This window comes from Melopsittacus undulatus, chromosome 12 (genome assembly GCF_012275295.1).
Source record: "Melopsittacus undulatus isolate bMelUnd1 chromosome 12, bMelUnd1.mat.Z, whole genome shotgun sequence".
Taxonomy (NCBI): domain Eukaryota; kingdom Metazoa; phylum Chordata; class Aves; order Psittaciformes; family Psittaculidae; genus Melopsittacus; species Melopsittacus undulatus.
Window position 1 is genome coordinate 8,160,440 of NC_047538.1, and position 71,735 is coordinate 8,232,174.

Sequence of the window (71,735 nt, forward strand, 5' to 3'; positions counted from 1 at the left end):
ATGCAACATATGGGTCTGTAGATAATGTTTCATTATAAATTATCATATTCTCCAGGGAGATACGCCTCTTCCCTTCACACCAAAGACTCCGTGGTTCTTCTGTGCACATTCTGAGTTTCTTCTTCTTCTCCTCCTATTTTTTTTGGGAACTGTTTCTGACAACGGTTGGACTCAGCAGTTGATTTCCTGGGCGCAGAAACTGGGATGTGAAACCCACTTCTGCTGCAAATCCTCTCGGATTTAATACTCTCTCATTAAAAAAAGAACAGAAGTTAATACAGTTCTGATGAAAGGTGTCTGAGCAAAAGCCCTGAAGATTAAACAGGGCTGTTTATCCACAGAACACTTGCACCAAGGACAACAAGGCTTCTTTCTGCCTGGGCTGTGCCCAGCACTGGCAGCAGCATGGGACCATGGGCCTGGTTCTCAACCAGATTTACACGAAGCACTTCCCAGATCAAGGGTGCCCATGAGTTATTCCCTCTGAATCACTGACCTCTGAAGTTCCCATCTCCTCCCGCTTGGGTGGAACTGCTCAGGAGGAATTTGCCCAACGCGGATTGATGCTCACCCATCAACCCGATGCCCTTCAAGCTACTTCAGGGACTACAGCTGGCAGCATCCAGCACCCTCCATCCTCACAAAGCACTTGAAAACTGCATCATTATACAGCTCCCTGGGCTGGCAACTCACTGGGGCCTCAATCCTCACATGGATTTCAATGGAAAAGAGTTTCTTCCTGAAACATTAGGGTATATATAAACACAGACGCTGTCGGCACAAGTCACAGCGCAGCGAGTTGTTTTCTGCTTCACCTCTATGGGTGCATATGGCTGCATGTCTCCGTATAACAGAAACGGAACTAATTTGAACCACTTCAAATGAGATTATTATAGACCGAGAGATTTACCTGCCTTAATTGGAGGAATCTTGGCACTTGCACCCTGCAGCTAATTGATGTCATCAAAGCACTGAACGAGGCCTGATTTTGGTAGTTAGAGTCCCACCTGGCATCTCTGCCTCTCAGTAATAACCACAGACTTAAGGGAAAGGAAATGTTTAAAGTAACATCTGTTGCAACGCAAATATTTGGGAGCAGCTCCCATCAGAGATGCTTCCTGGCCCGGCTGCACGTGCAGAGCATCCACGTGTGGGTTGGCTGCATCTCCTCTGTTAGCAGCACAGCACTGGTAACACCCCTGCTGAAGGGATGCTCTCACGCCCTCCAAAGGCAGCCCTGGAAGCACTTTGGCTGTGAGATGCTCTTGAAGCATCCACTAGACCCATATACAGGATCCCATGGAACTGGAGCAGCCTGGGGCTTGTTTGTGACTGTATGGGGAGAATAAAGTAAGAACAAACCCAAGCGAGCAGTGGAGGGGCAGCAGAGCTGCACCCACAAGAAAGCAAACCCCTTCCAGTGCTCTGGGTGAGCCTGAGGGTAAAGGGATGACCTTGATCCTTCCCAGGACCAAACTAAACCCAACAGGAGGAACACAGCCATGCACGGAGCCTGCAGGATGCTTCCCTATTACCCATTCCTGTTCTCAATGTAATGCCACATGCCCTCAGGGAGGAATCACAGCGGTTCCTCTGCAGCACCAAAGGGTTTAGCAGATCTGTGCAGGAGGATAGGTGACTTAACTGGGTCTGCTGGCTTTGCTCTGAAAGGTTTAAACCTCATTATTAGCCTCCTTAGCAAGTTTCCTGGCAAACTTCAACAGCAGAAGGAAAAATACTCAGATTTAGATAGAATTTAATTCCTGGTGCAGCCTGCAGGAGATGCCCTTATAGGTGATGCTGCTGAACAGAGACAGGCTTTTGATGTGCCCCTCTCCCCCATGGAACACTGATGCTCATATCCTGGGGCTTAAGGACCCAGCACACCCCATCTCCTCCCTCTGCCTCACTGCCAGCACTCCGAGGGGAAGACAAAGATGCTATCAGGAGCCTTGAGTGCTGGGGTTTCTCTCTGGGATCACCCCTTGAGGCTTCTGTGCTGTACCAGCCTCAGCACCAGCAGCAGGATCTGGAGCTCCCATTGCATTTCCTTTGCACATCATTGCGACCCCTCATCCCATACAACTCACAGGAACTTTCTGCCTGAGGTAATATTTACCTTTCCTGCACAGCAGCAGAGCGAGAGGTCAGGCTGAGCTGCCCCTTCCTCATCCCCGCCTGAGAGATGAGCATTAAGCAAATCAGCTTAGGCATTTGCAATAAATACCAACCCCAACTGATCCCTGCCGGTCGCAGAGCTTTGCCTTATTGTTCCAGTCAAAAATAATTATCACCCAGAGGCCTTGGAGATTAAAAAAGGGGCAAAAGGAGCAGAAAAGGCAGTGAAAGGGAATAGCTGAGTTCCATGAGCTGCTGTTTTCCCACAGGCACAGGGAAATGATGCGCTGCCAAGGGAATCACAACCCGGAGCCCTCCTTTGCTCCTTGCCAACCTGTTGCCTCTACAGCTTTGTGCTTGGACTTGTATTTATTTATTTCATTAAGTTCATGGCTCATTCTCCACACCACGGCACACTGCACTCTGCATAATGAGATCAACAGGCACAAGGGCAATCTTGTGCAGGAGCCGTGCAAGCCATTGCCAGCAAACCATCCAAACCCAACAGCTTCAGAGCCTAAATCACATGGGGAATGAGAGGGAGTCAATACTCTCCAGCCATCTCAGCTCTCCTCCAGAGGCTGCAACAGGCTCTGGTGAGGGTGGTGATGCCCTTTCCCCATCAACCGGGCAGGAAAATGAGGCAAAATCCATCCACTCTGAGTGTGGGGGATGAATTATTCATCCCTTTCCAGCCAGCATTCACAGGAAAGCTGCCTTAATATTAAGCAAACAGCAAGGAGCTGGCAGGGACATAGATCCTTCTTCCCACTGCCTCCAGTACCTGAACCTGGCCACGTTACTGGTGCTACCAAGCCACTGCTGTGTAACCACTGCATCCACACAGGAGCACACGGGTGTGCATCCCGCATATCAACGCAAAGCAAACACAGATTATGCCGTTTCTTCAGGCCTTTCATTCCCCACGTCAGTTTTCCTGTATAAGTATAGGTTTACACGAGAGGTAATTATCATCCTTTCAAAGCTCGTAGTGCAGAGTAAAATGAGACGGAGTATTACATCTGTAATATCATCGTCAATAAAAGGGGCTGTAATAACCCCTAATTAGCACATTAAAACAAGTTGAGGGCTTTTTTTCTCACTCCGGTGTAAACAAGACCTCCAGGAACACCTTACATTGAGACAGTGCCGGCGGCCTCCCTTCCACAGCCTTAAGTTATGCAACACCCTGAAAACCAGCTATTAGTCGGAGTCGGACATGCCTTTTTCATGAGGATGAATTAATCATGGGCAATTCTGTTCCCTCTGCCGAAACATCTGGTGCCAGGCAGGGAGGATTGGGTCCAGAGGCACAGCACAGCCTCCTGCTCCTCCCAGCTCCCATCAGCAAGCGGCAGGAAAAGGAGCTGCATGAAGATGAAGCCAAAACAAGACCAGGAGCTCCTCTTTGCTCTTACAATTGGGGACTAAAACAAGCGTTTGATGAACATCTCACAGCGCCTGGGGTATGACAGGGACTGCACCCGATGGCTGCGCATCACCAGCTCCTCCATTGCTTCCCGCAGGTACACAGGAGACAAACAGGCTTAGGCCTTTCCCAAAGCCGTGATTGCAATACCCCGGGGAGACTCATTTTCAAATGATCTTGTTAGACATTGTTAGGAATTGATATATTTGCATAGCATGAATGTTAAAACTCAGAGAGAACTCAAACGCCAATTAGACCTGCAGCGGTTTCCCCCCTCCTCATTAATCAGGCATAAAAGAGCAGCTCCAGGTGTTTCTCCCTGACTAAACACCAGCAGAAGTCTATTGCTATTAATCTTGATGACCCAAGTGTCATCACCATATGCAGGTATCCTCAAGGTGATATCAAACTGGGAACGATGCAAGGCGCAAGGCAGATGCGCAGCATCCCGCTCGCTCGGGATCAGGCCCCCAGCCTGATGCTAGGGTATCACAGGAGTCAGGGACACAGCCAGGCTGTTTCCTTCCCAACTTAAACCTGTGCTGGAATTTTCCATTCTAGGCTTTTTCTTCTCCTGTTGCAGCCTGCAGACCAGGCCAGGAGAATTGATGATTATTGTTTTCTCTTTTGATAAAGGTGCCTTCTCTTGAGAAAACAGCTTCATCACTTTGATCGTGACCAGGCTTTGGGGTGCCAGCCACAGGGACTTAAACACCATAACTCAGAGATCCAGGCAGACGTTGTGCTGCTCCCAGGACCTCACACACTGCATAAAATCAGCAACAAAACCTGCAGGGTTTTTCTTTTTTGTCAGGAAAGAGCAAGAAAGTGATGGGTGAAGCAGGACCAGACCCATCACTGAGCCAGAGCACGTGTGCTGGCTGAGAAATGCTCACACTGGGTTTGGGAGGCAAGAAACACACACTAAGGTGATGGGGGGGAAGTGAACTCACAGCAGACTAAATCAAAGGCTTGTGCAACAGGTAGATCTTGGTATCACCCTTCTTCATGCTGAGGAGCTGATGGTGTTTCCTGGTGACTTGGCCCCAGTGGGCATGGATGCAGAGTCCTCCCAGTGCATCAGGAAGGAAGTGGGTGAACAGGATTCAGGACAGCCCCTTGTGCATCTCAACCTCATCACCACCCAGCCTGGCTGCACCAGGGAAGCTGCTGCTCTGAGCCCTCCTGAAAGGAAATCAATCAGCTCCACAGTGCTTAATTACCCGGGAATAGCCGCAGGTGCAGCATTCCTATGGGATGGATGGGGCAGAGGCAGAGCCCTCACCCGGCTTCCCCCTGGGAATACCGCGTGCACCAAATGAGCCCTAATTAGCAGCACTCAATTTATACATCCTATGACAAATGATGATTAAAAACCCCCAAACCCAAAAGTATCTTCCCTGGGGAGAAGTGTGGCCAGTGCTTAGGCTGAGCAGACCGAGAGTGAGGAAGGAGATGAAGAGAAAAGCTGTCCCTTGACTTAAAAGGTAGAGTTTCAGATATGCAGATTTCTAACACACTTTTGAAATTCCCTAATAAAAATACTGTTAAATATTAATTATATTGCTATTTATAAATGTATACATAATTAATAGGAATAATTAATGTAGCGAGGACTGGTTAAGGACGTTCTTCTAAATATTTGAATACTGAAACATAATTATGTTTTGATGTGAAAATGTCAGAAATAGACTGAAGTGCTTTTATATTATTGAAATCAGGGAGACTCACTGGGAAACACCAGCTGTGGGAAACGGGCTCCTTCACCTTGTTCCATCTCACTTGCAGAGTTCCTGTGCACTCTGCTGCCTTAGCACAGCAAACAGCACACGAAGCAATTGCTGTTGACACAACATGTGGGGTTTCATTGCTAGTTCAGGCTACAAACATCATCATAACCCAGCTCAAAGCATCAGGAAGCCTCAACACGAGCTCCCAGGGGGTAGCGGCTGCGGTCCCAAGAGCAGAGCTTGGACACAGGCCGGGGCAGATCTCACCCATCATGGGAAGCCTATGGAATGCGGTGTTACTTTGCCTCCTTTTGGGGAGGTTTCATGGGAAACAGGCTGTTTGTGTCTGGAAGCTGTGACCTCGGCTGTGTTTGAAATGGAAACGCAGCAGCAGGCATGCAGCCACACGCTCTGCCTAGTGATGAGATGGGGATGAACAGGACTGATGCAGGGAAGAGCCTTGTTTGATCCCTGGTCTCAGGAAGCCTGCAGATCCCCGGTCTCAGGAAGCCTGCAGATCCCCAGCAGGATGCAGTGCTTTGGGAATCTAACCCTAACCCTGCTGCCCTGGGCTGCATCCCTGGGTGAGCTGAGGGCACAGCTGCCCAAGGAGCCTGTGCAGGCAGAGCAACTGCTCCTGCCTTGTTCTATGGGTTTGGGAGGACTTTGCACCAAAAACAATGCAAATCACACATTTTTCTTTCCAGGAGAACGTGGTACATGCTTTTGCACTTAGTCAAAAGCCTTTTTCTCTAACTTAAAAGTGAGATTTGCTCCAAGGGAACAATAAATCCCAAGTAAGTTTTGGTTCTAAATGGCCTTTCATACCCGCTTGCTTTGTCCTAGAAAACTCCCGGTTGGTTCCACTCCCTTGTTTTGTGTTTGCTGATGAATATGGTCATTTAGTGATTGCAGTGCTGGAGGGGGAGACCCTTGGCAAGGTTCCTCCTGGTCCTGGCATGCAGGGAAAGAATGTCTGTGAGTAGCTGGATGCTGAGCTGTGACACCCGATAGGGAAACAGCATCCATGAAACCCAGCTCCAATGGGACCCTGTGGCATTAGGGGTGGGTCACCCTGTCCCCATCCTAGCACAGGCTCCATCCCAGGGGTCAGGGTCTCAGTCCAAAGCCCCTGCCTCCTCTGGGACTGGGAACATCCTGATCACACTGGTTCCAAAGGCACCACTCCTGAGGCTGAACCCAGTTTAAACCAGTAACGGTTCCTCCACCCAGCCCTTCATAGGACAAGCACCACAACACGAAGACTTGTGGCTTGAACTGCCTGATGCCTTCCCTTTCAGACAGGAGTTAACCTGGGCTGCAAGAGGATGTGGTGCAAGCCACTGTTTGAGCCCCTCTCCTTGGGCTCAGCCAAAGCCTCCATCCCATGGCCAACAGCAGAGGCTGGTGCCACCAGAAGCCACACGTCACCACTGTGGCATTGAGCCCTCCCAGGCAGGAGCTCATCCAGATGCCTGTTAACAATACAGAGCCTTGGCATTGTACAACCTGATCCTCCCGCTGCTCGTAAGGAGGAGGCGTAAAACATGAGGAGTTTAGTAGAGCGTGTGAAAGGCATGTTCTAAAAGCATAAATTCCACCCTAATGCGATCTTTATGGAGATCCCAGCAAGAAGCTGAACCTGCCCACCCATCACTCACCCTGAAAAATGAAACTTCCCAAAGTCCTGCACATTAAGGAGAGGTCTGCAGTTTGCTTTCCTGGTTTTCTTGCTTTTTAAATGCATAACATGACTGATTATGTCTAAACCAGAACGCTTCAAAGGCCTCCTAACTTCTCTGAAGATTCATGGCAGAGCTTCCCCATGTTTTTTGAAGAGGAAAGTATATTTACTTATTGCACTTTAGGTGAAAGATCGTATCTCACAGCCAATTCCCCAAACCAGCTCTTCTGTCCTAAGGCACTTACCCAGGATTGCTTCTGCTCAGCTAATACTTTACAGTATAAAAGGGGAAAAAAGACCTTAAAACTCAGACATCTGTCTTTGGTGGGTTTTTCTTTGGTTCTCAGAAGGAAGTAAGAGACCAACCTCCCCCAGGCCTGTGTTATTCCAGCTGTCCCACTATTCCTGCCAAAATCCTTCAGCTACATCAGTGCCTGAGCATCTCAGACATGTACAACAGTTGAGGTTGGAAGGGACCACCCGAGGTCCCCTACACCAACCTCCCTGCCCTCTGCAGCTCACATCCACACATAAGGGCCTGCCTAGGAGCTCCATGATGCCCAAGGGGAGATTCTTCTCCTGCCTTTGTGCACCCTGAACTTTCCCCATCCCTGCGCTCTGTGTGATGGGGATGGGGCCACAGCACAGAGAGGGAGTGAGCATCCCTGCATCCCTGCCCGCACTTCTCTTTCAGTAGGGGACGTTGAGGGAGCTGACCCTGAGTGATGCATCAGTGATGCTTCAGACGGGTCCCAAATCAACACAAAGCCCTAACCAGATGCCACACCACATGCAGCCGGTCCTGCTGACCTGTGGTCACAGGCTGAGCACATACCTGGTGCCTGTCCCCACGGTGCACGCATCCCAAGCAATAGGCACAGTATACCACAACCCACATAGGCAGCAGTAACCGCTCTGTCCTTCTGATCTCCCTCCTTTCTTCTCCCCAATATTGCAAGCGATCAAACCCAGGTAATGAATGAGCAGTCAGCATTTGTGCTCAAGATGTATTTAAAAAGGTTAAAGCAAAACAGATCAAAACATCCTTTATTCTACAGCCATTTCCCCAAAGTAACACGTTAGCCCTAAGGTAAAAATCGATGTTCAAAGCCTGTACCAATTTTCAGAAAGATAAATGCCGTGTTTAATACTTTGCAGCAATGATTGTTGAAGGAGCTGTCCTGGCTGTGTGTGAGACAGCACCAGCATTTCCCAATTAATGCCTGTGCATTCGTAATGCAGCCCCTTGACTGGCGCACGGCTTGAAGAGAGATGCTCTAGCGAGAGAACACAGCTTAGCTCTGAACACAGCTCTGAACCCCAGCACTGATGCAGATGCCAGCACTAAAAAGCCATCTATTACCAGTGGTGTGCCTGCTGCTGCGGCAAGGCACATGATGGGTACCCATGGATCAGCACAGCCCCAGGGCAGCCACAAAGTCTGTGTGCTCTGGGTTGCTCCTGCATGGGGGGCTGGCCAAGAAGCAGATAAGAGATGCAAGCAGGGCTCCCTGTTAGCCTGCAGCAGTTTAATTACTTCTTGCCTGGATGTCTATGCAGGAGGAAGACAAGGGCAGTAATTCCTGCTCCTTATTTCCCAGTGAACGCAAGGGGTCTGGTTCCTTCCTTCCAGACCTTTCCCTGCTCATGGGGAGTGCACATCCAGGCGTGTGCTGTGCTATGTGCAGCAGTGCCGGTGCTGAGCTGCTGCCTGCTCCCATAGGGACCAGTTCTGTTCAAGCCTCACAGAACTGGAGCAATAAACAATCCTCTCAGCCCCAGCACACCCTGCCTAGTTAGCCACGCATCTGCTGAGCTAAAAGGACTTTTTTCTTCCTTGATGAATCCCAAGCAGGATAATTGTATTTGCTGTGATAAAAAGTTAAATTGCATAAAATTAATATTGATTCAAATTAAACCATTTGTCTCCTTTCACTTTTCGGCTCCACAAATACAATTATTGCTCCAGCTATTACATACCAAATAAAATTACAAGTTGAAACTGCAGCCTGTTTTCTGGTGCTTATTTTTCCCCCTCTCCCCAGCTCCCACTTGCAGGGGAGCCAGCAGCTATTGGGATCTCCAGAGCATGTGGAATGGGGATGCATCATGCGCTGCAATGGGCAAGGCAGGGAGGAAGCAGCCAACACACCCAGCTCACATTCAGACTTCAGAGCTGATTCCCTCCCTTCTCTTCCCTTCCATCGCCTTCTCATGGCGATAATTGGAGAGGAAGGAAGGAGCTATAAATACCTCTTGAAATTAAAAGGAGTGTGTACAGGCTTAGTGGAGCAGGGGAATACCCTGAGGGTCCTGGTTCCTCTCCCCTACACCTATTGGCAAGTGTTTGCTTTGAGTTTTTCATCCATCTCCTCTGGGATTACAGGTGAAACAATATTTGACAGCACAGGAAAAACACTGGAGCGCTGTTTGCTCATACCAGGGATGAGGATTTGGCTGGGAGGGAAGCAGGCTCAGGCACCTGAAAGCCAGTCCTTGCAATAGGCCACACGGAAACATGTCCCTGCTGCCTTCATGCTGCCTGCAGCAAAGCTCTTGGAGCAGAGGCTACAGCAACCAAACTGCTCCTGGATCCCACGAACAGATCCAAATCCCAATGCACACATGTGGTCTGCTCCATGCACAGCATCCCCTCCTGAGCACCACAGCACCGCACTGCCCAGAGAAACCCCAGGCTGGTTTTGTCCCCATCATCAGAACCAGCTCAAGGGAACAACTTCCCCATAGAAAACCCTCTCTCTAAAGGCCAGGGAGCTGCTGCTGAGCAGCACCACAGCATCACTGCCTGGGACTGGAGCTTCTAGGGCATGGAGTGAAGCAGAAAGCAAACAAGGCTTGCTTGGGTAGGAAACAATGGATTTATCCTCAATCTGGGCTGGTTCCAAAGCGAGTCCCTTGCTGCAGGGCACTCTGCCAGACCCAGACCCCAGCCTCGGAGCCAGGAGTTCATTGGGCTGGAGAGGTTTCAAACCAAACATCCCTGGCACAGAGAAGCTGTTTCCAAGCGGCTCCAGCACCAAACAGGTTTATTCCTGTGAACTTCTATGGATTCGGAGGCACAGATACTGAAATCACTCTCAACGGGCAGGTCTGGATCGAAGCTGCTGTGTCAAACTCCAAGTAATCACTGCAGGCAAGTGGCTGGGGCCAAGCTCTATCCATGAGTGCCTCCAGCCAGCCCTGCAGGGAGCATCACATGGAATGAGTGCAATGACTGCCTCTGCCCCTGCAGCTCATACCCCCCAGAATGCCAGCCCAAATCAAGTACTTGTAATGGGGAAAAGTACACATCCTGCAGGAAGAGGGGTCTGATGGAAAGCAAAGCCTCCTTCCCTGCAGTTGGGAACTGCACAGTTCAGTACCAGTACACACCACCCGTGCCCAGTTTGCAGACTGATCCAAGGAGCGGTACCTGCTGGGACACAGAGCTGAGCAGGCTGTGAACCTCAGCAGGAAGGGTCGAAGCTTTAATGGGAATGGGGGAGGAAGGAAAGGACCGACAGGAAAAGGATAGGTGATTACACATTCAGCTCAGCCCTGAATTGTTCTCCTCCTCCATTCAGGAGAGCTTTATCAGTGCTGCTCCATGCAGGAAACTCACCCAGCACCACACTCCATGTTTATTATCTCTCCATGATTCCAAGTGAAATTGTCCCATTGGGCAAGGGAAAGAGGAAAGGTCCATGGTGCTGCCTGCGGATCACACATGGGGTCTGTGAGCAGCCCACACAAGGAAGAGGATGGGGATGAACCTGCCCTTGCCTACACCTGCCTCCAGCCCTGCCCCTTCTCACCTCCTGCTCCAGCTCTTCCCTACGGCTCCGCTGCCCTCCAGGAAAACAAGCAGCAAACCCTTCCCTGTGGAAGCATCTGAGCCCGGTTGTGCTGTCAGGCAGCGAGCAGCCTCATTTCCCCTCTTCCCATCCGAGCCCATTGTGAGCAGCTCCCCGCGCATCCTCCCCCGTGCCTCTTGGCGGCTCTTCAGCTCCTGCCTATTCTCCGATGCCTTGTTGTCCTGAAAAGTGAACATGAATTGCTGCCAGCTCGAATTAGTGTCTTGCCACAGACACCGGCTGAATGTTGGAAGAGGGGAAGGAGTCGGGAGCTCCAAGCCTTCGGAGTTCAGCTTGCCGTAAATACCGAGCTGGTGACAAAGCGCTTGGCCATTCTGCCTCCTTTAGCTTCCTAGATGGGAACTGGGCTCTTCAAGGAGCTTACACACAGGGTTTGAGCAAGGCTCTGAAGGAAGATTAAACCCTATACATAATATAGACAAGAAATGGCAGCGCTGCAGCCCAACCGGGGGTACTGAGTATGGTGTTTTGGCAGCAGTCGGTGCTGCAGTAAGAAGTCAACACTAGCAAACCCTGGCTAGGAGATGCTGAGGATAGCCACAACAATCAAAAATCAAATGCTACAATAGAATGTTATTCTATTAGAATATAGAATATAGAATATTCTGATTGTAGCTACAAATGCTACAATCAGAAACCAAGCTACAATAACAAAATGCTCTGCAACACCTCGGTGGTCAGTAACTCACCCCAGCAGCAGTCCCCAGCTCACACAGCACAAGTGAAACAGCCTGAAAGCCTCTCGCTGCAGGACTGAAGGGAGACTGGAAACCCCATTTCATGTCCTCAAAGCCCAGATAACTCCAGCAGAGTGAGCTGGATGAAGAGAAGCTCCTATCGGCGCAGGGATTGATGCTATCAGTGTGTGTGGGACTGCCCGGGCTTGGCAGCTAACTGGAACACACAGTGCTCCTTTGAAACGGCTTTCGGCTGCAGACTAAGCCAACAGAAGCCAGAAACAAACACAGCTTAATCCAGACACGTTTTGCCCAGTTACTTTCAATTGCCTTCCCGGTTTGGCCTCAGACCCTGTGGAGGGGCACAGGCTTTTTATTGACCAGAGAGATGCGGCTGTAATCTCTCTGGAAATGCACATTAAAGGAATTTTAAACCCAGGCTTATCTCCATGAGAAGTCCTTAATGACTCCTGTGCAGCTGTTACAGTGCTTATGCAAATACTGCAAGTGAATATTTAAGGCTCTATTAAAGGGAAATTTACTGGTCTGTCCATAAAGCACAGAACAGAACATTGAATACCTCCATAGATCTGGCTGCACAGGTTGGGTCTCAAACACAGCCATTGCCTCCCTGTTCAGCTGGGTTTTGGAGGGCCTCACCTCTGCAACCCTAATGGGATTATAAATAGAAGAGTGGAGGCAGCCTCAGGAGAGGCCTCTGAAGGAGACTTGCACCCATCTCTATCCATTTTTGAATGAAAAATGTAGGAGTAACATCCAAGTAAGAGAAGAAAAAAGTTAAACTCGAGAGATGTAAGGAAAGGTGATAGATTTCAGCATAAATTAATGCTCCAGGCTGGGAATAATGCACTTGTATATATGCACGATTGCTATCAGCTCTTTTGTTAGGAAGCTGGAGGAGCATGAAAACAGTAACGTGTCTTCTAACAACACCTTGAACCTGCCAGAAGTAGCTGTACAAGTGAGAAGTCTCTGGCATTTTCCCTGGGCTATGAAGTTAAATTGATTCAGATTAATCTTCATTTGAAAAGCCCCCTCACTGCAGGCTTTGAGCAGCAAATGGATGGAGCACAGGAGCGATGGGAACTCCCAGTGCTCCCAGAGCATCTCCCACTGTGTGGGCATTGCAGAGCCACAGGAACACTGGGATCCAGGGCCAGCTCCCAGCCCAGCCCCAGGGGCCCTCATCCCTGCTCCTACCACTTTGCAAGGCTCCTGGTGCTCAACCAGAAGCACACTATGCAGCCACAGGTTGTACATCCCCTTGAAGACCTTAAAGAGGAAACCAAAGATCCCAACTAACAGAACACTTTAATTATTATTCTTGACAGTTTACAAGCAAATATAGCATCAGATCCTAGGATAGTTTAATGGGAAGAAATTAGTTTTCCCAACCTAATGAAGCACTTGAGCCCTAGGGCAAGGGCTGCTAATGGTGCTCCTATCATAGCTGAAGAGGCAAGAAATTCTGTTCCATAGTAATTTTAAATATAGACTTGAAGATCTTTCCCACAAATCACAAAGTCACATAAGGGCTGTGCATAACAACTTGTCAGATTACATAAATAAAATCATTCTGAATACTTCGGAAGAAACACTTTTATTCCATTTGCAGAGCAGCAAGACTGGGGAGACTTAAGCATCTGAATGAACCACCAGCCATTCTAACCTTCCCTGTATATTAATGGCACCAAATCTGATAACCACGCAGGCTTTAGAATAACAGCTCTAAATGGTATGGACAAGAGCTTGTGTGAGGAGAGATCCCCTGCAGGATTGCTCAGAGAGCAGCTTCCCATGCAGGGATGGGGATGATGGGTGAGGACCTGGAGGGGGAACTGCACTGACAGTGCCTGGCTGGGCTCCAGAAACTGATGCTCTGGGGCTCCGGTGAAGCCAAAGCCTCAGCCAGGGACTCGATGCTCTCTGAATCACTGGAGCACCCTCCTCACGAGCTGCATTAAATGAGAGCAGTGCAGGCACCCATCAGTTGTATTCCTCCTTTACAACAGGTATTAATGCTTCCCTCCTCAAACCCCTCTTTCCTCAAGGACCAAAACGCCACAGGCTGAGGTGCTGCTGCCATAGGAATCCCTCAGCTCGGCATGTCCAGGATGTGCTTTCTGGACAGTGAGAGAGCAAAGCCCTATTCGTCCCATTCCCAGAAAATGCCAAGGTGAGTATTAACATCCTCCATGAACCTCTGGTCTGCAAGACTTCAATAAAGGGATGGCAGGAAAAAAGGAGAAAACCTCATAACCAAAACCTGAATTAGCACTTTGGGGTCACAGATAAGAGCTGGGGGGTCTGTGCAATGAGCCCTGCAAATGGACCATCTTCTGGCCTTGGACCACTCTTAAATCACAGCTGCCAAAGTGACTGCCCCATCCCCACCTCTGGGGCTCATCAATCACATTTAATGGGACTGCAAATTACTACTGGATTATGCTTCATTTAACCTCCTGTGAGGGGATGCCCGAGGAGCCGGCACGGGGAGGGAGCGGGTCAGCATCCACCATCCAAACCTCCTCATGAGCCACAATTAGAGCAAGGCACATATTAAGCTCTTTCTGCCCTAGAATTAACCTGGTAAATGTTCTCCTCTAAGTACTAACACAGCTGAAGAGTGACAGTATCGAAAGCCACAAAGAGAAGAGACCACGATGGGGAGAAGCTGTTGCTCCTCTCATTCCCAGCCATGCACATCCTTGCTGCCGGGGCTCTGGGTGTTTGCATCCCACCAACGACCACAAAACTTCTGCAGCTCCTCAACCAGTGCCAGAAACCACAATATTCCCCTTAATGACTCACCTGCCTCCACGCTGCATCAGAAACGTCAAGTGGGTCTCATAGCAACTGCCAGATTAGCATATCTCCCTAAGCCAGGCTTATGACTGCGAGCTGGAGGCTAGAAGCAAAAGCTGGTGGAAAAGCACTTGGAAACAGGCAATTCCCTACAGGCCACCATGGCCCTGCCAGGGATGAGCTGCTCCCAGGAGGCACAAACATGGTCTGAGCCATAGGCGATGCTGGCTCCTTACCTGCACCTTAAATAACATCTCCCCCAGCCCAATCAAGCCCCCACCCTATGGGCAGCTGCCTGCTCGTTTCCCAGTGCCTGCCCACCTGGGAAAGGGGCTGAACCAGCACCCACATCCCCCATCCCAGGGGGCTTTCTGAAGTGAATGCATTCGGGGTGCTGGTGGTCCCCAGCCCCTGGGCCAGGGTCCCCAGGAGTCGCTGCTTTAGAGAGATGCACCCAGCTCTATTAGTGTCTGATGCTACAGCTGGTTTCCTTGCTTCATGGACTGAACAGTGGGTGCAATGGTTGGACTCTCCATCCATCCGTGCTGGCTTCCAACCCCCCTGCACAGGGCTGCTCCATCCAGCCCCCATGGCTGGCACATGATCATCAAATTATATCACAGAGTCATGTCCATGATTTCCCTTTGCTTCCCATAACCCATGTGAACAGGAGAAAGGATCTGCCCCAGCTTTCTGTGTTAACTTCCCCCCTCCACAAATGCTTGTGTTTGATGGGAGAGGGTGTGAGCCCCTGTTAGGCTGCAGGAGTGATTTACTCCACATGCACTTTACAACAGGACAGGGAATACCCACATGGAGATCACACAATCACAGGGATACAGAGATGATCTCACATGGGAGTGTTTTACAGCTCTTCACAACAGATTATTGGAGGGTGCTTTAAACCCTTGTGCCATTATCTGTGCCTAATTTTCCATTCCAGCCCCAAACATTTCAATTTCCCCCTTCACTGATCTGCTTTAATAGCTCTTCCAAACTTGGCTTAAGTAGAGAAGTGCCCATTTGGTACCATTCCTGCTGCGCCCACTGACACTGACTCCTCCTTTCTTTCTCCTGCTCTTTTCCCCTTTCCCATCTTTTTCTTCCTCAAAACAACGGCTTCTATTTCCTCTCTCCCTCAGGAATCACAGTGCCAGCCCTGCTCCTGCTGGGATGCTTCAGTGTCCTGCTCACTCAGCTGGACTCCAGGAAGGAATTCCATGGACCTTGTCAACCTTCACTTTTCCCTTTCTTCTCTTTGCAGTCCTCAAGCCCTGCTCCAGCTGACACTCCCCTTGTACAGCCCCAGCAGGACTCGAGGGCTGTACTTGGCCAGGAAACCATTCCAAATCAATGCAGCCCATTAAAGCCATGCTCAGACAGCCCTGGTGAGCACAGCAGCTTTGGGGCCTCTTGTCCCATCCCTTTGTTTGCTCAGTCAATGCACTGAGTGCTTTGTCTGCACTGTCCAGCCTCTTCCCAGCCCCCTGCAGAAAGGATGCTCCAGGCTCCGGTGCCTGCTGCTCCATGTCACTCAGTTGTCACTGGGCTTTGTCCCTGCCAGTGTGCCATATACCGGATGGGGTCAGTGTGCCATATCCCGGATGGGGTCTGCTCCAACGGGCTCCCAGTGTCCCTGGCACAGGCGATCCCCATCTCCTGGCTCTGAGCAGGGATGTGGGCTTGGCAGAGGGTTTTTGGTCTCTTGGCTGCTTCATCCCCCACATCCTGGGGCAGGTGAGGCCTGGGAGGTGTAAGTAAGCACAGGCTGTTCTGTCCTTGCCTCTTCCCAAGGAGAGGCAGCCTCAGTGGCTTCAGGAGTCTATTAACTGAAGGCAGACAGTGCTAAAACCTGCCAGCCCAGAGGGAAAATGCTTTATTTGCCTTTTCAATATTAGCCCTGGCTGCTGATTTTCAGCCACTCTCCCTGACTTACACAGACCTTGGTGGGATATGGGCATGCACAAGCCAGCTCCCCCCTGGGTGATGTGGGCCACAGAAGAGCTCCAGGTTCCCTATTTCCCTGCCCAGGAGGGGCAGATTATGGGGGCTCCTGCTTTCTAAATCCCTGTGCAGCAGCAGTGCAAATATCCCAGCCCAAAGCATTAACAGCACTGATCGATACCACTGCCTGCAGGATGGTTCCCAGATGAAAGGCTCTCTGGGCTGATGGGCAGCAAATGGGTGAATGTGCAGCTTTTCTCTTCCAGGGCCTGTGATCATGGCTAATTGCTCTGCTGTACAGGTTTATGGGCTGTTACATGGATATTGCTCTTCTCATGGCTTCACAAAACTGTTTTATAAATGGCACTGGCTGCGATCCCCTGCACTGTGTATAGCTGTTGGTCTGGATGTCAGCGCAGGGTCTGAAGCAAGAAGGAAAACACCAATGAGAAAGAGATAGGGAAAAACAAATGTCAAGCTGTGCTTTTTATAGATGGAGGACAAAGTGCTGGCCAGCCTCTTAAGAAGAGAAAGATGTGCTGCTAATTGGAAACACTGGACCAGGATGCTGGGCACTGACTCCCTGCATCAGGCTCAGCTCGGCTCAGCTGAGACCAAAGGAGTTTTGTCCCTCATGGCACAGCCTAGGCATGGCCAGTCCTGATATGCTATGGGCATGGAGACATTGAGGTCTGAAAAAGGAGACTCCAAAGGAAGCATGGAGCTGTCATGGAGTGGATCCCTCTCCTCAAGCAAAAATGGGATGAAGGTTGGCCCCATATCACCATCACAAAGAGCAGAGTCCTCTGGATAAGCAGTGGGAACCAGAGGCTGAACTAGCATTGCTTAACTATGGCTTCTCCTGGGGAACTAAAGCCTCAAAGCCACACTTGGCCATGCACGTTAATGTTGCCCACTGGAAACGCCGGGTGATGCTCTCCAGCCTGTGAACCCAGGTGATGTATTCTAAACACTCACACTATCGAACGCCAGAGCGAGTATCGGGCACAGAAATCAACTGTTCCCTGATCCAAGCCAACTGAAATCAATTGCTGCAGGGGGAAAGCGCAGTCAGCCACGTCTGAGCCCTTTGACAGGTCAATAAATACCGCACCTGAGAGGACGCAGCTCATCCGTGGAGGTGGATGTGCTGCGCCGGCATCGCTGCTGGAGTGGTACCCTGCTCTGTGGGCACCAAGACTGGATCCCACGCTGCCTGCTCCGGTGCTGCCGACCGTGGGGCTTCACATGGGGCCACAGCTCCGGGTCCTGCAGGGCTTTCATTTGCACCTCCTGTTGTCCTTCAGTGTGGCACAGGCAAGGACCAGGCTCCCATGGCACCCACCAGCTCCTGCCTCCATCCTCTGCTCCCATCACATCACTTGTGAATTTGCAAGGGGAAGATAACAACAACCCTGAAGAAACTCTGTCCCCCTTTGGCCTGACAAGGAACTGAGATAGATGTGACTTTTCAGTTAATATCATGCTCGGAGGATGAACAGGAACAGTGAGGATGTCATTGTGGGAAGTTTATTAAAAACATACAGACATGTCACTGCTGGCAGAGCTGAACAGGTCCCGGGGTCCTGGGTTGTATCAGTGTCACTGAAACCTGAGACTACATCTAACAGCATTCTGGCACTTGGAACCTGTGAATTGTGTTTCCTGAGTCCTCAGGAGACAACACAAATCCCATTGAGTCTCCAGCACAAGCTGTTGGCAGCCACTGTGCTCCCCATCCCCACCGGGCAGCAGAGACCCAGCCATGGGTTGATCCCACTATGGACCAGCCCCACTGCAGGCTGTGCTGGCTGCAGGTCTCCTCTGCTGCAGCATCCTCGGGGCTCTTCCCTTCCAACACCCTCCTGCCATAATTCATCCCTCTGCTGAGAGGCTTCGCTGCTTCGAACTGCTTATTAGCACAAACTGCCTGGCAGTAATAAAATGCTCTCTCAGTGCTCATCATTTACTGGGCACGCAAGTCCATGGCCAAACGCTGCACCATGAGCCTGGAGTGGGATGTACACTGCAGGCTGGTTCCATCTGCGGAGAAAGAGGGGTAGGGATGAGCTCCTGGCTGAGCCCATTACCCACTGCAGAGCCACAGGCACCCTCACATGGCTCTGTCCATGGCCCATCTCCACGGGGAGCTTGGCACTTAGAAGGGGTGCAAAGCGCAGAGATCTTGGCTGTGAGACCAACCCATCAGCTTGGATGATGTACTTCCACTTTTAATAAGAAATAGCACTCAATATAGCACATTTCCAGCATTTATTGAGCTGAAGTGCCTTGCACTGCTTCAGTGCTGAGCCCTGAAGCCTGTCCTGGATGATTTAAGAACGATCCATCTGGAAAATGATGCAGACAATTTGTTACATCCAGCCAGAGAGCCATAGAAACCACTATAACAAGCTTAAATGATTTCAGCATCGCTACATCATCCAGCCTCAGCCAATCTTCCTCAAAGCCACCGCCGAAGTGCTGTCACCACCTCACACACGGCTCCTCATCCCAAAGCTGATGCTGCTTCTGCAGCCCAGCCTGATGCTGGGAGCCTGCCTAACAGTGTGGGACACAGTGATGCCAGCATGACCAACTGCCCATGGCCAAGGATCCTTCTCTACCTTCCCCCTCCTTGTCTCCACCCCAACTAAGGAGATACAACCAGTTCTAAAGTCCTTTCTTGGTGGGCTCCTCCTTGTTGCCTGTTGATGGTTACTACCTAGCCCTGGATAAATCAGGGCTTCGCTTTTCAAAATAGCATGTTGATTGATGCTTAAAATATCTCCAGCAATTACTTCGCCCGGTATAATTACAATAATTAAACTTGGATCATGCTTAGTCCCACTTTTGAACAGAGCTTTGCGCTGTGGCATCCGCGCGCTCGCGTTTTGTTTCCAGCCTCATTTCCCAGCCTTGCCCCAAGGAAGCAAGTCCCACTTCCAGTCCCACAGCAAAGGAAGGAGCAGAGCGGCAGCTCCAGCCCTGAGAAGGGGATGGTGACCCAGGGGACAGCTTGAGGCACCGTAACCCAGTGTGGTGGCTGTGCCCTGGCCCTCACCATGTGAGAAGGGGATGCTCCCAGCTCCGTGCTGGGTGTGATGGGTGCTGGAGGGCACATCCAGCAATGCGGGGCTGGCTCTTCCCTTCGGCTGCAATGCAGAAGGCTGAGCTCAATGGGCTAGGCAGGAGATTCTGCAGCATCATTTCACTCGCATGAGAAGTGACCCAAGCAGCAGCACCACAATCCGTGCAGCATCCATCCAAGCTGTCCGGCTCCCCATGTCCCCTCTCCCACACCACGTGGCTCAGCACAGGATTCCTCCTCTGCACTCCTCTGCTCACAACATCGCTGGTGAGTGCGTTCCTGGCTGTGATAAATAGCAGGGAAAGGAATGAGATCCCAACACTCTATTTCATGCCCTGAAATCCCACTTGTACCTGGAAATGAACAGAGTTCTCCAGCTGATATATGCAGCTCCGAGGCCATTCGCATCCTGTTAGCTTGTACACAGTGTCACAGTGATTTAAGCTGGCAATTTGGCCCTACAATGAAGAGCATCTCACTCTGTCCCTCCTCATTTCCCTACATGTTTTCCCACAGCTTTTGGGAAGGATTTGCCTGGGCTGCATCTCTGCTCCTTCCTTCGGTGTGCTAGCAGGCACTGTGGGAGATAGAAGCAGTGGGCAGCTGTGCCAAGCTCTGCCTGCCCAGGTCAGCCCTCCTCAAAGCTGATATGGACACGGAAAACAGCTTTTTTCTCCTCTTTCTAGGTCAGGTAGCATTCCAAAGCTCTGCAGCTCCGTCTGTCCATTGAGCAGGAGCAAGGCCAGCCCTGGCTGGAACACGACAGCCTGAGTGTGACCCCTCACCACCCACTGCAAACCCAATTTGCAGACAAAAAGCATCATTTCAATACACAATTGCTCACAGCCCAATCTTTCTGTACAACATCCACCCAGGGTGAGTGATTCCACAGCACCTGCTCACCTTGCTGCCTAGCTGCTCAGTTAAAACATCATTAGTGATGTTTAATTAACTCCCTAAATGCCCTGTTGAAAGGCTTCATTCTTTTGAGCACCAACACACACACATGGGTCCCCACTGCTTGACCCTGGGCTCTCACCTCTGCCACAGGGCTTGGATGTGGGTGCCTCCATGGTGGGGATGCTGAGACCCTCTTCCCAGGATGTGCAATACCTTCTTCCCAGGATATACAGGTCCCTCTTCCCAGGATGAAGGCCAGGCTGTTTCTCAGCCACTTGCCCCACAAGGGTGCACAACCAAGGAGGTTTCTCCCTTCCAAGCCCCCCAAACTCCCCATTCCCCCCCCATGGACCGCAGAGGAACCCAGTCAGCACCCGGCTGCACTGTTCTCATATCAGTTTTAATAGCAACATCAGAGTACTAAATATACACAGGGAGATCGGTATAGGGTGGCATTTACAGTGCTTCCAAGTACACAGCTTCCAAGTACAGAGACAACTTAAAAACCACTCGGGAAGAGGAGTCCTGGCCCCGCAGCATCCCCTGCAGCATCCCACCGGATGTCCCGCAGCACGGGATATTCCCAGGGAAAAGAAAGAAGTACTCAGTGATGTAAACCCAGTGACAAAGGAAACGATGTCTGATGTTAGAAAATGGGATTTTTGGCAAAAGAAAAATAAAGTGTAAACTCCACCTATACATGTCCTGTCAAACGGAATAAAATAACCCCCTTGCAACCTAAAACAGAAGAATCTGGGTCAGAAATCTCTGCCCTCAGTGTACATCCTTTGTGCAACGTATACTTTTTCGCAAAGTAAATATCATCTCCACTCGTGACACTGTTAAAAATGCACCTACAAACGCTGAGAAGGAGTCTTACAAATGGGTGAGAAGCGTTACATGGGATCTGGAGACCGGACCCAGGGCTTGGAAATGGGGAGGGATTTCTTGCTGGTTTTGGTAAAAATCACTTATAGATTTTAGACCTGGTTGAAGGAAAATTCCAACCACATTCATCCTGAAATGGGTGGGCTGAGATAGGACAGAGATAGATATTTTTGTTCTAGTTTATTTCTTTTTTCTTTTTTTTTGTACAAAATATAGAATATGTGTAGAATATCTACTATTTAACTACCATTTTAGCTGAACGACCTTCCTTCGCAACCAGCTGCCCATGGAGAAGAGGTAACCCAAAACCCACCTCGCACCTCCCACCCGGTCCCCCGCTGCCCTTGTCTCTAACTGGGAAGACAGTGATGGTAAGCGATCAGCTTTGGAGAGATGGCTCCTGCCACAGGCTGCTGGTGAGAAGGGCTCATCCCAAACCATCCTCTCTCTTAAGACAGAGCCGCAAGCAACACGTGGACACAGCACTACATGGCTGGGGGATGCCGCAGCCTTTTGGCAGCTTTGATGTGTTTCTTAGGAGCTACTTGGGCTAAGAAATCCATAAAATGAACCAAAAAGAACCAAGAAGCAGCAAGCTGGGGGTTTAGGGCAAAGCAAGGAGCAAAGCTTGGTTTTCCTTCAACCTGCCAGAACCACTATGGAACAAACCACAAAAGGCTCTGTTTCTCCAAGGAAAGGGCACGCTGGAGCATGGGGTTTGCCTGATGCCACGTCCAGGCTGCTCCCTGCCCATCCATTGAGTCCCACCACACGAACCCACAGCTCCCCAGCACAGCGCAGAGCAGGGACCTTCACAAGGGCTGTGCCATCACCTCACCCCTTGCAAGCCCTCACTCAATGCATGGCAGTGCAAAGGGTCCAGCTCCCAGAGCTGTGTCCCATGGTGGAACATTCCCTGCTGCCTGTGCGATGCTATTGGGCTGGAAAAGAGGCTCAGCTTCTGAACAAGAGCAGGAAAATCCCTAAAATCCCTAATTCTTAATTCTCCAAACAGGCACAAGTCCATTGTCCCTGCACAGGCACAAGACCCAGCTGCCCATGGTCTATGCCATGACAAAGTCACTTTCTGGTTTCATTTCTTTCTCCTTTTTTTTGGCTTTCATCAATAGCAAGGAATGAAATAACTGCTGCTCATTTCTCTTTCTTATGATAGACCTTGGGCTGCAAGGATCCTGCCTTGTAAATCACAGCATTTACAGCTCTGGCCCTTCCCTTCTTCCTTCCCTCCTTCTCTTCCTCCTGGCAGTCGTCCCTTGTTGGTGTGCTTGCATGCATAGGATGGGAGGGTTTCTCTGATAAAGTGCAAGTGCTGTTGGTCCTTATAAATAAGGGAAGATTGTGCATCTACTTTTGTTCCCCGGTTCACCGCTCATCTCTTGGTGACCAGGATGTGTTCCTCTGCAGACAATGTGGAAAGCTCAAAACCCTGCTCCTGTTGTCTAGGGTCAGTCATCCGCCTGCATTCTCTTTCCCTGACACACACATAGACACACACACACACAGTTCCCATTCCTTGCCCAGGAGCTGGGTACCAGGCTTGGGGCAGGGCACAACTCCATCACCACCACCGCTGCCTGTGCTCTGCCCACACTTCCCCTTCAGGCAGCGGTTCCATACACACAGAAATGCAGAACACTCCTTCAGACAGTCAGGAATGAGGGAGCTGAGGTGTGTTTTATGATGTCAAATTGCCATTGAGATTACACTGGAACACCCGCAAGAGCTCCTGGGTGCTGCCAGCACACACAGCTAAATCGGAAGATCAATGGGTGCAGCACAACGGCCTCCCAAGCTGGACTGGATTGATGCCAGCAGAGTCAAACACAGGAGAACTCAAACCCTGTGCCAACCAAGGAGATTTGCAGGGGCTGCTGTGGCACATCAGTAAAACACAAAGGCTCTGGTGTACTTGGATGATGGATCACCCTGGAGTGGTCACTTCTCACATGAGTTCTGGCTGACCCTGCTGCAAATGAGCTCCCCTGGGCTGCTGTGGAGCAAGGGCACTGGTAATCCAAGCAAGGTACCACTCTATGCTATTAACTGCAGCCCAAAGGTCCCCATTGTCTGTGTGAGACTGACAGCAGCAGCACCAGGACCCCCCATTTGAGGGCAGACCCCAGGGACACCCCAAGGGAAAACGCTCCTGGCATATATCAAGGCAGGTTAAAGCTTTGGGGAGCACTCCCCCAGCAAAACACCATCTCCTGCCCCAAGGCAACCCGGTGGGGACATCCACCCAGTGTCCCAGGGAGCCAGCTGTGAGCCCCACAGCAGCACCCTTTGCCCAGTGCCTGGCCTCATCATGGGTGGATTTGCTTTGTGAAACACATGAAGAGCAGATCTCTGCTCTGATGCAGGACCCAGCCCTGTTAAATACCCCCAACAACAACACCCAGCCCCAGGGATGCACACGTTGCCTATGCCTACCCAGTAGAAACCACCTCTGCAGAAGGAACATGGATGAAACCCTGGCCAGGAGCAATGGGAACCCCTCTCCTCCTCCCTGGCTGCCGGGCAGCAGTGACCCTGGTGTGGAGCGCACCAAAGGCGATGTTGGAGTTGCAGGGAATGTTGCCAATGCCTTTGGAAACGCTTGGTTCAAGTCCACAGGTAATGATCAGGTCTGGCAAGGAAGACTTCTTCCTGGGGCAGCTCCCAAGAACTCAGGAAAGATAATCCAGACTGTGCAATTCCATCAGGAGGACAGAAAGGAATACGGGAACAAGAGACTGCACACGTGGCTATGTGCAACACCAGGAATTGCTGCCTTGTTGTCCATTATAATAAGGGAATGGAGCTGAACAGCTAGGGATGAGTAGGAATGTGCATCCGGACAACTCCAAAAAGCGCTAGTATTGACAAAGGGCAGATTACAAAAAGAACTGGAGGGCTTTGGTCTGAATTCTGCTGTCGTTCCTACCCAGGTAATGCTGAAGCAGCCCAACCCCAGCTGAGAGCTGTCCTAGTGCCACAGCCCACTGGTACCAGTGCAAGCACTGGGATGAGCAACACACCAAACCGGAGCCACTGGAGCCGTGGGCAATATTCCCGTCTCAAAGAAGAGGCTCCCCGGAGCTCTCTGGCCCTGGAATGGGTCAGGAGGCAATGAGCTCATTCCTCTCGTGTGTCTCACAAAGGGCTGAGCAAGCTTTGGTGTCATGGCCAATTTAGAAGCCATTTTCTGACATAACTCCCTCATCCTGCTCCTGAAATTTGTCTCTTGTGCCAAGAGAGACTCATCCTTCAGAAGTCCACACCTAAAACCTATTCCCAGCCATCCCCAAGCATCACACTTAGCTCAGTAGAACAACGGCAGACGCAGGCTTTGGGGCTTTTCCTACCTACCCCAATGATGTGTCAGGCTACACAAGACTGGAAACACCCTTCACCACCGCCTCAAGCTGCTCCCTGCTCGCTTCCCATTCCTGGGAACACGATGGTGTGGGAACACCACCTCAAAGACAGGGTCCATAGGGAGCGGGAGCAGGATCCGTCCCGTGCCTGCGGCATCCCACATGGAAGAAAGGGGAGCTCCTGTGCTGCCCGCTCCCCTCACCGCAGTGTTACACTTCCTCTGAGCTCCCACAGCAGGAATGCACTTTGTGAATGTGGCCCAGACGCAGCCTTCTAGCCAGAATCCCAGCCCATCTCCATCCTCCTGGTGTTCCAGACCAGGCTCCGGCACATCCCGGCATCCCTCCTGCGGCTGGAGCAACCAGCAGGCACTGCAGCCCTGGCTGACCCCACCATGGTCACGTCCCAACTGCTGGAAAAGCATTTCCAAAAGGAACCAAAACTATATATATATATATATATATATATATGTATACATACATATATATGTCTATACATACACACACACACGTATATATATGTATATATGTCTACCTATATATACACATATAGGTTCAAAAGGCAAGCTGCCAAAGTAGAAAACATCGGCTCACCTGGTTTGTATTATGCGTGTTAAAGAAATGAGACTTTTAGCCCATGACATCTTCTTTAAAAATGAGTATTTAAGATCTTCAAAAATTGCTACAGTACAAAAAGTGGTTGTGTGTGTATATATATATATATTTTCTCTCTACACGTATCGCATGTATGTACGCGGATGGACCGGAATGGATGACCCCACCAGAAGAGACGCCCCACTCGTCCTCCACAATGTTCTCCAGGCGTTAGCGACTCGGCTTCGGCTTCTCGCCAAGTCTTTGCATCGGTACATGGCACATAATGGTATTATTGGCACAGGTTCAGAGTCACATCCACGTCCAGGCTCCAGGCGCTCGGCCCTTTCCTCAGTCCCCCGCCGGCTCCTTGTCCTCATGGCATCCTTTGCTCACACATTCCCCTTCCTCTTCCCCACCAAACGCGCTCTTTGTCCATCGCAGTTCCCTACAGGCGTGTTCATTTGTATAAAAATAGATTTGGCCCATAGAACGCTGCTCTGTGAGTCTCCTACTGGTAAACAGAAATGGTAGGTACAGGTAACCCATTATTTTTGTATATTTTTTACAGGTTCACCAATGGAATCCTGTGAAGGACGAGAAGAAAAAGAAAGGTTAAATCAGGACAAGGGAATGGCACCACGACCCGCACTGCTGCTCCGGTGATCCCATGGAGCCTTCCCCTGCCCCCTCAGGGCTCAGGAGCACAAGCACTGATGGAACCCTTGGGGATGGGCACGGAAGAAGCAGGATGTTGGTGACCAGACACCAGTCTGTGGTGGGATTGGGACTGGGACCACTCCTTCAGCCTCCCCACTGAAGCCTCAGCCCTTCCCAGCCCATTCCCAGCCTTGATCCTTGAGGCAGCCCTTGGATCAGGGCACATGTGATGGAATGGGGATGCTTTTGATAAGCAATGGAATAGGTAGGTCTAAATGCACACTATTTCCTCAGGACCTTTTCCAAAGCATTATTTCCTTCTGATCCCCCTTGCATCCTGGGGTTGTTCATACTTGGGCTGAGAGCAGCGAAAGCTCTGGCAGGTGAGAAGCCAGTGATGAGCACTAACAAAACTCCCTAAAGTCAGATGCCCTAAGGAGATCAATATAGAACTGGTTAAGCATCAAAACCAGAGATCCTACAGAAGTTCTTCTTAAGCTATTTATTTGCTGCCTTCCAAAAGCTCTCTCCCTGCATCATCCTGAAACCTCCATGCAAGGGCAATTACTCCCCATCATCTGTGTGTGGCCACTTGCTTCCCATGCACATGACTTGATGTGTAGTTACACACCGCAATGCATCCAAGTGTCTTGAGACCACTGCCAATGTGGGGGCTTCATCCCCATCCAGTGCCCTGGGTCCACAGCTCTGCCCTGAGCCACACAAGCTGGCTACCAGCCCGGGGAATGCTTTGTGTTCCAGGGCTCTTTCCTCAGCATTATTTTAAGGCAAAATGCCCAATATTCACCATCTCCAAGAACAAGGCTCGAGTCTTAATTAGCGAGACAGATTTTACTGTGTCCTTAATCTCCTGTGCTGGGGCTGTGCTGGGACTGCTGTTATTCCTCCAAGACAGGCCTGGATTTTATGATGACTCATTATCTGTTAATGTTAATACAAACCATTTGCTGTTGTCAGGCAGAACGGGGCCATCACAGCAGCTGCTCGCTGTGTTCAAAGCGTGGCATTACCACCCAGCGCTGTGCATTTTATCCACCTTGTGTAAAACTGGGGTCAGATCGATGGTACCGGAGCCAGGATGGTTTTTCAGGTCCCGGATTGCCACTTCCTAACAGCAATGCTGGATGTTTACGCAGTCCTGGATGAATCCTATCTAATGCATGCATTGCGGGATGTACAATTTGTATTGTATTCCAAACAGCCTCTCTTTGTGCAAAGTAGGTCAGCGCTTGATCAACCTTACAGATTTGTGTATAATCTCATTCCATGGGGTTTTTCAGTCAAAGAGAGTGGGATTAAGGACAAGAACAGCACGAAATCTCAAACTTCCTTTCAGAAAGCCCCCAAAGACAGTATGAAATCAAACCAACACTACCTCTGTTTGCTGCAGTGCCCAGCCAAAGCCACTTGAGCCTCCAGCAAACTTCACCTTTTGGGTTGCAGAAAGGCTGTTTCTGCCTCTGCCGCATCTCCTCTGTCATCTACTGTGATCAGAGCACAGGCAGTTTTGCTTCTTAAGCCCCATGCAGATCATCCCTGAGCTGCCTGGCACAAATGCAGCAAGTGACTGCTTTACTCTTCACTTAGACCAGCCCCGGGCCATGCTGTGGCTGCATCTGCACACAGGGCCCATGCCAGCGGCACAGGAACGCTCTCCATCACTCCTCTTGGCACCAGATGAATCTGACCCCAGGAAATAACTTCAACATCTGCTTGCCGTGTAACCAGATGAGCTCCACCAGGTTCCCTGACACGAGCTCAGCACTGCCTGCAGCTCTCCAGGCTGGAGATGGTTCCATGGTGCTGTCCCTTACATCTGCTGCCTGCACCCGCAGCCTTCCGCTGCCAGCAGCACCCTCCAATGCCAGGCTGCCATTGAGGTACAGCACAGTGCTGACGGGCTGCCAGCTGCAAAGTGCACATTAAACCCCAACCGGCCTCCTGGTGCTCATCCAGTCCAAATGTCCACACACCCTCCCTGCCCTGCGTCCGCCTTGCGCCTCCAGCACTGACTCTGCATGTTCTGAGCACTAATTTGCTTGTTAGACAGCTAGGAGCTGTGCAGGGCCATCAATTAAACCTTGTAAAAGGCTTTGAGCCTTTCCACAGAGCGAGGATGCTGGCACGGTGTCCGGCACAGCGTCTGACCCCTCCTGGTGCATGGCTGTGTGCCTGCAGAGTGAGGACTGCCCCATGGCTTTGGGATGTCCCCCCTCACGCTGCCCACCATCCCTGCACACAGCAAGACAAAGGGGCTGGGAAGAGATGGCTGCACATAACCCTTCCAGCCAGGATGGAGAGCATCCTTCCTCCTCTGCTGAGGGACAGGGGGTCAGCACTAACTGCTGCCTTCAGGATGTGCTGCTGCTGTTGGAAAAGCCAGCCAGGAAGACATAGATGCTTCCAGAAGAGGTGCAGCCCAAAGCATCAACTTTGCCACCAGCCTCTCCTTTAGAAGTGAGAGCTGGAAAGGTATCCTCATCCCACCATCCTACCGCAGCATCTATCTGGTGACAGCACAAGGCCACCCTTACAACAGGAGACAGTCTACCAGGAAGCTTATCCCAATGCCATCTCCTCTGGGAAGGTTTTACCTTACACAGTGACATGTGCAACTTGGAATATCCATTTTGCCTGTGGGATGTCCCAGCTGGCACACATGGATTCATGCAAAACACATCCTTCAACCGGATGCTGCCAGCAGAGGAAAGCCCCCTCAGGAGACATCAACACTGAGACCCTAGCTGGTCCTCAATGTACCAAGCACATCATGATAGAAGATGTAGGAAACAGTACAGCATGGAGAAAATACTAAGTGACCTTTTGCTGACTTCTAAAGGATTTGGGCTGACCCCATTCTGGGACAAGGGCAGTCTCTGCAGGATCTGTGCTGTGCTGATGCTCTCTCCATCACTCCCCACACACAGGAGGGATCTCTGGCAGTCGCCTGGTTCTCACTGTGATGTACCACTAATGCTTGTGTGTTCTCTAAACACCCTGGTGCAAACACACACACGCAACAACAGCTTTTGGATTAATCTCATTTTGCCAACATTAATGAAACCAAACATTAGCGTCCAGAGCTGGATAAATAATTGAAACCCTATTATGGAGCTAATGCTCCAGGTATGACTCGGATGGATTTTTCCAGAGCGCATCAATATGCGTTTTATGGATTCCATGAAAACGGGTCAATGAGAATTTCAAGGATTTAATAGGGCATGATGGGATGGCTCTGGGCTATTTAAGATCTGTGGAGATGGCCAGGGAGCAAGCTTTGGCACTAAGTTTCACAGGACCTTAGGCAGGAATTGCACAGGCTTCCCATAGCAGGCAAGAACTCAGAGCTGCTCATCCTCCTTCCCTCTATTTCAGGCACAAGAGCTGCCGGTGGCAGCTATGGGTAAAGCCACCAGTGGGCCGATGGGTGAACTCTTGCTCTGTGCCTTGTGCTCCCTGCCCACACCTCAGCTGGGCTGCCCAGACACCGCCAGCCCCCAGCACAGCCGAGACCATTAACTTTCTATCCCCTTCCATTCTAATGTAATTATATTTCTGTGTTCAATAGCTGAGTGTAATGTTAAGCAGGCTGTTCTGAGCAAGCTGCAGTCAGGGAAGGCTGCAAATTTCATTTACACTGAATATATGATTCATTACAGCAGGGACGTGGGACAGACCCATTAATTCACCTGAGTGTGTGGTTCAGATGTGCCCCTCAGTGAGCCCCACACAACAAACCCTAACTGCTCCTGCTGCCACCTTCAACAGCAATACAAGGAGGGAAGAATGGCCCAAAGCAACTCAAAACCAGGACAGAATCCCCAACAATGTACTGCTGAGAACAGGACATCACACAACACAGCAGCATCCGAGGTGTGAACCTGGCTGCAGGGACTGCACACATGGGCTTGCAGGATGTGCTTCCTGCAGGGCAAGGAAAGGCACAGGAGGAAGAGGATGAGGAGAAGGAATAGGAAGACCCCAGCACCCTCACATGGCAGTGTTTATGACAGCAAACATCATCACATGAGCTTCTGGGTACCAAGGGAGCGTGCGTGTCAGCTGCATGACTCATGAATGAGATGGGCTGTCCATCATGCAACAAGAGGTTAATTACAGAACAGGCCACTTCACAGCATGGAAATCACTATCACTTGTCGAGGTGGGCTGGAACCACGAGATCAGGCTGAAGTTCAAGGCTGCCCCAGGGACCCATTACTCTTAAATCCACATCCATCTCAGCCCTTGCCTTTTAGCTCTGGCCTGACTGCAATTCACCTCTGTGGAAAAGCTGCTTTGGTACCCAGCACCCCATCCACAGCATCCCACAGCCACCCCGAAAGATGGTTTCTGACATCCCGAATGAAGCAGGAGCAGGAGGATGGCACCAGGCAGGAGGAGAGCAATCGCACATGGGGACCAGAGTCATGGAGCAGGCAGGGGATAGGCATGGGGGGGTGCAGTACCTACCAGGAAACAGCCCGACGGCGTCTGCCCTGCCCCAGAAGTCAAACAGGTTTCGGCCAGTCAGCAGGAGATCTCAAACCATTTCTCAGACACAAAGGCCACAGGAATAAGATGCCGGTCAGAAGAAGAGGGTCTGCAGTGAGCACAAAAAGGGGCTTGCGGGTGCTGGTATGTAACACACAGGAGCAAGCTGCGGTGGCCTGCAGCACAAATCAGCTGGTTTAGAGGGCAAAAGTAACCACCTCTCTAAAGTAATGCTTGGGATGGGCTTATGGGCCTTGGAAACCAGCGAGGTGCAAAGCACAACCCCATGCACACGCAGATGCCGGTTACAAAGCTGTTGGCTTCCAGGCTTCTCTCCTCCATGCAGGCAGACACCAGCTGCGGGTGGCAGGTCCACCACGTCCAGCCAGGCTGTGCAGGGCACTGCATGCTCATTTCCTCCCTCAAAACCCTCCTCCTGCTTTCCCCTCTGCCTTTGATGGGAGACAGGCACCTACAGCACGGTAAAACCCCAGCAGCACCCAGTGAATGGGCTTGGGGAGCCAGGCACTGAGCATCCCTCCTGACAGACACGGGGCATGCAGAGAAGTGCTCGTGCTTCCACCCTGTGCCACCAGCTGCTCCCAGGCCCCTTCGTTAAAGCATCATTATTTCACACCAGACTAACAGCTCATTTGGCTCCTCCATTCATCACCCTACTCATTCCCAACGCAGCGGCTCTTGTGGTGCCACTCAGCAGACAGCATGGATGCTGGACAATGGATCCAGCAGCATTTTGGTTGCTGTCGGGAACTGGAAAACGTGCGATGCTCAACACTGCCAGGGTTTGCTGGTTGGACTTGACCATATAAAGGTCTTTTCCAGCCCAGTGATTCTATGACTCTATTCTATGATGCTATGGTATCCTAAGGTGATGCTGAAGACGGGGCTGCCTACATGGCCAGTGGAGCCTTCATCCTTCCGATGAGGATGTATGTCACTGTGCAACATCCATCAACGAGCACCACGGTTCAGAGAGGTGGACAAAGCCAATGGGCATCTCCCCTTGTGACCCAGCACCAGCTCTCCCATCCCTCCTTACCTGTTTCCATTGAAGGTTGTCTTATAGTCCCCGGGCGAGCGCAGCGCGTCCTCCGCATAGACAGACACGGGGGTGCGGACGCACTCGTGGGAGCACTGCAGGGTCTCGTTGTAGGCCGTGAAGATGTCGAGGGCGCTGGGCACGCGCGCGGGAGCGAAGTCCGTCAGGTTCTGGCAGCTCTCCTCCTGCTGCTCCAGCTTGCGCTGGTGGCTGTTGCGGCGCGGGCGCCCGCTCTGCGCGCAGCTGCGAGAGGAGGGGGCATGGAGTCACCTTAGGGACCCTTAGCTACACCTCACCCAGTGCTAGGTAAGGATTCCTTAGCTACACCTCACCCAGTGCTAGGGAAGGATTCCTTAGCTACACCTCACCCAGTGCTAGGGAAGGATTCCTTAGCTACACCTTGCTCAGTGCTAGGTAAGGATTCCTTAGCTACACCTCACCCAGTGCTAGGTAAGGAGTCCTTAGCTACACCTCACCCAGTGCTAGGTAAGGACTCTGGGAAGATCAGCCACAATCAGGCAGTCAATTGGCTGGGCTTGGTTTTAAGGATCACATTTAAATTTTAGATGCAGGCTTTTTACCACCAGAGGAACAACTTAAGCACTCATTCCCTTATACCTGCAGGAAATGAAAGCCTTCTTTTAAGTGAAAACATGCAGGGGAGAACAACGAAGTGAAATGCTTGCCATTTGGGAGGCACATGAAGCTTCTAACTAATGGGGATAAATAAGCTCGGAGCCCAGCCTGGCCCAGCAGACCTCAGCACAGGGATGACTGCCTCCTGCTAACTCCCCTAGGATCACTGCTCCTGCTTCAGCACATAGGAAACAAGGAGAGCAGCAGGCAGCAGGAACCAGCCCTCCATCAGGCTGGTCCTGTTTAAGGGGCTGGATGCTGATTTAACTAAGATGTCACTTTTCCCCTAAGCAGGACTGACAGTGCCTATCCTAATGCTGGAGTCTGGGAGGGTTGCAGCTCCGGGGGCAGTGGAAGCCAGGGAGCAGCAGTGGGACACATCTTGCCCTGCATTGGCTGATGCAACCCAAAGAGACAGCTCTGAAATAACCACCAGCTCCCCCAGTGCGTTGCAGTAGCAACAAGGAGGGCACTGGTGTGGTGCAGCCATCACTCACCTCCCACCCAAGGGGACCAGTACCGGCCAGTCCTTGCCTGTACCAGCAGCACTGGGGGCAGCCCAGTATGTGCCCTGAAACACCAAAACTGGCAAGTGCTAGAGCTGAGCAAACTCATGGGGTGCTGCTTTCTGCCTGGGACACATGGACTGTGCTTGTCTGCAGGGGTTCCCTGCTCATTTCCCCATCTCACCCATGGGAAACCATTTCTGTTCCTCACTGATTGCTGTAGTTATTTGTTTGCCCTTTTTGGCTTCAGCATGAGGTTACTGGAGCTGTTGTGCTAAGCTGTGGTCAGCCGGATCAATGCTACATATGGCTTACGACTGCTATTAGAGAAAAACCCTCTGACAAAGTATTTCCCCTGCTCCTTTGCTCAAACATTACTTCAAGTAAGGAAGTTTTGTCAAATAAACCCCATCAGAGACACAGAAAGGAGCATCCCTGGCTGCATTCCTGATGTGTCCCCATGGGCTTGCTCCCAGCAAAGCAAACTTGCCTGCGGGGCGAGTAACCCTGCGCAGTGTGGCCAGCTGCAATGCTGCACTACAGCTCTGCCCAGATTAAGATGCCTCCATAGCCCTGCAAATAGGTTTTCCTCTAATCCCAGGGAATGAGCAGGCTTCTTCCTCCACCCGCTCCTCTAATTCCCTTCTGGGTGCAGGAATCGATTAGCTGCAGTGCCCATGAAGAGCTCGGGTGGGCAGGAGATGCTGATGGAGGAGAGAACCCAGCAGAGCAGCTCTCCCACCAGCCCAGAGCTGCATCCGAATCCCTCCACCGGCAGCACTGACCTCAAAGTAGGCCAGTTTCCCTGGGAAAATAGGTAAAGCCACGAGTGCCTGAAGCGAAGCTCTAACCTATTTTGCCATACGCCCAACCACACAGAGAATAAACGGGAGCACATGGAGCTGGAGAAGCACAGGAGCGCTCTGGGGTATGGGGCACACTTCAATCCGGCAGCATCCGGGGGGCTCGGAAGGTGCCCCTTCCATCCCTGGAGTCACAGGGAAGGTCAGAAAACCCAATTGCTTGGCTGAGCCAGGCTGCGGATTTAAGGAGCAGCAGCAAAGCTGCTTAAGGAAGGCTGCTGAGGAGATGGCACCAGGCACGGGGCAGGTCCTGGCACCCTGAGGAGCTCTGCTGTGGCCAAACACGTGCCTTTGACCTCCCCATTTGGCATCATATGGCAGTGACTCAAGCCTGGAGCAGTGCTGTGCATGTGCCCCAAGTGGGACCCACTGACTCCAGCCATGGTCCCCAAAGCACAGCAAACCCAGGTGCTTCAGCCCCCCTTGGAGATCCCACTATAAACCCCATTTTCTCCTGCAATGACTTTCCAAAGCCATCCCGGTGGATGCTGCAGGCATTAGAACCCATAGCTGTTAACCAAACGGATCCCCCCATCCCCAACCGGTCCCATCCCCACACCATCCTCCCCAGCCCCACAGACCCAGGAGGGACCTTACCAGTTTTTTAAGACAAGAGTTGTTATCAGAGCAGCTATGACCATGATGAGGGACACGGTTATAGTGATTATCTGATGAACCGCCAGACCTGCGGAGAGAGGAAACCAGAGGGAATGGGAATGGGAGCCAAGGGGATCCCGGGAAGGACTAGCAAAGCCCCCACCGCCTCCCAGCCCCAGCAGAAGCCATCCTCATCCTGCTTGCAGACAAGGATCTTTAAGCCCAGCTTCTCATTTCCTATCCTCTCAAGTATGTTCCTTGTCAGCCCGAATTAGGCACGAAGAACGGAAGAGATGTGAAGCCGTATCCCCTCTGGGACGGAAAGGGAAACTTGAGCCATGCAATGGGTGCAGGATTAACCAGAGATAATAATTACTGCACTAACTGCTGCTCGCTTAGAAGGTCGGATGGGCTCATTTGCTCCTAATTCACCTTAAACAGGGTATAATTTTGGCTGGTGTATCAGTCCTAATGAGCAGTTTGGAAACAAAAGCATCGATGTACAGTATGTTTGTGATTTTGTGCTGCTTTACAGTTGCAATTTCGTAATGAAATGATTTTGCTGGCTGCGGCCCAAGGATGTGCTATATTCACAAACAGATGTTGCAGCTCCTGATGGATGGTATTTTTAATAAGTTAGTACGTGTTGGCACAGCAGGAAAAGAAGCAGCTTTTTATATCTGTAGTTTTATCCATATATACATATACATGGACCTGTGTGATACATGTGAAGCACTTCCAGCTATTTCGGGTGTGTGTGGCTGCTTCTCCCCATGGAAGCATGAGCAGGCTTCCAACCGCTGCCCATGAGTGAGGGGAGAGTGGGGCTTGGAGCAACCTGGTCTAGTGGAAGGTGTCCTTGCCCATGGCAGGGGTTGGAGCTGGATCCAGTTCCCTTCAACCCAGTCTATGATCCCATGAAGTGGACAGACGCTGCTCACCACTGCTCTATGTACACCCATCCCTTCCCTGGCAGCAGCAACAGTGGGTGGAAAACCCTCCTGGGATAGACACACTGGGGACAGCATGAACCCCATCCATAGCCCTCAGCATCACTCTCTGCAGGGACTTCGCACAGAGTATCCCTCTGCTCCTTCGGGAATGCCGCCCAGCACTCACCCACAATCCCAGCCACTGGATTTGGGGCCATGCTGCAGCTCCCTGGCTTCCAGCACAGGGCACCCCACTCAAGGCAGGCTCGCAGGTGGCTGAGCAGCAGCCCAGGCACCAATTAGGCCAGGTTCAACAGTGGGGTTGTTTTAAACCTGGGATCACGCCTACTGCTCTCACAGGACCCAAGTGTTCACTCCCTGGGAATTCATTACAGCATCTCACCCACCTCTGCTCATCCCTGTGCCCGGAGGGGGTTTTGGGTCCTGCCTTCTCCCACGCTGCCAACAACACTCATCAAGGGAGAAATGCTGCTTGTAAATCAACCGCTCCAGAATGCAAGTCCTGACAGTTTAATACAGCAAAACCAAGGTCACCTCTGGGGAGTCTGTCCAAAGAACATGGCCAGGACCCAGGAAGCACTCGCCGGCAGGGAATGCCATGTTACCACGTACAGGAGATGGCCCAGCACCCACCTGCTGACCACAGTGTTCTGGTGTCCAGCAGACCAAGAGCACTCACCTCCAAAACTAAAGCAGAAGGGGCTCTGAAATGCAGCATGCACCCAACATTCTGTAGTACCTATTTCCTAGCGGATACATGATGGAGATCTGGGATAAGAGCTGGAGAAGAGAGCAGGGATCTGGCTGGGTTTAAGGACAGGATGCTGCCTGGAGTGGGGCATGGTGGACATCACCAGCAAAAGGGTTTGCTAGAGGCAGGATGAAGGAGTAACAACTTCCTGAAGGCAAACGTTTCTAACATGCTGGCTTTTGGGTCCCAGTGTCAAAACAGCAGAAGGCAAGAGCCCAAAACACAGGAGATGCAGGATGCTGCAGCCCCCATGTATTTGGGGGTTCTTGTTCTGCCCCACAAGGCTTCCATCCACACATCCCCTCCCTGGGGGGGATGGACAGACAGACGGCTGCTCACCCGCACCCTGGCACAGCCGAGCACAGAGGGACAGGAACATGCCAAGGTTATTTTTCTCCCTCAACTCAAGCACCTATTTTACAAATGACCCATTTCCTCCCAGTTACACTTCAATTGGCTCAACCACCAAGGCTGCCAGGACACAGAGTGGGTCAGGATGTGACCACAAGGGGCCCTGGTGGCAGAGAACAGGGAGGACCCAGCACCCCTGCACCAGCTCCATCAGGTCCCGACACTGGGAAGCAGCCTCAGCTTCCCCACAACTGCCTGGAAAGCCAGAGCTCAGTTTGCTGCTCTGCCTCCGGCTTCCACTTCCCAATAGTATTCACAGGGATAACACCTTCTCCTGGAGGTGAGGCATGGAGAAGACTTCTGACCCTGTACCTTGGGAGCCTGGAGGATGGATGCGAGAGCAGCCGTGTCCCAGTGGAGCCGAGGAGCGCAGCCAGCAGCTCCCAGCCTGTGCCACGTGTGCCGGGTCAGGAGTGACACCCACCCCAGCGCCGGCGCATCCTTCACGGCAATCTTGGAGCAGGTCCCAGTGGGACACCAGCACAAAGCGGGAGGGAAAGGCTCCAAAAATAAACCAAACCCAGTGCCCGATGCCTCTGAGAGCAGGAGCGGCACCGGGATGAGACCTCGAAGGCAGCAGCAGAGGCAGACGGCAAAGGACATGGGAGAACTGAAGGATGCAATTAATCCCTGCACTTACATCATGGGAGAGGCGCAGGCAGAACAGATTGCAGGTGGCTGAGCGCTGGGAAGGATGGCAGCTCTTTGGAGCAGGACACATGGGTTTAAAGAAGGGCTGGATAATTTTAGACTCCATCACATACATAAGTTGCCATATGTGTCAGCATGGAAGAAAGTTACTTCACATCGCATATTAATTCTGCACCAGAGCCCAGGGATTTGAAGGGGACAGGAGATCACTTCCCCAACAGCATTAACCATGGCAATGATGGAAACAGGGGAAGGGACCTGATGGATGGTTTCATAGGAATCCCTATAGCAATGCCCACTGCAATAAAGGCTAACAGGTCTTTATTCTTACTTTGCAAATAGATCAAATCCTTTCCTCGATATCTCAAATCCTTTCCTCTAGGCCTTCGTAGGAATATATAGAACTGCATAGAGCAAAATCAAACAGAAGCACCCCATCTGCAAGAGAAGGTGCTCATGGATGGGACATTCATGGGAGAAGTGAACATCCCATCTGGGACACCACCCCCAGGGAAAAGGCGAGAGGAAGAGAGAGATGGTTCCAAAGACCACAGCATTATTTTAAACACATCCCTAGGAGCCCAATCTGCCTGGAGGAAAGGGACCTGCAGGATAGAATCAATAGCTCATAAAGGAAAATTACCCTCCTCCAGCAGTGTGGGAAGCCTTCTGGCACATGTGTAGCTCACAGTGATACCCTATGCCCCCTGCACGTGGGGCGAGCTGCAGGTAAGAACATGGAAGCAGGAATTCTGGTGGCTTGGTTTTGTTTGCTCATCTCCGTAGCAAACATTGCACATGGCAAAGCTTGGATCCCAATGAGCTCCAGACATGCTGCTCCCTTAATTACACCTTAATAACTGGTGAAGAAAGGATTTGCCAGCAGGACCGGGGCTGGCACTGGGAATGGCACCGGTGAGTGGCCACCACGTTTAGCACCAGCTGCCAACGCCTCATCCCTGCACGGGGACCACGAGCGGCTCCCTCTCCCCAGGCTTTTACCAGGCAATTTGACGCAGTGACCATTTAACTGGAGGGTAATTACAGGAGAGGTATTTAATGGCATTGAAAGTGTGTCCAGAGCCCTGCGCTTCTGCTGGTGCAGCAGAAATTCACGTGTCGCCTGCCAGGAGGGAGAGCTCTTCAAAGGAGCTCTTTGAACCCTCACAAGCACTCACATAATGCTGGGTTTTTCCATTGCTGCACTGTCCGAGGGAGCTCTGCTCTCAATGGGGCTTCAGGTCCCATCCTGCAGTGAGAACCCGCTGCCCATGGCCAGCAGCTCTGCGGTACCCTGCAGAGCACAGCCCCAGCATCCCAGGGAAACCCCATCTCTTCAAAGCAAGCAAGCATCGGCGCTCAGGTTTCTGTGTTGTATTAAAGACCATCTATTTGCCAGCCAGATGAAAGCGCTGAGTTTTGGCCTTTCCGGCCACCTTTGAAACGGCTCCTGGACAGCTCTGCATCGACGGAATTAATGCCATGAGAAAATCCATTGGAGGCTAATGTCTTGCTGCTGCAGGAGTGCGCAACGGCAGCGAACAGGAGATATAAGCTCTTAATTAAAAACAAAGAGAACCTCTATCCCCCAAGGCCTTTCTTTCAACAGCCCTGCTTAGGGAGCCTGTATTTTCCATTTTCCCAATAAAAACAGCTACGAGCCGCAACTCTTTGAAGACCCTCGTCAAGGCCTCGCAGCTGCATAACATTAAGTAAGGGGAAAACAGCTCTGCTTTATTCTGGAGAGTGTAATCTGAGTTACCTTCAGTGGTAGGAAACAACAGACACTCCCAATACCTGCTGCACCTTCCTGCACAGGCACCATGGGGATGACTTCCTTGCTCCTTCCTCTCCCTCAGCCTTCCCACAACTCCCAGTCTGAATCAAAATGCCAAAAGAAGGGAAATCTCCCACATATAAGCCAGGGCTGGGTCTGCCAGCATGCAGTGGGGAACGGGGGGGGCTTGTATGGCATCACAGAACTGATAGAGAGGGAAGTGGTGATGGCAGCAGGATTTACATCTCTCCCTCGGCAAAGCATCACACCAAAATGGGGGGAGATCATTCCAAATGGGCTCCCAGCAAAGAGCATCAGAAAGGGACTGGCTCTCAGGAGTGGCTGAAGAGCTTATAGAGAGGGAAACAATGAAAATACAGACAGAATTGGTGCCAAGGCAATTGTTCCTGGCCAAAATAACCTAAGTCACTTCCATGGTGAGCATCACAGCACACACAGAAGCCAACAACTGATGACGGAGCCCAGTCCCACCACATCTCCCAGCATGATGGGCTGATCATTTCCTGCTGCCTGCAAGAGCCAGCAAAGGATTCATACAGTCACAGGCTGCTTTGGGTTGGAAGGGACCTTAAAGCTCATGCAGCTCCAACCCCTGCCAAGGGCAGAGACACCTTCCACTGGAGCAGCGGCTCCAAGCCCCATCCAATCTCACCTTGAACACTGCCAGGGACTCCTCTTGGGGGATTCAGCAACAGTCCATGGCACTGGGACTGGCTCCCTGCTGGCATCCCAGAAGGCAAAATACAGCTGGAAGTGCCGAATAATCCCATAATGGGAATAGCCAGGCTGCTGGGCTCCAGGGAGCCTCTCCAGTCTGCAACAGCTGAGCATCGGGTACCACATCTCCAGGCAGGAGTGGGCAATGCCAGTGCAGTGGATGACCACTGGTCAATGAGGCATGTCAGACCAGCAACTGGCCACCAACCTGCTCTGGGCATCGTCTCCAGCTGCCTTCAGACACAGGGACATCAGTGCCAGTGGCTACCAAAGGGGCTCTCCTCAAAGTGGGGTCTTCTCATGGGGCTCAGCATCCTATCCTCATCCTCCATGGCACCAGGAGATCTCTTCCCGAGCATCACAGAAAGGCTGGGAAAAAACAGCTGGACTTGAGAGGCTTTACAGCTTCCCAGCCATCAGAAACTGCATCTGATCCCTGACAGCTTCACCTGCTGATAAAGCTGCCTTCGGACAGACAAATTCAATCAGGAGTGTTATGTGGCAGCCCTGCAACCACAGCCACAAACAGCCTTTCCCAGGGGGGATCAGTCAGACCCCACTGCTGTTTAATAGCTTGGAAGGAAATAATTACCAAAACCTATGAAAACACCAGGGTTAAACAGGGGAGGACACATGGAAGGAGTCCTGGAATGCCCTGCTCCGGTACACAGCCTGCAGCTGCCTGACCAACAGAACCTCCTTGAACCCCCTCCTCTTGCCTTTGGAGCAGCATCCAGGCTGGCTAAGCCCCTTGGTTCCCCCTGGTAAAACAGGATGCTCAGCTCTGAGGCCCAGCCCAGTGAGCTGAAGTGAAATACAGCTCTTTAGCAGAAACCCCACCACGGTTCCTGGAAACCTCCTGGTATTTGGGGTTGGGACTGATGAAAGCAGAACATCCTCCTCCTGCTGCTGCGGAGAAACATTCTTGCCAAGAATGAAGATCCTAGAGGCTTAAGCTAAAGACACTGGGACTTATCTGCTCAGGTGCTACAGCAAATATCACCGAGCAATAAATACTTGCGAGAGCAGCAGAGGAAAGCTCCTGGCTCATTCAGGCACACATGGGAGAGGGCACACATGCACAACAGCATCTGCTAATCCCAGAGGAGACAGTGCCTTTTCCCTTGCCAGAGAGAGCTCAACTCATGGATGTGTTCCTTTCCTGCTTCAGCCATCATCCGCATCCTTTAGCCTTACAAAGGATGCTTTGGGAACCCTGGCAAGGGCGACTGGTGGTTGCTGGTGCAGGGGGTACCAACCAGCCCCTCACCTTCCATCCGGCCCCCAGCTCCCCAAGCCTCTACATGGAGGATCAAAGAGGCGGCTCCATCCCGACCGCCCAGGGTCTTCTTTTAAACACATTTTATCTTTAATTAATTCCTTTGAAGCCTTTTGCATCCAGTATCTGCCTGCATCCAGTATCTGTTTCCATCCAGTATCTGCCTGCATCCAGTATCTGCCTGCATCCAGTATCTGCCTGCATCCAGTATCTGCTCGCATCCAGTATCTGCCTGCATCCAGTATCTGCTCGCATACAGTATCTCCCTGCATCCAGTGCCCCCTCTCCCACACCCTCTTTCTGAAGGCAGGGTCATCTCCCAACGGGGAAGCTAATGTCTCTTTAGGATTATTTATCCCAGACAGGGGTGGGGAAGGAGCCAGAAGATGCCCTGGGGCCCACACCAGCACCCACATAGCCTCTTGCCCCAATTCAGAGCACCTTCACCTACTAAACCCTCACCTCTGCCCCTTCCCGAGCAGAGCACAGTGTCAAACTCATTGCGTACCAGCAATCAAATCACCATTAAGAGCAGCAGACGGCACATAAAGTCTTCTGCCTTATAAAGCACTTAAAGGTTTAATTAAAGACGGCTTTATTCTAATAATACTGAGAGGAAAGCCTCGGACAGCCCAGGCAGCACAATTCCTGCCTCCTCTGATTCATTCTCTCCTTGTTTTCAGCCCACGGTACTGGAGGATGCTCAAGCCTTGGTGGAGAAGCTGCGCCCGCACGGGGAGCATCCACCCCGGTGAAGCTCCCCACGGCCCTTCCCTCTCACTGCATGCTGGCATGTTAATTATCCCTCTCCTTCTACGCTCCAGCCTAAACCGACTCTGACAGCCCCCGAGAAAGGAAGCACGTTCCTGAGAGCATAAGCACAAACCACGCCTGGGTGAACATATTGCGTCCCCATCTGACTGCCACCGCACGCTGCCAGGCGGAGGTGGCACCGGGACAAAGGCACCTGAGCCCTGGGTGACCCTGAGCATCCCCGGCAGCACCCACTGCATGGAGCAGCAATCCCAAAGGGCACGGAGCTGCTCGCCTCCTCCTCTCCTCCCTACCTGCAGTGTTTGCTACTCCGGGGGATTTTTTCTAAGCTTGTTTTTCGCTGCTCATGACTCACACACACATTGTTTTTGGCTTTTTTGCTGCCTTCTTCAGCGAGGAGGAGTGGGGTGAGAGGAAGATCTAAGTGAGCAGGATTGCTTTCGCTGCTTGTCTAAGTGAGCACTGCTGCCTTCGTGATGCACTCCCACCCTGCAGACCCCCACGGTCTCCCATCCATCAGCAGGTCTCTCCCCCCCCCAGCACCACCAGTAGCAAATCCCTTCCTGGCAACGCATACAGGGAAGCAAGGGGATGGCGGTGAAGCACTGCCTTCATCAGCATGATGGCAGCACCCAATCCAATGGGAATGGGTGCTGGGGATCACAGGGTCCCCAGCTCCCTTGGGTGCCACAAGCAAGCAGGACCAGCCTGACCTGAGAGGAAGCCAAAGGACCACAAGCAGTGAGCTCAGCATCCTTCCCTCTTCCCCTCCCTCTGCACCCATCACAGGCTCCCATCGCAATGTGCAGCACTTTACAGGATGAGGGCTGGCAGTGCTCGCTGAGGCAAGTCAGAAGTACAGGCAAGATACCTAATCCTAATTTGTAGCCATATGTTTTTCCCAGCAGAGAACAAACACTTCCAGCTGCTAAAGCTTACACAACGGAGAGGAGCCGGGCCTGAAACACGCATGGGCGCATCGCCAGCAGCACCAGCATCGGCGCGGCCGGTGCTTCCAGGCACCGGAATGCCTGTCCCAAAGCACAGCGACAGCTCAGTGCTGCCCATGGGAGCAATCCTGGGTGCCCAGTGCTGCCCATGGGAGCAATCCTGGGTGCTCAGCCCCAGCCATGGAGTGAGGAGCAGATCTGAAGCTCTGGCTCTCTTCAAGCCAGGGTGGCCAGGCTCAGATCAAAGAGGTCCTTTAGCCCCGGGAAGGAGTTTATCACATTCACCACTCGGCGCAAAGAAGTTAATGAGCAAGAACTCGAGCCTTGGAAAGAGCCCTAATGAGAGCTAAGAGCTGGCAGATTAAAGCAGCCGGTCCCCTGGGATGCTGCCGGGGCTGCGGCTCCCTGCCGACACCGGCACCGGCAGCACCGGCTCATCCTCACCCAAACCCAGCAGCCAACTCCAGTCACTGCGCACCAGCATGTGCTGGGAGCCGACCTTCCACGTGCTGCTGCCACACCAGGCCCCTGGACCCCATACACCCAACCGGGCAATGCCACCGCGGCACCGACCGTGGCAGGTTTGGTGCCTCCATAGCATCATCCTCAGTGCCCCTCGGTGGGCAGATGAGGATCTCATCACGCAGTGAGCCCTGGCGCCAGCGCTCGTCACCGGTACTCCCTCGCTTATCTGTCCAGCCAATTCCACTCTGTTACCCAAAAGGTGTGTAGGTTGGGAGATTTTCGCCGCTATAAATATCTCCCTTAAGTCAGCAACAACATCACGGATGCCTCCTCTCTTTCTGCCGAGCAGGCCGGGAGAGAGAAACTAATTGGGATTAAGATTAGGCCATAAAATTCCTCTTTGATTCAAGCAGAAAACCCCTGTGGGCTACAAGCAGCGGCTGCACAGGGAGCGCATTCGGTAAACTCCGCAGTGATATCCCATGGTTTAATACCAGCAATAACAAATATCATTTGAAATAAATGGGAAGCAGCTTCCCCATCCATGTCCACGCAGCAGACAGCGCCGGGGGACGCACCGCTGTGCCGAGCACCACGCTGAATGCGATTACGGGCAATGGGGCTGGGTATTGCTAATGGGAAACACAAGGAGCTGCTGGGAAACACCTCGGATAACAGCCATGGAGCAGAGCAGCTTCTGAGCACCCTTATTTAACATCACACACATCCTCACGAGCCTCACACCATACTGACCCCCAAACCATCCCGGTCTCCCTGCGCACACCCTACCTGTGCTGTCTCCCAGCCCTCGGGGTGGACGAGCATCCTTCCCACCGCTGCTGTGGCCGGCGGCCGGCTCGGCGGTGCTGGTGCGGCCGGGGCTGCTGCGGGGCACGTCCCCACCGGGTGCAGGAGCCGGGGTGCTGGGGGGCACGTGGGGCGGTGTGGCAGCGGTGGCAGCAGCGGTGGTGGTGGTGGTGGCAGTGGTGGTGGCAGCGGTGGTGGTTGTGGTGGTGGTGGTGAAGGAGCCGGGCAGGGTGCTGCTCTCCAGGGAGTCCTCCTCGCCCGTGGGGCCCCACACGATGACCTCGGGCAGTGCCGTGGGTCTCCCATCCCGTGGGTTGAAGCCGCGGCCGCGCAGATGCCGCCGGCCCCTCCGGGAGCGTGGCCGGCGCGGGGGGTACCCGGGGGGCAGTGGGGTGGCAGGGGGGGGGCCGGCGGGAGCGGGGTCTCTGCGGGGGGGTGGGGGGGGGCGCAGGTCCAGGGGGGTCCCGGGTGCCGCAGCTCCTCTGTGTTCCCTGTGTCCCATAGGGAGCCACGGGACAGTCTGTGCCGGAGCGCCGGGCGCGGGGAGAGCCGCCCGCCGGCACCGCTGGCTGGGGGCTGGCAGCTGGCGACGTCCATGGCTAGGTGGAACATGGCTATTAAAATCCAAGCATGGCTTCCGAGCGGGCAACCTGACCTGTGGAGAGACAGTGACTGTGTTAGAAAGGCAGAGGAGCAGCCCAGTGATCCATCCTGGCATGGGCCACCCGACACAGCCACCATAGCGGTGCCATCCTCCTCCCTCCTGAACCAGCATCACCGGCATCCTGCCATAGCAAAACCCACTGCCACGAGCAAGGACCCCCATTGAGCCCCTGACTTTGCTGCTCTTCGGTCACTCTGTGATGTGAGGATGGGTTGTACCATAAAATGCATTTATTTATTAAGTGCCTGCATTGCCCAAACTCAGCTCTTTCACATGAATTCCCTAAAGCAGATGGCACAAACAGTGCCAGCAGCACGAGCCACACTCCAGGGTCTCTACACTGCAGGAGTCCTGGGGTTCTCTGCTCCCCAGCTCTCCAAGCCAAGGCACAAGCCCACAGTGAGCAATGGCATCAATCCCTCCATGATACCTGGACTCCTGCATCTGCACATGGAACCCATCTCCCACCACGGCGCTCACTCAGCGAGCAGGAGCATCCCCCTGTACCGAATGTGACCCAGTTTCCTCAGCACAGCCCCTGACCTAGGAGGGAAGGACAAGCAGCCCCATCCTCCCTTCCTCAGGAGCTCAGCACCTTCCAAGGCTCTGCTCCATTCACGCCTCCTCCTAAGATGCTCCCCCACGTGAAGCACAGTGTTTCATGGCACGAAAATGCCACGTATGCATATTCCTCTTGTTCTCTTTTCCTTTCTTTTTCCCCCAGCAGAAAACATCATTAGGCCAAAGCCCAGAAATCTTTACTCCATTTTATTCAGCTTTTACACAAGAAGGACTTTTGTCGAACTCAGCAGGAGTTAATGAGAGCTTTACATGGCTAAATAGACTAATCCTCCGCAGCGCTGCGCCCCACACGGCCCTGGGTAGCACAACACAACGTGCATCTGCTTGACACAGGCATTCGTGCACTCCCTTCCGTGTGTGAGCAAATGAAGCTAAAGGAGCTGACCTGGATACTCCCAGGCCCAGCCTTTTTCTGCTCAGAGGAGCTCTTGGTTTTTTTGTCCCTAATTGGGTGTTTTTCAACGCGTAAGAGCATTTCTTTTGGGGAGGAGTAAGGTGACGCAGGGGAAGAGCGCAGAAGGAGAAAGGGAAGAGCCAGAAACAGATAACAGAAACCAAAATAGTTCAGGCTGGGGGAGGAAGGGTTTGGAAGCTTCAGAAAAGCCAAACCACCCAAAAGATGATGGCGATAGCACGATTTGATGAACAGCAGCTGAACAAGGCACAGGAGGATGCACCCAACCCAGACCTGGTGCTCAGTAAACCTCAGCTACCACATGGAAGCTTCCCAAAGCCAAGTTGCTGGTACTCAGGAGGGGCAGCTCACAGGGAAAACTCTTTTTCCCCCTTCTTCCCATTCCCTCCTGCCTGCTTGTGATGTTCTCAAGCTGCAGCAACAGCAGCCCTGAGCCCATGGGGGTCTGGTCCTGTGCAGGACCTCCCCGAGCATCCCTGTGCTGTCCCAGCAGCGTCAGAAGGACACGTGGGAAAACACAATGTACAATGCATGTGTGTCCCTCACTCCTGGCATCAGTCATAGACCAGAGCCTCTGCTGCTGGTGGACACCCACAGCTCAGGGTGAGCAGCACCCCATCCCACCCCAAGGATGGTGAGGGATACCCTCAATGATGCTGTCACCCAAGGAGCATCCTCCTGACCCCCCCATCAGCCGGCACATCCAGAGAGCGGCTTTGGGACGGGAGCAGCGAGCCCAGTTACCTCAGAGGAATGAGATCTTCTGAGGGCTTTGCTACAACAGATAAGAGCAAGTGTCCTTCAGAATAAATAGCAGCGTGTAGGAGTTGCCGTTGTCTTGGCAACGCAGCGCGATGTGCTCGGCGCGGCGGGATGCGGCAGTGCCAGCGGCAGGACCACCCGGCCCTCATCCCAACACCCCTCCTGCTGCCCTCGTCCCCAGCAAGGTGGGTGGCAACAGACATGGCCCTAAAGGCAGCCCGGAGTGTGCAGTTGGAGGATGCACCAGGCAGGGCCATGATTACACTGCTCACTAAACCCTATGGAAATCAGGGTTTTGGCTTGTCACGAACACAAACACAACTGTTTCTCCATCACAACGAGAGATGGGGAGCATGTGCAAACTTCATGTTATTCCGTTTTCCACCCTGGAGGTGAATGGGAATGCTATCCCAAAACACTTGTTAAAGTCAAAGAAGAATTCAACAAAATGCTGAAATAGGGTTAAAATAGAAAGCACCTGAGGAGGTGAAATCCCTTCTTTGCCCTTCGCACCCAAAGTCTTCGCTCCCAAGGACCACACAGTGTGATGGATGGAGGCAGCTGTGTTCTCATGCCATAAGGGAAACACCTACAAACATTTACCTGTGCTTCCCCAGAAGGGCACGAGCAGATTCCAGGGAAACTACTTGGCTAATTACAGGATCATGCTCATTAAGCACTCCAGGGTTCCAGAGCCCAACTGAGCCAATCTCCGCTTTAAAGGCAACATTACTGGCACAGAGGTGTTTCCGACGGAGCCTTCCCACCACTTCTGCCCATATGAAACCCCCTTCTCCAAGCCTTTCACATGCTTTGAGGAGGAAAGCTGGCACTTAAGGGATTCATTTCAAGGAGGCTGGAGGACACGAGCTTCCCATGCTCTTTGCTGGCCAGAAGAGGCTGCCGGGACACTTCCACATCCCGCACTGGCACAGTGATTCTGCAGCTCTTTCCATCAGCTCCATGTGCAGCCGGCTCCTTTGAACCAGGAAAGCCAGGATGACCGAATCCTTCCCACCCCAGTGAAGCTCCATACGCAGCCAGAAGTCCCCAGGCAGCTTGAGGAGCACAACACCCACGAGAAATGCTTTGGGAATTAGGGATCTCAGGTTGCTAAAACACAACATAATCTCTGCCCTGTGACTACCTTACAAACACGGGAAGCAGCAGCCTGGGAAAGGCAACCCTGGATCTGCAGCCGAGTCCTGAACCCAAACCCACTGAATCCCTGGGTTCAGTAACCCATCCAAGCAATGAACCAGGGTCATGGTCTCTGAGCATCTCTGACCAATGCAGAACACAACCCTCTGCAGGCTCCCTGAGTGTGCAGCCTGGGCCAGCACCAGCACAAGGTACCTATTTGTGTCCCTCTCATCAGGTACTTGTTTGCTCTCCAGCACCAGCCCCTTTCTCCCTGTGACTGTGAAGACACTTCACAGGCAGCGTTAAATGCAGAATAGGCTGATTTTTTAATGCAGAATTATACAAATGGAGCCATTCTTCCATTTCACGCCTCCTGTTCGGTGATCTATCGGCACTGCACAGGGAATCAAGGTTACGTCCTTGTTGGGATGATTTACGAACTCGGAGCATTTCCCAGCTCCAAACACCAAGCGAGACAGAGGCAAAAGGATTCCTGTGGATGCCCAAAGCACAAGCAGGAGCCGTGGCTGGAGGGATGGGGAGATGTGTGTTTGACCCAGGCAAGACACAGCAGGGAAGCAGGAGACACACTCTAGGAAAAGCATCCTTGTCAGTAGGACAGGCAGTGTCCTACAAAGGCGTTCAGAACACAGCATGGTTTGAGTACGTGCAGGAACTCGCTGGCTTTGTATGGCAAAAGAATGAGGCCACTGCATCCCAGTGGGTGCCTTTCACACTGGAGTGATGGGAAGAGGGAAAAGCTCCGGTGGCGGCGGCAGATACTTGGCCTGTGATGGTGTGTCCTCATCAAGATGGGGATGACAGAGCTGGTGTCCACTGCAGCCACTCTCCAGCCCTGCTTCGGTGTCTGAGGATCCCTGCAGTGCAGCCGCTGTCCTCTGATGTGACACCACCAGCCATCGCCATGGCAATAGAGCATTGGAGCATCACTGGTTCATGATGGGCTGGAACGGGACCCTCACAGGGCCGGCAGGAAGGAAGGCTGCAAGGGCAGCATGGATGGGTGCCAAAAGGCATGTGGCAAGTTGCACGAGACCCTATGGACCACCCCAGTGGGGTGACAGCACCCTGGGTGCTGGCAGCAGAGGCACAGGACCACAGGCACCACAGACTGAAGCACCTCTCTGCTAAGTGATGCTTTGCTCTGGGACACACCACTCTGAACCCAGATCCAATGGGAACTGGGGATTTACTGCTCACTGCACCATCCACAGCCACGATGTCTTCCAAGATCACTGTAAGTGTGTGAAACTGTGGCAGCCAAGCTGTCTAAAGCCGGGATTGGGAATTAAGGCACAAAAGCTGACACGCAGTAGCACCTAGGTAAATTAAATGTGCCACATCACTACCTATCTATATTACAGAACTGAGCTTCAGGATTACCTGCTAATAAAAGCGATACTTAAAACAAGTCCTAAGTTCCTTTGCTCTCCCCCTTCTCCCCACAAGTAATTAAACTGACACCACTTCCCACAACGGAGGGGATGGGCTTTATCAAGGATGGAAATCAGCAGAGGGTGAAATAGGCTGAATCCTCCCAACCACACTGCCACAAACAGCACCTCCAGGGCAGAAAGAGGTCAGCGGGAGCTGAGCATCCTCCCCAGGACAGAGATGCTGGGATGGAGCAGCCGGATCCATCCCTGCCTGTGCCTGGGGAGCTGCCCCCCATGGAGGAAGGGGGCCGGAGGGCAGCCAAGGGGAGCCGCTTGCTTTCCTGCCTGTGTCTTGAGCTCAGCCAGCTGCAAATAAACAATTTTAACATGTGAATAGCCGCGAGTGTGGAGGCATAATTAATACCCAGCGGTACCGCCAATGTGCTGATGCGGGAGGTGCAGCCCCTGCCAAAGCTGGCAGCCAACAGCCCTGGCGCAGAGCTGCTCTCGCCTGCCGGGCCTCTGTCCTTCGCCAGAGGCAAAGGGCAAAGCCCCACATGCAGCAGCCTGGGGATGATGCTGAGCCCTCCGGCACAGGACCCCCCTCCGGTACATCCCATGCCATGGTCTTGCAGAGCAATGCTGGGAAGAGGGAGAAGGACAGAATAGATGGGGAGTACACAGCGCTGAGAAGGTAAAAGGTTTGCTTGGGGTGCCTGGTCACTGCTGAAGCCGAGCCAACCTTCCACCCTGGGTTTCCAGTTCAGCTCCATCATCAAAGGATGCCAACAGGACTGAGCACCACAGCATTGCCAGGATGAGCACAACCACCATCGCGGACCCCTTGAGCTGCTCTACAAGGGCAGTGCCTCTGCTGCCGCGTGCTGCCCCCATTCCTGCAGGATTGCTTCCGATGGAAGCCAGCGAGCGCCCTCAGACACAGCCATGTCCCCAGCACATCCCAGTACAAAGCCAGTGCTCGGTGATCCACCGGCTGCGGCTCCAGTCTGGCTCCCTTGGAGAGACCCCATGGCTGTGGCTTCATCTGCCAGACACCACCAGGCAGGGCTTGGGTGAGCTGCCTGCACCCGCTGCCCATGCAGGGCTGGGCAAGGAACCACCCCAAGCACTGCCATGGAATGCGGCAGCTCCGTGCCCGCCGGAGCACGGCAAACACTGTGCCATTTAGCACGGCAGGGCCGGACACTGGGCGCTTCATGCACCCGTCGGAAGGAACACTTGCCTTTTGTCCTGCCTGGATAAAGGGCGTTTGTGAGCGCTGCATTTCCAGCCCAAACCTGCACCTGCTGCTGGCTTCTCCCACTCATGTATGTCGTTGTGTCATGTCCCGGCCCCCCCCAGTTCCACATTGGGCATCAGGCAGCAGCGAGAACCCTAATGGTTCAGACACAACTTGTAGGGAAGTTTGTCTTGGATTTTCGAACCCACCTAAAATCATGTTGAATAATCACAGCATCAAGCTCCATTCTTGGCAATAATCCCATAAACCTAAAGGAATTAAGGGGTTTTACCCTTATTTTAGCTTCTGTTGAAACCTCCTCCTGTATTGCATCACCTCATGCACATCCTTGCCAGGCTTCACTAACACCATCCCGGAAGCACATGGGACACTCTCCCATCACCACAAGAGCAGGGAATGCTTCCTGCTTTTACCAAGCACACTACAAGCCAGTCTGCTGAAGGGAAGGAACAGGGACAGATGCACTGGAGCACTAAGCCCAGGAGCTTAGAGATCAGCCCTAATGCCACACAGAGTAACTAAGGTTTGGTTTAGTGGCTCTCTGACACGGATACAGGCTCAAGGGAGGACGGCGCGGTTCCGCCTGGCACAAAGGAGCTGCTCATCCCCCTGATTTGCTTTACCACACATTACTCCTGCATAACTCATGGGCAAAGCAGGTTTCTGCAGGATGCTCAGGCCTCCTCCTTGGCCTAAGCGTCTCACAAGGGGGATGCAAAGCCAAAGCACTGCAGAATAGGATAGCAGGAAAGGGGCTCTCCCTGCCTGACCCTGAGGAATGAAGGCCAGGACTGTGATGATCCTGATCCCAGGCTGGAGCCTTACAAAGGGATTTTCTCCTCTGAAGCCCATATCACGAAGCCACAGTGATTTCAAGAGACAGTGATGATTTCAGCCCAGCGCTCTGGCTCTGGAGGGACCCACAGAGAGGAAAGCCAGGGTACAAGGTACCGCTTGCATCACCCTTTCCCATCACCTCTTCACTGGTAAATACACCCAGCACTTATATTTCCTAAATTGATGTGCTCAAGCGTGTCATTAGAGCACACACAGGAAACGCTTTGATCTAAGAACCTAAGACCGGTTAGTGCAGTACAGCTAAAGCAGCAGCTTAATGAGCTTTAAATCCAAACAATTAAATGAGGTCCATTGTATTGCTGGAACACAGCACAGAGCATTGCGGGAGCCACGCTCCTGAGTCCACCAATGCCCATCAGCGTCAATGAGAGGTACCACAGACTATGGGAACATCTTCCAATGGGGTTTTTAACGCTGACCTCCTGAAGGAGTGAAGACAAGCATTGACCCCATTGGAAACCTTGGGAAATCCAACCAATGCACTCTCCCAGTAAAGCTGCTCTTCATTCCCACCAAGATCCAAACCTGGCTTTCCTCTGGGAAGTCCCAGTGGCTCTGGCAACCCAGGATGCAGAGGCTGCCCTGAAACCTCAGCAGCCATCCCAGGGAATGGAGACAGGGAGAGCACAAAGGGTTTCAAACGCTCCAGCAACTCCTACAGAAGTGGAGGAGAAGAGAGGAACAAAGCTTCTAAAAGCAGACAGAGGGACAGATGGCTTTGATGGAGCAAGAAATACAATAAGAAGATAGAAGCAGCAGAGCACTCACTGAAAGTGTGAAACATCAATAGGAAAACTCAGAGGAAGCCAAAGCGAGAGCTGGGTGTAAGGGAGGGGAGTACAGTGCCCAGCTGAGCCTCCGGTGCAGCAGGGATGCTCCCAAGGCTCTGGATGCACTGGGAAGCTCTGCCCAGCCCCACAGCAGGACATCCCACTGCTGGCCAAGACTCACAGCTTGACACCCTCCACATGGAAAAGAGAATGGCCCAAAAAGAGGGAGAAAAAGCCAAAGGAAAACAGAAAGCAAAGGCAGCAAGAACAAAATCCGGGGCAAAGACTCTTGATCCTTCCACACCGAGGTTTAAATCCCCTTTTAGCACAGAACAATCTTCTTTTCCACAGAGGAGAGCAGTTCTCCCTGCCACGGCCACCTCACCATGCAAACAGCATCCAGGCAGCTCACCAAATCCCACCACATCGGGGTACAGGTGAGTCAATCAGAGACCACAGTGCTGTTTGTGGGCACACATCCTCCGGAGCCTAACTGCCAGTGAGTCAGGTATCCCTGTGCTTTGCATTCATTACAAACACATCCCAGTTGCAGGAGAGGTTAAACTTTCCCAAGTGTTATCTCCAGAGGAGAGATGGAATTCTGTGCCAGGCAGAGCTCCTGCATCCCTCACTGCCTCCTGCAAACCCCTGTGGGTTATTGCATCTCCCCTTCCTGCACACACCCCTATGCCGGGTCCACGTGCTAGCAGGGTGAAAGGGAAGAACACGGAATTGCATCCCCAGAACATCCCCAAGAGCTGCCATAAGAAACAATTCCATCCTCATCCATCAAAATCAGCAAAATTGATTTTGCCAGAGAATAAGTCACTTCGATGGGAACCCAAAGTACTTTACATTGGAGGACGCTAAAGGAGCAGAGAGCCTTTTATGAAGCCAAGAAACAAGAAGATGAGTAACTCATCCTCATCCTTCCCGGAGAAAGCTTCATAAGGAAACCCATGAAAGGCAACTGCTTGTAGAAAATGGGTTTATTCTGCTCAGGAGCTCTTTCTAAAGTAACACTTGCCAGCATCCGACACTGCAACGCTTCCCTCAGTAACACCCAGCTGAGCTCTGGGGGCTGCTGGGGAGAGGAAGAGAATGACCACGATCCCAGCAACTAAAGTGCATGTCCTTATCCATGCCAGTTAACTGATGCTCCATCACTTGAGTCCTGCAGATGGAGGCAGAGATGCCATCGCAAGCCTGGGAGCAGGGCCAGGGTCACACACAGGGCTCCGGCAATTAGGGGAACGTGTCCCTAAGGAAGCTCACCAGGCAGGCACATCCCAAGGGATCCCCTGACCTTGCTGTGTCTTCAACCTGAGTGACACCAGTCAAGTGCTGACATCAGTTAGTGCCATTGGCTCCTAAGGGAGCCTCAAACACCGTCTGCAAGCAGCCAGCTTACACCCAGCCCAAGAGCCTCGTGCTGTTGCTAAGCCAGCACCAGGCTGCCACGATTCCTATTTATAGGGCCATAAGGCATGGCTGGAGCCATGGAAGTTCTGAATATCCCGGGAGGCTGCACAAGGGGAGGGATGGGAGGGACCGATCCCAATGAGAACTCCACAAAACCACATTCCTGCAGTGCAGCACAGCTCTGCCAGTGTCCCCAAGCACACGGTCACTCCTTGCCATGGGTCCTGTGCCAGCACATCCTCATCCCTGCACTTCCTGTATATGAGGGGACGCACATCCCAACAGACTCCACTTTTTCCACCTCCAGGGTCCAGACTTGGATTTCTCTTGCCAGAAGCATGTCACTGCTCCCAGCTACATGCTGTTCTCAAAGCAGCATCTACTCAACCTTTACTGGGAAGCCAGCAGAGGAAAAGCTTCACTGCGCCCACCTCGCCACTTGGCCACAGCCAAATCTCATCCCATGGATGCTTCGCGCAGGGCTTGGAGCAGGGATGCTGCCTTTCCTTGCTGCCAGCCAGCATCTTCAGTAGGAACTGGCTAGCAGCTTTTGCTGCCCACTCCTGTGAGACACAGCTCCAGGGGATGCTGCTGCCCACAGCACCCAGCAGGATCGGGCAGTGCCGGCAGCATCACTGATGGGGACACACCAGCAGCCAGGACAGGATGGACACGGTGCCACTGGGAATGCCACAGAGCTGCCAGGAACACAGAGCTGCCGAGAGAGACCGTCGCATGTCAAAGTACATCTCCTGCCTACACATCATTCCCAAGTCACAATGAGACATTCCGCAGATCAGAGTTGAAAATGAACACTTTATGAATGACAAGCTTCATTCTTTTCGTGTACCTGGGGCTTTCTTCTGAAGTCTATTGCATTATTCCAGCACAGCCAGCAAAGGCGGAGGCTGGGGAAGCCTTTAGCAGTGAATTCTGGTGGGGCGCTGGTCTTGGATGGGAAACCAGAGTCAGGCTCGAAGGCTGGGGATCCATGACCCACTGCTCTGCTGGGAAGGAGCTTAGTGTCCCCATCCATGCTTATTTCCACACAGCAGCTCATCCACCTCCATCCAGGCTGGATTTCTCCTCCTTCCCCTGCTGTTGATTGGTACTGGAGAGGCCAAGTTGCTTGGTGGCGAGGAGAGGACACATCCTCCTCCACCTGCGGGTACCACTGCAGGTCTCCATGAGCAACCCCAGGTGAGAGCTTCACGACAGCATCACTGCTCCTGCCATGGGCAGTGCGGGTGATTCACCTCCAGCTTGGGCAAGAGCTGAAGCCTCACCAGAAGCACCCATGGTCCTCACTGCATGGCTCCAGGTGAAGGCATCCAGCACGATGCTGGAAGGAGGCTTTAGCACAGCTTCTTCTTGCAGAGCTGCTGGGGCCATGGGAAGCAAGTGATAAACCCGGAAAGCAGCAGCGACTCAGTGGCAGACAAAACCTCATTTCACGAGGAATCCTCATAAAACCAAATTAATGTTGAAGGATGAAGGCAGGTAAACCTCCCACAGTTAAGTTCAGGCCACAGAGACTCAGTTTAAATCTCCCAGCAGTTCTGATTTAATCAATGCATTTCAAAGTGAAATTAGATGAAGTACATCTCCATCATGGGAAATTATGTAAGCTATCAAAGTCTGTAGGTGCAGGTCCTGGTAAGCGCCACAGGAAATATTCATAACAACTCCAATTCCATTTTTAAGGAGGCAGTTCAGGTCCAGAGTTTTATATTATTGCAGTGAAAAAAATCACTCCGATGAAAACCACATCCCCGAGGTGAAGAAAGGCCAAACAGCAGCTCCGGGAGCATCCCCAGGAAGATTCATCAGGTCACCCTCTCCCTGCAGTACCATCCAAGGAAGGAGGAAGGAAAACCCCTGTGTTTTCAATGAGGGGGCAAAAGCGCTGATGAGGCTGCTCCATCCTCCCTGCGCATCCCACCCAACACACACAGGAGTTATCCTGCTGGAATAGTTTTGGTCTCAACCCCAAACTCTGTTGGGCTTAAAGTGCTGTAACCCACCTCAGCATCACCAGCCCTTAACGGGAATAAGGAGCACTGCGACCCGAGCGGAGCAGCTCCCGGAGCTCAGCATATTGATTCCCGTAATCTGTTCCTGCAGCCCTGCTCCCGTTTCCAGGCTCAGGCATGAATACATTTCCATAATGAACCTCAGACCTGTCGGGAGTCCCGTGGATTATTCACACCCCGCGGAGCTGTTGTGCGGAGCCGCTCACATCCACACAGACACCACTGTCAATGAGCCGTGCTGGGAAACCTCCACCTGGGCCAGGAGAGGCAGGAACCAGGTTATGGGGCCACCTGGGGAGCTCGTTTCTCCCTCCCTGTGCCTCTCCTCTGTGGGCTGGGCTTCGAGGGCACATCAGCATCTCCCTCTGAGCTGAGGAGAAAGCAAACCCAGGCTGTGGTGCTGCAGTGCATGGGGCAGGGTGGCAGCTCCCCCATCCCATGCCATAGAGCATACATATGAGCATCCCTGGAGCACCCCAGCTGAGCAGCAGCTCTGTTGACCACAGGGCATTCCACCCGTCACCCCACTGAGACACCATCAATGCAACGCGACGGCCCTGGTGTTATCACAGCGATTGCTCATGCTCTAGGGAAGAGGCTGCTCGAGCCCCATGCGATCCCGCTGCCTCATCTATGGAACTGCTGCCGGTTGGGAAGGATGAACCGCTGCATAAAAGCGCAGTTTATTGGAGCATTATCGTGGCTGTTAAGTATCATAGCCGGTGACACCAGCCGCATTTCGGTGGCAATCAATTCACCTGAGAGCAGCCAGCTCAGCCCCTGCGTGGATGCAGGATGAGTAAGGACTCCTCAGTGGAGGCCATTAACTCCCACTGCTTACTGCTCTCATTACTTTCCAGACTGCAAGGCTTGCATCTTTGACGAGCGGCTGAATCTACATCTGACAGCGTGAACTTGATGAGTGAAATTCATGGAAAATGTTTGCTTTGGCAGGATCTACAAGGCCCATAAAGTTTCCTCAGTGCCAACGCGCAGGGATGTGTGCTTTGAACGAGCGGTTTTATGCAAGCGGGAAGGAATCGCACATGGTGTTTTCACTCCTACTGCAAATCACTCCGGAGATAAACGCTGTTAAAATCGTGGCATATTGTTTAAAGTCTTACATTCGGAGCGACGGAAGGGAAGTCCTCAGCAGCGCTGGAAGCCAGGCAGACAGCACGCTGCAGAACGCTGCCATGCCCTGCCAGGCAGGCACTGACGCAGATGCATGCACGCACATATATGTTGGTGCACACGCCAAACCCAAGCCCCACGGTGCCCATGCTCAGGACCGGGGAGCATTGAGCTGCTCCATGCAGGACCAAGGGCCGGGGGGCTCTGGGTCTTGAGGTCTCACCCTCCACAAGGCTGGCCCCAAGGTCAGGCAGAAGGAACCCAGCTGGACCAGAGGGGTACGGTACCATCAGCAGCTCTGGGCACAACCCGTGCAGGGTGGAATGGGAGCTGGAAGGATCTGCTGCTTCTCTGGGAGCAATTTTTCTAGCAGTCTTGAAGAAAATGAGGGGAAACGACATGGGAAATGTCAGAAATAAAGCCAGAAGCAATTAAGAGTGAAGCGAGAGCAGCAGGCAAGGTTAGCTGTAAAGTTACCTCTTATTAAAAATGAAACACGGAGGGGCTGGAAGGCGAGGAGGTGGCAGAGGATGGCCTGGCACTGGGAATCCAGGGTACACAGCAAAGGAATTCACAAGGCAAAACCAAGGAGAGAAGCGACCAAGAGGCTCCTGCCCTCATTGCTAAACTCTTTGCAAAATAAGCAAGCAGAGGGCATCCATCCTCTGTCTCCAAGCTCGGAGCCTCGGGAACCAGCCCCTCCAGCTCCACCGGCTTCTCAGACATCCACAATCAAACCACTTTCCCTAGGAGCAATCCCTAAGGTCACTACATCACCGCAGACTCCCAGGAGACTCTGTCCTTCCCACACACAGCAGCGTATCCCCAGCAGACGGACAGACGGACGGACGGACTGATGGCTCTGGGAAGGTGCTCGCCTGCCTGGGCTGCCATCGGATGGGGATACAGGTAACTGGGTTACCACGAGCCTCTGGAATACTGTGCACGGCACACGCGAGTGTGAAACAAAAGCCGAGGGCTCCTCGGCACAGACCAAACCTCAGTTCAAGTTTCACCCTCCCGGACGCCAACCAAAGCCCAGGCAGAGGGACAAAGCCTCCGGCAGCTCCCAAGGGCGATGGACAAAGGCCTCTAAGCAGCATCCGCGGCAATGGGGGGGCCCTGCCTGCCTCCCCCCCCACACCCCAAAGCCGCAGCCATGTTGGGCTCCTCTAGTTGCTGCGTGGGGTAGGGCTAGTGGGGGGGGTTGCATCCCCCCACTCACCCAACAGCCATCGGGGGAGCTAAGTCCTGCTCCCTGTGGAGCAGCCGCAGATCCCGGTGGGAGCGGGGCTGCTGCGTGGGACCCGTCGAGCAGCGAGACCCCAACCCGCTGCCCCGCTCAAAGGGGGGAGGCTGTGGCCCCCTGCCCACATGAATCAGGGTCTCCTTAACACATAGTCATGGATGGGGGGGAGAAACGGATCGTGCACCTCACAGCAGCGGACTTTTCCTTACGGTCTCACTTGCCTAACCCGCCGCGCTGTACCTATGCCTGTCCCACCGGGACCGGCTCCATGCCCGCTGCTCCGGGGCTGCGGGGCCGTGCGACCGGCGCTCTGCAGCCACCGCTTCCAGGGAAATAACAAGATTTGGGCTCAAGATGACTTCGCAGCGGTAACGAAACCGTGTTACGTAACACTTTGACTCCCTCTCCCCTGCTCCGCAATTCTCCATTAATCTCCCCAACAACGCAGCCATCCCCTCCGCCCGCCGCACATGCCCCGGTGCCCTGCCCGGAGCGGGACCGGCCGTGCCGATCCTTTCCGCTCCCAGCCCGCACCCGTTCGGGCAAGTTGGGGCTGGAACTCCGCGTCCGCTCCCGGAGCGCGGCCGGACCCCCCCTCCCCATCCCGCTCCGTGCCCCGGCCCCTACCTGCTTCCCGAGAGCCGTCGCATCCACATCGTCACGTCTCCCGGCCGGCCCGGCGGGGTCACCGCCTCAGCTCTCCATGCGGGCGCACCGCTCCGCACCCGCGGCAGCGCTCAGCGGCGGGGCAGGCGGCGGGGCCGCGGTGGGCATCGCCCGGGGGCCGCAACGGGGGGGGGGGAGGTCGGCGCTCCGCGGCCCCGGCCCCTCCCTGCTTCCCTCCGCTCAGCACCGGCCGGGCAGCTGCGCGCCCGCGGAGGCTGCGCGCCCCATGCGCGCGATGGGCTCGGCTCGCTGGGCTCGGCGCGCCCGCGCCTGTGCGCGCACCCGCGGGGCGGGGGCCGCGGCTCGGGGAAGTTGCGCGGGGAGGGGGCGGAGCGCGGCCCCTCCGCGATGGGGGGGGACGGGACCGGGACCCCTCCGCAGGACCCGGTGTCGGCCACGAGCTCCCCCTTGGGCTGCTCCTTCCTCTCCTCCTCTTCCTCCTCCTCCTCGTCTCCCTCCGGTCGCGCACTGCTCAGTCACCGCGGAGCTGTTGGCTATGGCCGGGCCCGGTCCGTGCCCCCGCGGCTCCGGTGCCTCCAGCGATGGCTCGGGAGAGGCTCCGCGTGTTCGGTGCGGGCGGAGCTGGGGCTGCCCCGCACCTCGGCCCCCGCCGCCCGGGCTGCTGCGAGCTCCACCCGCCGGCAGAGCGAGCAGGCGCAGCTCCGCTCCCGGTCCCGGTCCCGCACAGGGAGCCTCGTCCTCCGCCGGCCCCGCGGAGCGCTGAGCCCGGCTCAAAGTTCGTGCCTATGTGCTCCGCGCTCGCTTAGAGCCATGGGAGCACGAAGAGGACGAGCGAACGTCTGGGCAAAGCTGCGGCTATTTTAAGAGGTGTTTCATCAGAGCCCGGTGCGGTTTCCTTTTCCGGGGGTGCTGCCTTAGTTAAGAAGCTAAATTATTCCCGTAGCTGATGTACGGAAAGGCAAGTGTCTCTCTTGAAAAGACAAGCCTCTCTGGACGGTTTCTGTGCGGATGCTGCAATAAAACAAGGTTTTGTGGGAATGTGGGGACGGATTTGTTGTAGCTGCTCCTGGAGCGAGGATCGGGACGCAGTCTGCAGAGCCAGCCCTGCACAGGGACAGCCGGCAGCATTCCCACCACCGCGGCTCGCTGCCTTCAAAGCAGGCACGCTGAAAAGCAGGACTCGAGTAGAAACGAGTCCCCCTCCGCTGCCTTTCTGAGTCATTGGCTCTTTCCTGCCTCCGTCTGAACTTATTCTAGAAGCAGAAGGAGCCTCCTTCGCACAAGGCAGCAGTAAGAGGTCACCATTGTCCCTCTGAGCCTCACAGGTCCCTGCTCCCTGTGTGTGCTCCCGGTGGATGGGCTCCAGCTGCCACTAGAAGTGCTGTAGTTCAGCTTCCAAACCCCCGTCGTTTCCTGGAGCTGGATTCCTGGTCAGAAGGAAGCTATTTTGGGAAGGATGAAATCTCAGGGGTTGGTCTGAAGGACAACTCACACTATGAGATGTCAACCACTGGGCAGACAAACCTCCTCTGCCCAGGCCCAAGCAGAGCCAGGCTTACAATGGTATCCTAAATAACGGCCAGGCTGAGCTTGGGTGTTCCCTAAATGCTTCTTAACCTGCTGGGGCAGGTTGGGGATGGTTCCTTTGGAGCCACCTGTGACTCCCAAACTGCAGGGCTGGTGATGGTCCTCCTCAGACTGAAGCCAGTCACACAGCTCAGCTCTGACCAGAGAGAGCCACCAGGCCAAGGGGTGTCCATCCCATGCAAACCCATGGCTTCATACGTGTTCAGCTGCACACGTGTTCCACTTCACATGTGTTCAGCTCTACACGTGTTCACAGCTGCAGATTACAACAGCTTCAGCAAAATGCATATCAAAGCACGACACTCACCTGGATGCAGTCGTTCCGGGGGCTGGATGTGACTTGAAAGTAAAAGTGACTTGAAAGGGAAAGCTCGGCTTTGCTACAAGCCCACTGACTTTATCATCCATTAAACCCGGCTAACGAACATGAAAGATCTTCAGAGAGAAGAAGGGAAGAGCGTGCAATTGTCAGTCTCACAAGAGGCTGTTCTGGAGCCTGAGAGATACTGGAATGCAGTTAAGTAGAAGACAATCAATTAAGGCTTAAATAAACCCAAACGAGCAAACGTTAATGAGAGCTATCTTGTATCTGAAACAAATCCTCTTAACTCAGCCCCACTTAAAAAAGTATTGTTTTCCTGTTCATGCTGATTGCATTGAGCCATTGTGGGGATAGGAATGGGGGATGTATCCTGTGGTCCAGGGAGTTCTGATCTCCAGCAGCACAGGCTGAACTTGAGAAAGGGGGCTGGAAGCCAACAGGATGCTTTACTTGGGCTCATTTAGCTATAAGCATCTGCTAGACCTCTACAGTAAGACAAGCAAACACTGGTGTTGAAAGGCACCATGCCCTGGCCGTCAGCTTCCCTCTGGCCCTGGGGCTCTTCTGGAGCTTGAAACATCACCATCCAGAAGCTCCCAGAGCATTCCTGAACCAGGAAAATAGGTGAGCTCAAAGGGGAGTTTGAAGCTTTCAACAGTACCAAAGCAAGTGTGCATGCAAAGCTGTTGTACATAGACTGTTTGGGTTTGGAGCTGCTCTGAGGTGCTTGGAGCAAAGACCTCATGGGGAGGGAGATGATATTGGGACAGAGTATCTGATCCATGTTGCTGCTGCCCTCTGGAGAGCCCTGCTGCCTGCCCACAGCCTGCACTTGCTTCTACACCCTCACAATATGGCCAGCACCCCATTTTTAGTGGCCTTTTGTAAGGCAGAGCAAAGCCAAGGAGCCATCATGGTCCCTTTCCTGCCTCATGTTCCATCAGCAGAGCCGGCGATGGAGCAGGAACTGAGAATCATCCCAGCCTTGAAGTGGGAGGGAAGGAAGTCATTAGCGATTCATTTGTGGAACTTGTTCTCCTCAGAGTCATCTCTCCACGAGAGTCAAGTTCCTGGAGCTGGTGCCAAGCTGGAAGCGCTGCATGGATCTGGCTGCTGGGATGCAGGTCACAGATGCTCACACAGCCTCAGAGCAGGAAGAGGGGAGGGGTTTTCCCTGTGATCCCAATTGCACTTCCCGGTTTTCCCATACTGTTATAACTCACCCACCGTGAGCATGGATAGGAGGGGGCACCCCAAGGGTGCTGCTGGCTGTGGTGGGTGCCTATTGTCGGCTCCACTTCACCCATCGTGATTTTGAGGCAAAACCTGTTAATTTGCTTCTGAACAGAAATAAAGATGCTGCCTCGGCTACACTTGCCAAGGAGGAGTGAAAATTGTCCCTTCAATAGAAATAGGTTGTCATTATCCATTTTCCTTTCATAAGATAGAAGCAGGAGTGTTACTTGGAGCTTGTGAAGAAGAGAGGAGTATAATGCAATTTCCACCTCCTTGTAAGGACATACTTTGGGTTTTCAGACCACTGCTGACAGGGAACAGGATTCTGGAAAGCACTGAGCAGCTTTTGTATTCTGAGCATCTCTTAGGGGACTCTGAGACTCGTATTCACTGAAGAACCCCCCCCCACACACACACTGTCTCAAACCCCTTTAATGGTCTCAATGGGATTGTATAGCCAGGCAGAGCTGGTCAGTGGGGGAGCTGGATGGGGGCTGAGGAGAGGTGACAAAGCTGTATTTAGCCGGTACCAACAACCAGCAAAGGCAGCGGGGGAGCTGTCACCCTGAAGCCAACATCTTGTATAGTATTTGTCTGGCTAGGCTGCTCTCATGCAGTTCCTTCTTTTTTTAAGCTAAACATTGCTAATCAGCTTCTTCAAGCTCCAACATATGTCCTATAAATATCCCTTGTGGAAGCAAAATCTGTCTCATATGTGTTTGCAAGACAAAAGGAAAAATTAGAAAGCATGAAGCCCTGACTTAGCAGCCCAGGAGCATAACTAAGCTGGAGCCTCAGCTTAATGAGAGAGGGAAGAAGTGCCTGACTTGGCTATGCCCTTGATACAGCCTCAGGGCACACAAAGGAGCCTCAGTCCCCACCTGACACAGCTTTGAGGTACATTTAGCTCTGATGGACACCTGGCTCCTGCACACCCTTGTCCCTCTGCTGCCCTGCAGGGCTTGGTGCACTGCCTGGGGTCAAAAGCCAGCACCTGAGAAACAGAGCTTGCAGGAGGCTGGAAATGGCATTTTACAGCCCCAGAGACACCTGCCTTGGGCAATGGTGCTGTGGGATCCTTGGCATCCTTCACAAGGTGCCAGCACTTCAGCATTGCCGTGGTTTCCCCATGCTCACATCTCGCTGCTGCAAGGTGAGCCAAGGTGGTTCCATGCCCAGGGGCTGGCAGGTATCAACAGCGTGGAGATGTCAACTACAGCAGAGGTCTCCTCTGCCTGTGCTGCTGCAGGCTGCAGTGCTCCAGGCTGCTCCCCATGGGGAAAGCAAAGATAACCCAGCCCTGCCTTGCCAATAAGGGTCTGGGAAACACACATGATGAGAGAGACACCACTTAGAGGTGTAGTTCCTTGCTGAAGCTCTGCAGGAGCAGGGGTTCAAGCTATGGCAGCAGTTTGAGGGCCCGGGGGACACAAGGTGCAGTCAGGGCCATAGCAAAGATTATTTCAATTTTGCTAACTTCAAGTTCCCAGTAACCTCATGGCAACTCCATCCTGATTTAAAACAGTGGCCCTGGCAGAGGCCGTTAGCAAACCCAGGCATGGCTAAGCTGGGAAGCACAGATACAGGCTGCCGTTTCCCAAGGCTTTTCCAGCTCTCCATTGCTGGGAGGTGGTACAGAAGGACAGCACTAGGATTCATCAGCAGTCCGTGCCTCTCCATCCCCCCGATCGGCTCTAGCAGGGTTGTTATAGATTCCCTTTGCTTTGGCTGTCTCATAAATCTCAGAGACGCTGACACTTTGGCACAGTTTAATTTGGCGAATCTGAGGAATGATCAGGCCAATTTAGTTCACATTTAAAGCGTTTGTGTTCACACGTTGGAAAGGCTTTTTTTCCTTCCCTGCTCTTTGCCTAAGGCCCTTATTATCTGCGGGTGCTATTTATCAATGCACAGCAGGTACATTACTGTAAGGTCTCTTCCATAAGTGATACGAAATAATCACTCCTGTTCCTCATCTGCTCAGCAAGAAAAGCGATCCCGACTCACGCATGTCAGTATTCTGGAGCTGCAGCAGTTCTCTATTACTGCACAAGAAGTGATTGAACTCAATCTGCTTGCCTTGTAAATGGCAATAGTTTGATAAAACAAAAGGAGGAGTGGGTAGAGCATCCCTCTTCTGCTCCAGGGCTGCACCATGGGGCTGGGGAAGCTTCCAGCAAGCCAGAGACCCTGGGAATCACAGACTGGTTTGGATTGGAAGGGACCAAAAAGCTCCTCCAGCTCCAACCCCTGCCAGTGGCAGGGACCCCTTCCACTGGAGCAGCTGCTCCAAGCCCCTGTGTCCAACCTGGCCTTGGAAGTGCTCATTGAGGGCAGATAACTTCCAGTTTGCTCCCAAGGTGCATGAAATGAAGGAGGAGTCTTTAATAACCACTCATACCTCTACAAAACCCAGTTCTCCTCCTCTGCATGCACCTAACAGCTCCTTACCCCCTCTCCTGTCTGGCTTCAGGAATGGGATGCACAAACCCTTTGTGCCGTTCTGATTCATAGACTCATACAATGGTAATTAAACGCCTGTTGAAGTGCCTTGAGGTGTCTGCAAGCCTCTAAGGCACTATGGAAAGTGCATTTCCCCACTGAAGTTACACAGGGAGATTGTGAGCACCCAGGAGATGCAGAGGAGCAATAAACACCAACCTGAGTGCCGGCTTTGTGGGACCCATGGGAAGAGCTGGAGCTCAGGCTCTGGAGCATCTCGGCACTGCTTCTGCCCTTGGAGCGATGGCCCCTGCAGAGCAAAAGGGATGATTTAATGGGCTGCCTTTCCTTGAGCACCAGGGATGTGGGTTTTGTTTGGCTTCCTCCTCCCCCAGGGACTGAGGTTTTAATATTACCTTCCCATTAATTTATATGAGGACATTTCCAAATAGTAAACTGCCAATAAATTAGTAATGCTGATCTATAAAAGGAAAAATATGGTGTGTTGTGAGTTTATAGCCCTGTGGAAAAGACATTAAGCAGAGGACTCCGTATCACCGAGCTCTCCAAGAATAGGGGGTGGATACCGGTCCCACTGTGGCATGTCTATGGGTAGCAGAGCTCACCTTGGCTGCAGGGCGTTCAGCATCCTCACCTCTGCCCGGGATAAAACCTTATCAGAGACTGATCCTGCCATTATCTCTTATAAAAGGCAGATACAGGCTCCTGAGCAGGTCATGGGTGACGTGAGGCTGTGGGATTCCGGCCTTGGACTGAACTCTTAAATCCTGCAGCTCCTTCCCTGCACCATGGGAGCCCCAGGAATGGTCTGTGCACAGGCACAGGCACAGGCTCTCCCTGTAACCACTGCTGTAAAGGTAAGTGGAGCTGATTGATAATTTTCCCACTGAAGAGACACAGAATGACACAAACAGGATTTGCCATCCGAGGCAGTGATGAGCCCCTGCTGCTCTCCAGCACAGTGTGAGCCTACCAGGAGCTCCGGTCCCCCCCACAAATACATGGGGCAAACAGAGGGTGGGAACCTCCTTCCTTCCCCATTTTCCTGTGTGTTTGATGCTTGGCATCAGCACCATGGGACATTCCCAGAGAGGCCTCTTCCACTGGGAACAGCAAGGATGGGCAGGCTGGGTTTGGGATGCACTGTGGGATAACCCACATCCAGCTCATACCCTTCTCCAGCTTATCCCCTCCCCAGTCAAGCAGCAAACAGGGATGTTATCCAGCCCGGAGGGATGTGAAGGAAACTTTGATCTCTGCTGTCAGGACCCCTGATGGCACAGAAGAAAAGCAAGTGCTTTCCAGTTGGGTTTTAAACACGCTCCCCCCCCGCGCCTCTTTGTCAGACAGGGAAAAAAGCACAAACCCATTCTCAGCCACCAAACCAAAGGCGATGAAAAATGAATGAGGAGACAATGCAGCCTGGAGAGCCCAAACAAACGATGTGGAGCAAATAGTTTATTTTAAGATGCTAACAAATTTGCTCCAGAGGCCTGCAGAAAGCAGCCGGGTACCACTGAGCCAGCCTTCCCCTTATTTATAGGATAATTACAGTGATTGATTAGCTGTGATCAGAAGTGTATTTATAGCATGGAAGTTTTCAGCCATATTTCAGGTAATTCACGTCCTCGCTCTGCTCCCCATCGCTGTCATCCCAGCTCCGCTTTCTGTTCCCCTTGAAACCTGCCTGCAGGACGATTTATGGCTTTGTTTGTGGGGAAAGCAGGTGTCTTGCTCCAGAGAACAGCAGCAACACAAGCACTCAAGGGTAAATCCCTTCTGCCAGCAGAGGCAGCCAGAAAACACATCTTCATGTTCTCCTGCTCCATGTACCCATGTCCTCCCTCTGTGCCGGATGCTTGATACAGATCCTGGTTTTCATAGCATCACAGGATCCCAGACTGGTTTGGGTGGAAGGGACCTTAAAGCTCCTCCATCCCCAACCCCTGCCATGAGCAGGGACCCCTTCCACTGGAGCAGCTGCTCCAAGCCCCTGTGTCCAACCTGGCCTTGAGCACTGCCAGGGATGGGGCAGCCACAGCTTCTCTGGGCACCCTGTGCCAGCGCCTCAGCACCCTCACAGGGAACAGCTTCTGCCTCAGAGCTCAGCTCAGTCTCCCCTGGGGCAGGTTCAAGCCATTCCCCTTGGCCTTGTCCCAAGCCCCTCTCCAGGTTTCCTGCAGCCCCTTTAGGCACTGGAGCTGCTCTCAGGTCTCCCCTTCTCTTGTCCAGGCTGCCCCAGCCCAGCTCTCAGCCTGGCTGCAGGGCAGGGACAGTTTCAGCACAGGGAAGAAGTAAGCTCTGTCAGAATGTAAGAAGTTTGAGACAAAACACCCAAATATTTGGTTTCTGACCCAAACAACCACTAAATCCTTTTTCCCCCTCCACCTGCACTTGTTTTCCCATAAAGCAGCAATAAGGCAAGAGAGGGGCAGCAGGGAATGACAGGGTTCTCCAGGGGTGCAGTCACTCCATGGAGCACAAGTGCATGCTCTGCACCAGGGCTTGTGCATGGACCGAGTGCAGGCAGCCGAGATGCACATCACCAGTTACCTGCTTCCATGTCTGCTTTCTCTTACTCCCAGCCCGAGCTGCAGAGCTTTATTTAAGCACTTCTCCACTCTCCCCTTGTCATCTTTTTATCTCACAATAAAAAGAAGCTGTTACTTGCAATTTGTTTCACACTGCACTCATTCACACACACACACACACACACAGTACTTGCAGGGCTGGCAAGCAGAGACTTGAATACTGAAGAGGGAAAGATAGGCTTAAAGTTTGGAGGTCCTTAGGAGCAAAGGAAGCTGGAAATAGGAGCAGCTGCAGTCAAGGTCCTGCTGCAAACCAATTGATTCTCATCAGCTCCTGTTTGCCTGCCTGCACAAATACCCCCTCCTGCTGCCCAGCTTCTCTGTGCTTTCCTCCTGCTTGAGGGCTGCCATAGGCTGTGAGGAACCTTTAGTTCTCTGCTTCCAAAAGGCTCTCTTAGGGCCAGTTGGACCTCACACACCCAGACCCAGACACTAATAGGATTAATGACCAGACCCACAACAGCTCCATTACGGTTTGGGACTTGAATGCATCTTGGAGCAGCCAGGGTGTAATTTGGTTCCTTTGTTACAATAGCATCTATAAAAAGCAGTCTAAAGGCAGCCCTTTCATGGGGCCCTGCAGACAGATGAGAAGGATGGTCCCTGTCCTGGGTGGCATTTGTTTTCATTAGGTGGGTGGAAGAGACCTGGTGGAACCAGTGAGTGTGATCCTTCAGTAACCTTGCTGGCTCTGGGAAAGGCAGATGCTTTAAACCAGCTCAGAGAGAAATGAACCCCAATGAGCTCAGATTTCACATCCCTCAGCTTCTTGGTGGGGCCTCTCAGATGCTGCTTCCACCACAGAGGAGCATGTCCCTGCTTGGACCCTGGCCTCCTGTCTCGCTCAGTCAGCTTTGCTATAGCTTCTCCACTCATCCTCCAAATCATCTTGGCACCAAAGTCATCCAGGGCAGTTTAATGACTCCTAGAAACAGGCTAAGCAGCACCAGGCCCTTTTGCCTCCTAATTAGAAGCCCTCGTCCCTAATACTTTCGAGGTCACAGCTCCCATCCCCATGTCTAATTATGCCTCTAGGCTTAAGGCTGTGACTTGTCCGACTCATCCACATGTGTGTGCTTCACCCGCTCCTCTCCTGGCACCTCCGGCCATCTCCATCCTCACTCCTCAGGGAAACCACTGGGAAACTTCCCCTCTGCCCCATCTCTTGGCTCTGCACCCTGTTAATGCGGATGCTCCTTTGGCTCCAGCTCTCTTGGGACCCATGATGCACACCAGCATTAACAGGAGCAGCCCTGGGCTGCCCCAGACACCCTCCTTCCCCACATTACACATAGGAAAGGTGCCTCCTGGCTGCCTCTGCCACCTCATCCCTCTGATGCCAGAGATGTCCTTGATAAGCTCCCTGTTTCCCAGGCACGGAGCTCAGAACTGTTTCTCTTGTGCTGAGCAGACAAGATGTTGAAATGTTTTCTCCTGTGATAACTGAAAGGGGAAGAAAACCTGCCTGCGACTGTTGTCAAGTCGAGGGATCTCTTTGTAGTGCACTGAATCATTTCATCCCCGATGTTAATTTCAAAGCAAACAAACAGAGCTGAATGCATTTGATAGCAGAATTATTTCCAGTACATTTGCAGTTTTGTTGCTCTGGGTTGTAAAACACCACTGCATGGCACAGCTGGAGGGGGGGCTGGCGGCGGCCATGAGCTGATTGCACCCCTTTATACCCCATTGCATCCAGTCCTGTGCTGGAGGAGCAGAGGATGCTGCTGCTCCTGGGAGCATCCCTGACTCTGCAGGCACAGCAGGGAAGGTTCATTGCCACGGCAGATCAAGAGTTAAAACCCGCTCTTGAGAAGTGGGAGCTGCAGAACATCAGCCCCGTTCCACCTCAAAAGAGCAAAAATGAATTGGAAAAGGGCAAAGTGCGTGAAAAGGCTGAATTGTAATAAAAGTGGCGTTTAAAAGTGCCACCGAGAATTAATCGCGCTTTCCTTCAGAGCTTCCCTTTGTGGCCTATTCCTGGGAACCTGTGCATGGGAACACCAACAAGGAATTGGTTTTATTTTGCGTGTAAACTAGATGAGGGGTGCAATTGCCCTGGTTTATAGGCAGACACCTTGGGTCGCCAGCATGCTGCAAGGAGCAGAGCCCTGCATCCCTCTGCTCTGTGGCTTTCGGAGGGATCAAGTGGTCCTGGTGGCCACTGTTGCCTCCCCTCCAGGCTGGCAGCCCTAGGAGCTCACTGCAGGGGTGATGGAGATGTTACAGGGGCAGTGGGTCAAGGCAAGAAGATGGTGCTAGGAGAGCAGGAGAGGTCTGTGGTGTGAGCCCAGCACCATAGGGACCGGGCTGCCCTCCAGGCTGGCTAAATTCCTGAGGCTGGGAGGCTTCTCCTGCTCCCGGAGCCAAGGACTGGCACTAATGCTTCCCAGTGAGAGGCAAAGCACTCCGTCTGCTTGGCTTGTTGTTGCCCAGAGGAGCAGTGGTCATAGAGGGGCCCATAGAGCCCAGGGCAGGGCAAGGAGCAGAGATGCTCTCCTCCCCATCACCTCATCCCTGCTACCTGGGTTATCCATGACACTCCCCAGCCACTCACTCCAGAGTGGAAATGAGTTGCAAAGGATGGATGGGGAGGACCAGCACCAGTGGGTGCTTTGTCATTGACTCCTGCTTGCAGCAAGTCCAAGGAGCAGCACCCTCTCAGACACACCGAATCAATGCTATCCTACATCCCCAAACCTTTAAACACCAGGCAGCAGTTTGTCTTCTCTTATGGCAGCTAAGGAGCATGGCCAGATTAAATAATCCAGCAGCAGTGATTGCAGGTCACTTCTGTCATATTAATGGCTTTGCTGCCCAGAGCAAAGTGATGAGGTGAGGAGCCAGGCTTGGACCAACGCCACAGCAGCGTCACTTGGCTGCAGGGGAGCCCTTGTCCATGAACACCACAACAAGCTGGTTGCAATCAGTGATGAGGCAGCATGATCCCAGTGTATGCCATGTCCTGGCAGATGTCCGAATATGGGATGGGGACTGGGCTCTGTGGGCTGGTCTGTGCTGCCAAGGAGACAACACAAGGAGAAGTACCTGAGACTCTGCTTTATTCCCTCCGTTTAATGAAGTAGTGAATCACTTGGAGCTTTAGGAATCTGTTTGGATGCTTCGGTTGATAGGAGGAGTTGAAAGCCTGAGTTTTCCTTAGAAACAGAAAGCAAATTGGAGACAACACGGAAAGCATCCTCTGACATATCCTTTTGTAAGCACTTCCCGGGAATATCAGTATAAAGACTGGCAGAAAGCAGCTTCACAGCTTGGGTGCTCGTATTTGATGCTTGCAAACGTTGCATGACAGATTCAGCTGTAAAACACACAACTTGTGCTGCGAGGTAATTCCCACCAGGAAGCAGGAATCGCTGCATCCCTGATTCACTCAGGCATCATGTCGCCCATTCACAGTTCTGCAGAAGGATCTGTCCCCTTGAAGAAGGATTATTTCTGGGTGGCAAACCACAAGTTAATGTGGATCTAATCCCTTGCAATGGAACCCATAATTAGAGTGGTAATGACTCTTACAGAGGTCTCTCCTAGGGCACTGGGAGGCTTGCAGGCAGATGAGCCTGATCTCCCCTGGCCCAGGGGGACAGTCCCTTACTGGCAGTGGGAATGGCACTAAGATGTATGTATATACACACCACAGTGATGGGCCAGGACCCCAGACAGACACCCTGGAGCTGCAGCTCTCCTCCCATCACCCTGAGCTCTTCACCACCCCCTTGCAGCAAAAGAGAATGAGAATAAACAGCTTTAATCGCACAATCCCCACTCCCTATTGCTAATAATATCATCATCATGATATTAAGCCAGTTAATTCTTTCTCTCTATTTATTTGCTTCTGGTTTTGTACTCCCATGTTGTAATTTTCAATTTAATTACTTTCAGTGTTTCTGAGGGCAATAGGCCTTGGTTTATCTTTACAGCTAATAGTCCTAATTGTTTACCCTTTCTTCAGCAATATTTCCTTAACTTTATGGGCCATCGCAGCATCTCCAGGATTAATTCCCTCATTATTTGAGCCAAATTTCACCCCCCCCCCCCCTTTTTGGATCTCTAAGCCTGCTTGACCTTGTTCACCCTCATGCTGTTGCTGCAAGCCCTGAGGAGGATCCATGAAGGATGGAGCCAATGCTGGGTAGGCAGCAGGGCTGTGCTTTCCCTCGTGCATCCCAGAGGGGTTTGTACCAGGGATACCCCATGGTGGGTGTGATGGGAAAAGGAGCATGTGCTGGGCAAAGAGGGACTTGAACAGCGAGTGATGCTGTCAAGGGAAGGGTAACCCCTGAGCTCAGGCTGCTGCTGAGCAAGGACAAGGAAGCAGAGAGGCTTTGGGTCCTGCCTTACACCGACATCAGGTCACGGCAGCGAGAGGAGCTTTGTTTCTCAAAGTGCACTTTTGATACATCCAATCAAGCAGGCAATTTAGAAGAGAAACGGAATCAGGTCCCTCCTGAATACAGATTGTGCCAGCGCCGAAGGCAGGAGGGGCTCCAGGGACCTCAGGGCACAGGAAACTGCTGCATCAGTAACTGCGCTCACATTTCTCCTCTTCTGCCTTTCCACGCTTGGTCCTGTTTTTCCGACACTGCTTTGGCAGCTGCTTGTACCTTAAACATGCCAGGGGCACTTTTCCTGCAGGTCCCATTGACTCCAATGAAGGCAAAAGAGCTTCCCTCCAGCAAGGGAGGAAAAAGCTGTTGGAAAACTAAAGCATCACATTGCTATTGAGGTAGCTCATGTGATGTAGAGCTCCTCATGCCTCCGCTGGCTCCACGAGCAGGTTCGGATGCTGTGGCTTTGGAGGAGCGGGGCTGTTGCTTCTCGGCACGGCACCATTAGGGCCAGTTAAGCAAAGAGCCTACAGATAGCTTTACTACCCCCAACTCCAGCCTTCAGACCCCATTGATCACACTCCTAATGAGTTTATGGTCACAGATGAGATGTTTTTGGCTGCAGATACGAGGCACAGGTTATATCTCCCATTGACTGTTTCATCCCGCTCGGATGATTTGTACCAGGAAATGGCTCTGAAGCTTCAGATTCAATCATCCTCCAAGAGCAGGTTTGGTGCATGGAGATGTTCAGCTGGAATGATTGCCATAAACTTGGGATTCTTCTCCCTCTACATGCCCAGTGTCAGACCCAAGCTCCCCTCCACGTCTGATCCCCCCATATTCTGAGGGCAGCAGCCCTGGCTCTGCATTCAGTGGTGGCAGCAGGGACAGTGTGGCACTGAGACCTGGCTTCACACTTAGCAGGCAGCAAAGTGAGGGCTTGGTGAGGGCAAAGCCCATATCAGGACAAAGATGGCTTTAATTTCTTATGGTGATCAAGGCGGTTTGGATAAATGGCTTTGGGGAATAGCAAGAGAAGGACAACAAGCCTAAAGCTCCTCCGCTTTTACACAGTGGTCTTAGTGGGTCTCAGCAATCCCTGGCACACCAAGTGCAGGGGGGATAGATGAACACATGCAAGACTTGGAGAAACACACCTAAAGGACAAATGGGCCAAATATATCTGCCAACTTCCCTATTATCTCTCTTTCCTTTGGCTGTTTGTCATCTCCCATGGGCTGCCTCCCTCATCCCCAGTCATAGCATCACTTCCACCTGCCTGTTTGAGAGCCAGTTTGAGCCATTTTCTGGATGCATCCATCTCTTAAATGTTATTGTATTTGTCTTCTG

General features: G+C 52.6%; 1 protein-coding gene across 1 annotated transcript; it reads right to left on the minus strand.

The window, feature by feature from the left end:
• Window positions 1–25,134: 25,134 nt before the first annotated feature.
• AJAP1 (adherens junctions associated protein 1) lies at window positions 25,135–57,930 on the minus strand. Its single transcript, XM_034068440.1, is given in 7 exon segments — window positions 25,135–25,717; window positions 30,282–30,411; window positions 31,363–31,605; window positions 33,965–34,052; window positions 43,503–43,899; window positions 43,902–44,175; window positions 57,838–57,930. Coding segments are annotated over 6 exon segments (1,104 nt in total). The 5' UTR covers window positions 57,867–57,930; the 3' UTR covers window positions 25,135–25,717; window positions 30,282–30,338.
• Between the last annotated feature and the right edge of the window lie 13,805 nt (window positions 57,931–71,735).